Source organism: Sipha flava, unplaced genomic scaffold, assembly GCF_003268045.1.
Source record: "Sipha flava isolate LNK unplaced genomic scaffold, YSA_version1 102_pilon_pilon, whole genome shotgun sequence".
In the NCBI taxonomy this organism is placed as follows: Eukaryota; Metazoa; Arthropoda; class Insecta; order Hemiptera; family Aphididae; genus Sipha; species Sipha flava.
Genome location: NW_020271716.1, coordinates 373195 through 428163, shown reverse-complemented (window position 1 = coordinate 428163; position 54969 = coordinate 373195). Strand labels below are relative to the sequence as shown.

General features: G+C 26.1%; 3 protein-coding genes across 7 annotated transcripts; 2 read left to right on the top strand and 1 right to left on the bottom strand.

The window, feature by feature from the left end:
* Positions 1-720: 720 nt before the first annotated feature.
* LOC112681320 (phosphofurin acidic cluster sorting protein 1) lies at positions 721-32270 on the top strand. Of its 2 annotated transcripts, XM_025551588.1 has the most exons (20): positions 721-1330; positions 19634-19724; positions 19828-19917; positions 19992-20117; positions 20181-20319; positions 20475-20596; positions 20712-20820; positions 20875-21042; positions 23879-23938; positions 27922-28073; positions 28144-28326; positions 28921-29129; positions 29218-29372; positions 29441-29645; positions 29704-29746; positions 30003-30166; positions 30235-30458; positions 30650-30766; positions 30841-31008; positions 32255-32270. In XM_025551588.1, the coding sequence occupies exons 1-19, from the start codon at positions 1224-1226 to the stop codon at positions 30984-30986; spliced, it is 2610 nt and encodes an 869-aa protein (XP_025407373.1). In that variant the 5' UTR covers positions 721-1223; the 3' UTR covers positions 30987-31008; positions 32255-32270. The 2 variants fall into 2 exon arrangements, with proteins under 2 accessions (XP_025407373.1, XP_025407381.1); XM_025551596.1 differs by lacking the exon at positions 23879-23938 and having other exon boundaries at positions 725-1330.
* Positions 32271-37753: 5483 nt separating this feature from the next.
* On the bottom strand, positions 37754-39249 carry LOC112681477 (28S ribosomal protein S18a, mitochondrial-like). The gene is made up of 4 exons (XM_025551731.1): positions 39032-39249; positions 38830-38963; positions 38638-38761; positions 37754-37939 (listed from the first exon to the last, which is right to left on the bottom strand). The coding sequence occupies exons 1-4, from the start codon at positions 39141-39143 to the stop codon at positions 37767-37769; spliced, it is 543 nt and encodes a 180-aa protein (XP_025407516.1). The 5' UTR covers positions 39144-39249; the 3' UTR covers positions 37754-37766.
* A 517-nt stretch (positions 39250-39766) lies between these two features.
* On the top strand, positions 39767-49899 carry LOC112681455 (zinc finger protein 182-like). 4 transcript variants are annotated; one of them, XM_025551719.1, is made up of 3 exons: positions 39767-40349; positions 45878-46208; positions 48104-49899. In XM_025551719.1, exon 3 carries the CDS (start codon positions 48423-48425, stop codon positions 49836-49838), a length of 1416 nt encoding a protein of 471 aa, XP_025407504.1. In that variant the 5' UTR covers positions 39767-40349; positions 45878-46208; positions 48104-48422; the 3' UTR covers positions 49839-49899. The 4 variants fall into 4 exon arrangements, with proteins under 4 accessions (XP_025407504.1, XP_025407497.1, XP_025407509.1 ...); XM_025551712.1 differs by lacking the exon at positions 39767-40349 and having other exon boundaries at positions 45258-45997; positions 46070-46208; XM_025551724.1 differs by lacking the exon at positions 39767-40349 and having other exon boundaries at positions 45258-46208; positions 48104-49731; positions 49822-49895.
* The last annotated feature ends 5070 nt before the right edge of the window (positions 49900-54969 follow it).

Genomic DNA, 54969 nt, shown 5'->3' with positions numbered 1-54969 from the left:
ATTTTGTAAAATTATAACAATCCCCCCCCTTACTATGGCTCTGGAGCCGCCCCTGCGTCACCGTCTAAAGTTCGAGACCCAACTCAGTCGTCGGGACCGACACCGGCAACGGACAATGACAACGATACGTGCAAATACCACACGAGATGTACCAGATATCGTATACACCATTACTGCGCAGCGGCCGACCGTAGGTTCCTGTAACGGTCTCATCGCTACACAACGCGCGTTCTTTCAAGAACGTCATTACTGTTATTATTATTAATATCGTTATCGTCTCTTGTCTTTGTCCGTTCGGCCGCGTCGTCGTTTCGGATAAAACGCGTACAAACGTTCTCCATCCCGGCCCTCTCCCTCGATAATCCCTCGACTGGCGGAGCGTATAAGACCCCCTGCACGCCGCGCGCGCACGTCGACAAAGCCGTCCCTCACCGCCGCCTACCAATAACGCACGGAGCGCGACAGCAGGGTTCCAATACCGTCCGGGACGCGGGTGGGTAGCGGTGCGTAGGTCGGTTGGTGGCGGCGGCGACAATGACGTGCGTCGGTTTTTCGCTACGACGGAGCGGAGTGGCGGTGTGCACCAGACTAGCAACAGTGGCGGCGGGTGGCGGTGCGCACGGGCATTGCAGCAGCAAATAGCAATACGACCGGGTCGCCTCCGCCGCCGCCGCCCGAGATTAATAAAACGTTCACACTACCGCGAGCTCGTGTGCGTGCGCCTACCACCGTTACCACTACCACCGCCGCGACGCCGCCGCCGCCACCGCCGCCACCGCGCACTGTTGATAACGCGGGAGTTGGCCCGTGCTGTTATGTGTGCGGCGTGATTAGCTGTTGGTCGCCCGTCGTTTCCTGTCGTCGCCGCTACCTCTGCCAGTCTTATTAATTTTATTTTGTTCTTGAATCACGCATCGCACCTATTTTTCCGATTTTCGTTTGTCCGTTCCCCTCGCCCGTCGTATTGTCCGGCTTTTTAACATCTTTCAACAGTTTTTTTCTCTTATTGTCCAGCAATTATTATTTATTACATAATTCTTCGCTCGTCGCCACCGCTCTTTAAACGGATGTGGCGCCGCTACGTCCGTTGTTAGCAGCATCGTCCCATCATCCGCGCATTCGCGCGTTCATGCTACGACGCTGTGTAACCAACAGCGACTGACAACGCTGAAGCTGTTCAGCACTTAACTTCCTCTCTTGCGTCGCCGCCGTCGCAGGGAATTATGGCTGAAAAATGTGTCAAAACGCCAACTACTGGCACTCGACCGGTGCCGATGAAATTGTTCGCTACCTGGGAAGTCGACCGCACTCCATCCAACTGTGTGCCTAGGTAAGTTATTTTGGAAAAATCTTGTTCAAAATTCTATCTCTATAGCTAGAGGTGTACCAAGGTAGTACCATTGCAAATTAGTAGGGTTTACACAATTTATGAGCACGTTTTTATTGTTTGACCAATGGTCCATAGAAACAATCTACTAGATTTGCATTCAATACTAACTGACTTACAATAATGTAATGATTACCTTTTTTGCCAATTCTAAACCATCATTCTATTTAATTTAAAGATTTTCAACTAGGTATACACACTGAACTGGATGCATTATAATTCCAACATTAATAATACTATCAAACATTCTGATACTTTGTTTGATCATCATGAAATTGATATATTACTACACAGTGCTATAATTCAATTCAAAAACTTTGTATACTTGAACTTTAAGTGAAAAATTTTTGTATTCTTTTGTGTTACATATTTATTGAAAATGAACATATTTTAAAATGCAAAACTCACCAATATAAAATAATCATAACTATACTTTTAACTTGTATTGGGTATTAAATAAATTATCAATGAAACTGATTCCTTATGACTCTTTGACTTTTGATTAACAATAATCTAACTAATCACATTCAGCATAGATGTGTCAGGTACTCATAATTTAAATGATAGTTTTGAAGTGTCAAATTCTCTGTAAATGTTAACAGAACTTAAAATAATAGATTAATCATTATTTTATGCAATAATCAAATTATTAAGTGATTTCATCATAATAAGATTAAATTCTAGATTATAAAATTATATTTATTTGTAGCATTAGGTGTTGATAATTTAAATGTTTTGCTTTAATAATTTTAAATTAGCGACTACGATAGTTTTAATATCTGCCTGCATAATTGCTTTAATATAAAATAGTAGCAATTGAATTATTTAAATACTCTATTTTTAACTGATTAATTAGCAGTTATACATATGAGTAATAATTTTTTAAATGGTTCATTTATTTTTAATTTACAAAATAAAATATGATGCACATATATCTTCATACATGGGTGTAGGTAAAGATTATGAAAACCCCCAAATCTCTCCTTACCTACGTCCCTGCATACAAATTTTGATATATATCTACCATTCTGTATATTATATCAAAACTATGCAATTGTATGCTAATACCTTGCTCAACTTTAATATTTTATTGTTTTATTATTTTTATTCAAATAACTATTATTATTCCATATTAAATATATGAAATAATGTTTAATGTTCAGAAAAGTAATTGAAATCAAGTTTGTCTAGTTACTATATTGTAACTACCTATTTTAAAACATATGTATCTATTAGGTATGTTTTTTTAAGTTTATAATTTAGCTATTTATTCAATTTCTGTTACACTGCTCAAATGTTTTCACTATATAAATCTAAAAATTATTAAATCAATTTTACCACTATTAATTTATATTTAAAATAAAGACAAGTAAATGAATGAATATAAAATTTGTTAATTTGTGCATACCATCAATAGAGTTCAAATTATTCTATATTAAAATGTTAAAATTTAAATTAATTGGTTTATCAGATAACTATGACAGTTCTATGTTATAATTATAAGTCATGCTTAACATTATTGTTTTTAAATGTACTTATATAAAATGCACAAATTAAATTGTTTAACTTTTACAACCTCTTAATGTATAATAACAAAATTGTTATTTGTTTAATTTTAAATGTATTTAGTGTTGCTAACTTATAAATCATAAAATTAAAGATTTTATATCCTACAACGTGTTGCTACTCTTTTCCACATCTGTAATGCATTGAATTAGTTTTTTCTTGTAATGAAATAAATGTGTTGTCAATAAAATTAAGGTAATGACATAAAAAATGATAAAATTGATGAAAAATCAAACTGTATGAAATTAAGATATTTTAAAATCAGGACCTAATGAGTAATTTTAAGTGACTATGTGTTAACTTTTATATTATTTTACTTGGAAATTAAATTATTTTAACAAATTAACTAAATAGTATTTATTTTTTATTTTTTTTTTTTACATTGTTTAAACCAACAATAAAAACTTGACAAATTTTTATATGAATCCATTTATAAATTTTATAATAAAATATTTGTTGTTTTTGTCCTATAATATTATAGCTTGCAATTATAATACAATATACAATTAGTTGTTATATCGTGAATTAATTTGGAAGCTGACATTGATAATAAAATTGATGATGAGGGAGATGACACTAGTAGAATAGGAGTTTTAGAGGAAATTGAGGGGAATAGAATAACCTTGCGAAGAGAATTTAGAAAGAAGGGTTATTAATATTATTTTATTTTTATTTTTTTCTAGCTACATCTACTATTTAAATTAATGTATCCTATTATGTATCTATATTTTTACTGTAACACTTACTAGGCTTAAAATTGAATCAAATATTTTGATCCCCAGTTAGATAAGATTTATTTGGCAAAAAGGAGTATTTATTTTAAATTTATCAAACTTTCTGTGTATGACCTGAACTTAATTTATATATTAGTTAATCATCTAGTATTGTTTATTTTAATATGATATAAATGTATTTCAATTATTTATATTATTATAAATTGTGGTATGTAGTTACTAAATATTATGCCTTGAGTCAGTACATGTAGTTTTATATATTAAGAAGTAAGACAAATTAAAAAAAAAAAAAACGTATCATACTTTTTTTATTATTACTTGTGTACCGAAGTCAGTATATAGGATATAAAATAATAAACGTTTTATTGATTATAGTTATTTGAATATGAGTATTATCCTAAATAATTAAATACATACTCAAAAAATATTATATCTAGCACGACCAATAAAAATTTGATTTTTACAATGAGTACCACGCAGTTACATTCATAATTAATTTTTTTGTTGGTCGTATGTATAATATATAAATAATACAATAAATATATGTTATGATAAATATTAATTGTTATTCAATATTTAGTTTGGTACTTATTGTTGTTTTAAATAAGAAATTATCTTAAAAGAATGTGTAATTAATTTATAAGTTATTCATGAAAAATAATTACATTATATAATACAATCGTCTGCAAAAGGTTAGTAGTCCAAATACGGACTGCATAGGACAAACATTTGAATCATTGACAAATCTTATATGTATCTTATACATTTTTAAATGATCATTATGAAAAATTAATATAGTATTTGATTTATCAAACTCAGGTTATAATTAGATAAATCAAATAAATTTTTTTTAAATATTTTACTTATAACTAATAAATAATATAATAAAATACAATTTTTTTCCTTGGACCTTATTTATTTATTATTTTAATCTTCTGGATTCCGATAAAAGTTTCTTGTCGGCCTCTGATATAATAAAATTTATTTATTTAAATATTATGTTATTTAGGCATCTAGTTATACTCAGCGTGGTTAATATTATGAAATGAAAAAAGTACTCAAGTAGGTTCCCATTATATAAAATAAAATATCTTATTAATTTCACAATATTGGGACTTAAACACATTTATCATTGTTAAAAATATGATAAATGATTACCTATAAGTTTTGAATACGTATACAGTATATATATGTGACTTTTACATTGAATACTTTTTAAGAAATTTCTATTGATATAAAATGATGTATGGCATTAAAAATACAAGTCTTGGTTATTATAATATTATAACATATAACTAATTGCCTGGATATCAAAAATAATTTATGGTAATGCTCTACTTTGAGAAATTTAATCAATATGAAATATTTACACAACTACAATCATATCTATTTGATAGTATGTCTGTCAAATTCTCAAATAGTCATTTTACTCTATCAATCGTAATTTATAATTCTATTGAACAAATTAACTTGTATAGATTATATACTGTAATGAGTGACCTTACGATGTGGCCAAAGGCAATTTGTTATCATAGTAATTATATTCTTAAAAATTAAAAAAAAGTATTTAATATGTGTAAAATAATTATTCTTGAAATTAAAACCATTTTTTCATTACATTATTTGCTTTTAAGATAAAATAATATTAATTATTAATTAATTCATCAAAAACTAAAAATTCTTTATTTTATTGAAGAAATTTTTACCTATTTACTGTCCCTTTATAATATCTACTTGAGTATAATAATTATTTATCCTACATTCATAAGATATTTTATGGTAAATTTTTATTTTGAACTATAAAATTACATAATATTATATTTACTAATGATTATTTTTTATCAAAACACCCATACCTTTCACACAAGTTGTATTTATAATGATTTGTTTATTTTTTGTCTATCTCTGAAAAATCTTTCTTTAGTTCTTAAAATGAATGAATCCAGGTATGAATCTATAATTCTAGTTTATACCATATTTGTCTTTGGATAATTTTTGATATAGTGCATTTACCTAAAAGCAAAATAACTATTTACTAATAGTCGAGGTCTTCACAAATTTAAACCTTTATATATATGTTTTTAAGTAAATGATATTTAATAAATAGATTTATAATGACAATAAACAACTTAACTGATTATAAGTTTAATTAAACCTTACTATAAATATTACTTAAATTAAATAACAGCTGACCCTTTGTGTTTATTTGTAGTAAAATATATAAAAATATATTAAATTATGTAATAGTATTACTGCATTTCAGATTTTATGAATACTTTTTATGAATTTTTTAATAATTTAAATGTTTTGTATTATAGATTTATTGGTTTACAGTATTGCGTTTTTCGCTTATATATTTTGTTAAATTTTTATAAATTGGTAATAAAATATAAAAAACATAACATTTTTAATGATTTTCAAAATAATTTTTTGAATATAATAATCATCTCACATTTTAAATAATAATATACCCTATGGTTGAGCATCAAAATGAACAAAGACAACACAAGTGTTATACAAATTTTCAATAATATTTCAAAATAAATAATAACATAAAATATAAATAAATTCCTAAGAAAATTATGTTAAGTGAAATCTGTATAAAAAATAATTATTTCAGGTAAGTATATTGTATTTTTTTACTATATTTTACACTTTTAACTATATGATATGTACCTATATAATTTATTGGTCTTACATTTTTTATGTCATAAAATATTCACTTTGGTTGTATAATTACTGTTAAAAACCACATATACCTATTAAAAAATAGCTAATTGCCAACATAGATATGTTTTTGTTTTTGTAAATTTTCTTTTATTTTGTAATGAGTTGTTTTATTTTTAGTTATCTTTTGGCATTTAAGAATATGATAAATAAAAAGGTAATAAATGACTTGTCAAAATAAACCTATGCACCTCCATCTTACTCATTATTACTTGTTGTAGTATAAATTAAAAGGAGATAACGTAGCCCTTGTTAGTATATCAGATATTACAATAATTTCATTTTTCTATGTTTTGTCAAAAAAATAAAATACTTTACCTAAATTATTGAAAATATGCTTAAAATTTAAAAATCTCAACACAAACATATAGTGGCAGTAACTGATAATAGTTTCATTTTTCTTCCATTGGTTTTATAATATACATTTACGTCAACCTGTTGTTGATACAATTTTATAGCGTCTAAAAACGCAGCCACAATATTTTACTGTAATCATATGCTTTCAACTTGATAAGATATAAGTTTTTCTACAATAAAAACAGAAGTGAAAGTTTTTTATTGTTGATAACCTGTTTTTATCAAGAATGTATATATTTACAACGACATCTAGTGGCAGCATCTACATAGGTGCTACTTATTTTAACAATAAGATAGTGTAACTGTATATTATTAAATCAATGCTTTAACCCTTGTAAAATCTGTGGAGGTGGTATCCTTATTTTTAAAAATAATTTAAGTACTTAATTAGTTTTATAATCGATGATTACTGAATCCTGGTAACCGAAAATTTGTATAATATTAATCATGACTACTTTGAGTATAATTGATTACAGATATCCAATCCTGTAGCATAACGTAATAGCTTTGTTAATTTTAACAGAAGTGTACACTTTTTCAATAATAGTGTACACTGTAGCGTTTTTTTTAAAAAAAGTGTATCTTTGATGTGTACACTACCCAAACTAACAAATGTGAAGGTATCATATTAGGTTTTTGATGTGAAGTTATTTGTTATCATAACTATATTTTTTTGTCATTAGTCAGTCAAAATATATACAGTACCTAAATATACACAATGTATAATAAATACAGAATAATAATTGCTATCAGCCAAAAATCTCTTATTTTTGGACATTTTTTATGTTATAATAAAAATATATTATATACAATAGATGTACTTCGTGCACATAATGTGTAATATCATGGGGTAGATAATAAATTAAATATTTTATAAGTATTAAAGTATTTAAACATGCTACAAAGTTTAATTTACTTGCATTATAATATACTTATTCAACTGCCCAGATAGTCAGTTATTTTTTTGTTGCTATATTATTGCTATAATACTTATGTTAACAGATAAAAGATAGTTTGATTATTCCATTTGTCATAATCTGCATGTTATAGCAAACAAACATGGGAAACTTTATGTATAATGTATAATAAATACATCATACCCAATATAGACAGTAAAATGATGCATCGTTTCTGAAATTAGTTATAAACTTATTAAGTGCCATCGGTCTCACTAATCGATTCAGTATATTATCAAGGGAGAGGGCCTAACATGGCCTATTTAATATTTGTTTTGATAGTTTTGTAAGCTTCTCGTTTGAGTATCACGTCCTTTTAAATTAAAAACAAAATATGTAATTTTGGCGTATTAGATATTTAAATTAATATTAGTTTAATTGTATAATTTATACTTGGAATTCTTTTGCTAAGCATTTTATATAACTTATTGCATACAATGCTTAAAATTACATGCATTTAAAATTTGTTGTTCATCTTTTTCGCAAAAAAAAAAAAAATAAAAATAAAAATTTAATAGGATCTTATATTGATATTATATTCAAAAAACCATAATTTATAATATTGCATTGAAATCAGCTATTTATTTCACTCGAAAAAGAAAAATAATAAAAATTAAAAAGTCTTAATTATTATTAGTTGGTCTTATAAATTATCATAGTTGTCATGGTCCAGTAATGTAAATGAATGGGAAGAAAAAAATTTTAACTATTAAAATTTGGAGACTGTTAGATTAATTTTTATTTCTTGGTAGATATTTTTCTTAATTTAGAAAAAAAATTATTGAATAACAAATAATATTGTAGAGAGTATTGGGATCAATATGGAAGAAACAAAACAATGTCATTTCACTGTGTTAGTTAAAATATGGTCGTAGAGGATTGTTATTGCTATTAATCTTATGGTTAATCTTCTTTGTAAATATTTATGAACCTTACATCTTGTATGCATAATTTTATATTTATTAAAAATGGTTGTATTTAAATAAATGATTATCGTCAAATAAAAATTTCATAATTTTTCGGAGGTGTTTATAAAAGCTAATATGATATTAAAAATTATAATATGAGAATGAGTAAAAATAACCTTTGTGTCTAAAATAGTTTATTTGAATATTAAGTTGAAATTTAATCTATGATAATCTGAGAATCTGAATATTTCAAAAAACGGATTTTTATATTTTTCGACATTAAATACTCAAGCATAAAATTATATGTTAATAATTTTTACAAAATAAATTATAATAAGAATTAATTTATATAAAATACAATACTTTGCTAACCGTTCTTAAATAAACCTCCCACAAAATAATTGAATTAGGATTACATTATTTGGACACTTGGCCTGACTGTGACATTTTCATAACATTTCCCCCATAGGGAGTAATTAAAACGTTTTTGTTATTTATAGGATACATGTATTAATAGAAACAAATTAAGTTTAAAATTATAACATTTAAATTTAAAATCGTGAGAATGTTATGGAGCCCATAAAATAAAATGTATATGTATCAAAATATTTGAAATAAATTACTTTCCAATGCACAAAATGGTAATAATATTATTTGTCAAAAAGTAATACTTTTATTTTTTATGGTTTAATTTTTATTGTACATAGTATATAAATCCTTTTTAAGTTATCTTCTGGTAATAGTTTTATTTTAATGTATGAACTTTTCTTAAATCCACAAAACGGCATACTTGATCCGTAAATAAAAACATTTAGTTGTACGGATTAAATATTGCTTTAAAATAAAATTATAATTGTAACAATTACTTGTTTTTCATTATAATCAGTACCATTTGATCTTTTTGATTAATCACCTTATATTATTATTGATAACGAAATAAAATCGTAAATCATAATTTTTCAAATGTTTTTTCATTTAATTTAACTACGATCGGTCAACTTCAAATGTTTATGAATTCTTGAATACCTTTTACGGAAAAAATATTTATTTTTTTACAAACTTATTAAATGATACCTACGTTATTTATTTATACTCGAATTTTGCTTTTAAATCTAAATTTGGAACTTTTTATAAATATTACTTATTATACATTTATAACTTTGATTCTTATCTTATTTCTATTTCAAATGTTGGGTTTTATACTTTGAACACGAGAGTAATATAAAATTCTTATATTATAATAAGAATAGCTATCTCCTTGATTTAAAGAAATTTAAATTGTTCGGCAAAAGAATAATAATGTTTGTTTTAATTCTGTTTTATTATGTATTTATCAAATAGTCTTCAATGTTTTTTGGTTATTACTGGAGTGCAGATTTTTATGAAAAAACATATTTTTAATGGATGTATGCACAACAACGGGAGTAAGATATCTCAACGAATTATAGTACATAAAATCTGATCACAGCATTTTATTTTACATATTGATATAAAAGCATATTTTTATAAATTTTACTAATATTTTTCAAGAATATTACAAGCATATATTCAAATTTTTAAGAAAATATAAATTCGCACTCTAGTTATTACTCTTGAGTGTAGATATAAATGAAATTAAAAAAATTTCTTCTAATAGTAAAATTTGAGGTCATACACCCCTGTTCATTGCTCTATTTTTTAGTAAATGAATCTCAGGCGAGTTCGTTTTATATATGTAAATTGAAATTTTTTTTTTATGATTTATTATTGGTCATTGCTTGCCGTAAATATTTTATTGGTTCTACTTTTAAAGCCATATGCCATAGTAAAATTTCTGAAGATACTAGTAATTAACTAAAAATACCGATGATATAATATTAACATTACCTAAATTAAGACATAAATAATTCTGAAAATTACCATCTAAAACTATGGGATATGTATCTTACTACCTAGTGAATATTTTTCCTAACTATAATTCAAAATTTTTCATTAACCTAATTATTTTATTTAAATATTCTGTTAATATTTTTAATTTTTAGAAATTTGAAGTTAATTCTTATTGAGTAAATAGTTCTTTACTCTAAAAATGTTATAAAATTAATATCTTGAGTTTGATGTTACTCGCATTGAATACTTATTTAATTGTTATAAATAGAAATAGGAAGTGGAGATAATAAAAAAAAACTAGTAGATAGTAGGTATGTTAATATTAGTAATATGCTAGTAGGTATGTTATTTTTAATTCTTATTGTGCAATATTTTATTGTTTTAAATATTTCTCTGCTAACTTAAATTTTTCTTTACAAATAATATAATTAACATACAAACATTAAAAGAAACCTTCTTCATTTGTATATTAGTTGTTGTTTTTATTCAGTTATTGAGATGGATGTTTCAACGTAATTGAATCATCTTTTAACACAGGATACATTTTAATTAGTAAATTTTTATGAATCGTGTAACACCCTATTTAACTACACAATATTGTATTATTGCAATGAATAATACATTTTATCATAAATAGTATTCGTTTTTCATTGTACAATATTAAAAAAATATTTTTATATCTATAAATATATAGAAGAAGCCTGTTCTAAATTTCCAAACAAAACAATGTCCTTACTTCGATTTATATATTTTGTACTTCCCAATTAGTTATTTAAAAATAAATATATATGGATATTAAATATGTTTAAAATTAATATGTCCTTTAAATATTATAAGAAATACTTACTATATATTTTATCTTTAATTTTATGATAATTTGTTAATAGATACAAAAATCTTTTTTTTTGGCATTGTAATCTTATTTACAGTTTATGTCAGTTATTTTTGGCATTAGGCCCTAAGTATTGGGTTTTTACCTAACATTAAAAATCAACAAGTATTTGTGTATCTATATTACCAATAAGACGTAAATACATTTTACTTAAATGTTATAATTATTCTGTTTACAAAATTAGATATTATTTTTACTATTTACAATGTTTTTTATATTTTTACTATAATTTTATTTTATTTACTTAAGTTTGAAAAAATAATTTTGACTTCTATAAAAGTACTTAGGAATGCTTTTAGTGATATGAAAATAAAAACATTTGGCTCGCTGTAAATAATTACGAAGTTCAAACTTTATTGTGCATACTAAGTTTCTACTTTATCTTAGAAACATAAATATACATTTCACGATTTCATATGTGACACTTAAATAATGCACCTATAATGTAAATTAATGAAATACGTTGTTGTTAAAAACACCATAATTACAATAAATTAAATTAAATATAATTTATTTTATAAGAAATACGTAATTTTATAATTTTATTGAATTGTTCATTTTATTTGAAGATTCAATTCGTTTCTTTTTACCATTTAATCGCCAGTTTCCAACCACAATCCATCAGTATTAATCAATGTTTTCTGGTGGAAATTCGATAGCGAATGATTTGTCACAGTATTATGATACGGTTTACTTAATTTCCCAATAGAACACTTTCACTATCTGTGTATTCCGTTCCTACCATTTCATAAATAGTATATATATCAGCGACACTGTTGTGTTGTTCCGGATATGGGTTTTCCGACAATTATTATCGAATGAAAGTGTATATATAACTACTATAGTTTTTTCGTCCAGTCATTCAAATGGTTTATATAAATTTAGAGTTTCGAGTGAAATAATATAGTTCATATAATATTCTATAGTTGTCGTGGTACAGTTCATTTTGATCAATTTATGTGTGCGTAGTAATTTTTAATTCGTACGGCATAACAGTTTACAATTTGGTCAACATCCTTAACAAATATTGTAATTTCACTGAAAAAACATTTAGTTATTTGAAAAATATCCAAATAAAAAATAGTTAATCCAGAGTTCGTTTTTATATAATTATATAATTAACTTTTATACTTAAATGTTTTTATTTTATAAATACATTGTATATTTTCTATGACTATAAATTAATCTATATTAAACCTAACCACTAAAAACATTGATTCATCAAAAACAACATTATTTATCTTATAGTTCTTACGTTGACACATATTTATATGGGTTTTAATTATTGATGTTATTGATTTAGAAATGAATGAAATATGTGTTCAAATAGTTTGTTTAATAATAGTTTATGCTATAATAAATAATGACCTATACAAAATGATATGTAGTTTAATTCGATTTCAATTAATAAATGTTATATAAAGTTTTACCAAACATAATTCATTTAAAACTCATTATCATAATGATTATTATATTTTTTTTAAATATTTTGTAAATTTAAAATAAAATGTACTTCTTGAATAGAAAAAATTTTCTCAACATATACTAAATTAGTTGCAATATTATATACTTTTTTTAGCCTTTATGAAAGTCTTAAAAACTTGTAAGATCAATGAAGTTTTTATTGACTCGTATAGCTTTTTGTGACTATGGCAACCTCTACGAAACACAGAAAAATGATTGAAACATAATTTTACGTACAAAATTTTTTATTAATTATTTCTTATTACGCAACCTCGCGTTATGAAAAAATATGCAGCTAACGTTAGCAATCAATACTGATTTTAGGATCAACAGGCTAAGTTCAGATTAAGTACGCACATTTAATGCAATGTGTATTTGGTATGCACGTCACATTAATACTAACTTCTTCTAGTTATTTTGTCCTTTACATAGTTATTGTGCCACACAAAAAGTCCTTGGTTACACCGCGCTCTCTTTTGATTATTTCGCTATCCTTTTTTAACATACCGATTTTAAAACGAAATCCACTAAAAATAATTAATATAAATAAATATATATATATTATACAAATTGTTCGATAAACATTATATGTTTCAAATTTTCAAATATACAGAATATTAATTATATATTAATTAATTATATTAATTATTCTTGCTTATAAGTCAGACTATGCTTTGATCCACTTATTTTATATTTTAACAAAATATATTTGTGTTTAGGCTCTTACAAAGTACATACCTATCGAGATACTTATGCAATTTACGACATTCTTAATACTTCGTTAAATATATGTGTAGTGTAATATACTTAATATTTTTATAGTGAACGTTAAAGCAACTACTGAATGTTAATTGAAGATATTTAAATAATTCATTTTATCGGTTACTACTATCGTTGTTTACGTATTTTATAAAATGCTCTGTACAATGTATGATATTTTAATTGAAAATCTATTATAGAAATTATAGAATTGAAATTGGAACAAATATGAATAACTAAGGTCACTCTTGAACAATTTTTGAACTCATGCCAATAGTTATAATAAAATTAATTATATTAGTAAAACAAAAACTATTCTGAGTTATTGACGTTTTTAAATATCAAAAGCCCTACGACAATTTAATTTAAATATGTTATTTTAAACATTTAAGCTATTCAATCCAATAAATAGTAACTACTTACTAAGATAATACCGAGGATAAGACTAAATGCAAGTATTTTATAAAAATATTATTGCGCAGATAGGTAAATGTTGTTGCTTATCGTATTATTTTCAATATACCAAAAACTTAAATAATAACTTTTTAAAAGTTTTAAGCCATTTTCTAGGATTTATCTTATGATAATTCTCCATTATTTTTATTAATTTAAATTAGACGTATGAATGTCACATAAACATTAAAACCTACGTATTATGTAAAACACAATGTTTAATTTCAATTTTGTGTTATAATAGTAATACAAAAAGCAATGCGAACTGTTTTGAATTTGTAGTTCTTATTATAAACACTTTATTTTTAATGAAATTAATTTATTGTAATTAGTCCTTAACTAGGATTGGTATTTAAATAACCAAAAAAATAACATTCACGTTTTAGAACGATTTGTCTTTTCTCTAACTAAATTTTCAACAATTTTGATTCGCCTAAATTCTATTATATTTAATTTAATTATGAACAAATATGAAAAATTTGATTTATAAACATAAAGATTTTATATTATTAAATATAAGTTTTTGTTTTCAAAAACTAATTTCAATATATTGTTTGAAAATACTTAATTAACTTTTACCCATAAGAAATTATGGCATTTTTATTATTATCTAATAATCATATATACCTATTTATGTTTTATTTATTTTTAAGATAATATTGAAAAAATATATGTTTAAATGTTTAGAAAACCTTATCGATGATTAATAACGCTGTGGAATAATTTTATCGTAAAAACATAAATAGATTATACACTTTTTTTTTAATATTTCATAATCCTACATAATATCCCATGTAATGTATATGTAAACGTAAACAGTTAAATCTGTTATCAAAACCAATCTAGTTGTTAACATTTCTCGAGTGAGATGTCTATAATACTGTAGGTACATAAAGTATATAAATGCAACCGATGCATTGATGTTTTGATTATGATAAAAATGTTAATATCCGATATTACCCATTTTAATACTTGATGGGTTCCGTAAATAACAAAATAACAGATAAAAAACCATTGTGTAGATTAGTAATTCTATCTAGAATAAAGTAAATATAATACAAATTAATACATTTAAATTAACATTTTTTTTTAAATCGATTGATCTTAAATATCGGTGCTTGAGATTGATTTTCGATGTAATCCGTTTAAATTATATATTCCTAGTCTAATAACATTAATTCGAAATTTCTTATTCGTATATTTATTTATTATAATTATTTGATTTATTTTATTTTATTGTAAATTTGATTTGTCTACTCAATTTTATAATTGTATAATTGTTTTTTTTTGTTTACGCGTGTTTACTATATTTATATTGTATGTATGTAAATTATTAAAATACTATTTATAACAGGAGCGTACCCAGACATTGTTTATGGAGGGGAGGGTCCAAAATTTTTATTTTATCTGTTCTCTAATTATAATTATAATTTAACTCAATACCAAAAAATTACTGTTAATATACTATAGTGTGGTTTATACATTATAGGTATATTATATAATCTATTAACTTTGTGTATTGAAGATAATGGGAAATTAAAATATACTATATACTATTATTATACTATTTACTATTAAACCGTTAAGTATGTAGAAATTTCAATGAGGGGTCCGGACCTAACCCCCCCCCTTGAGTACACCCTTGATTGTAAAGTAGTTTTATTATTTTATAATACTTATTATTTGTGAACTCTAATGTTTGTGATTTTAATAATGGTCAAATATTTGAATTATTATTAATTACTCTTATTTTTAGTATTAATTAATTTCGGAACCGTTATATCATGGTTACATAGAATATAGATCTTATGTTGTAAACACTTAAAAAGTATTTAGCGACTGTTTATACTCGTATTATATCATAAATGTTTACTCGTGATATATGATCTAGAATTATCTGTTATTAATTAATAATTGCTTTATTCATGATAAATATTCAATATCCATATAACAATATAACATACCTAAACCTTAAATGTAACTAATACATCAAAATATATTACCTATGTGTTTACATACTTAGTTTCAAGGTGCATACAAATCCGTTTTAAAAACTAACTACGTCGTATTATATTCTTGATAATCAAGTTAAAATACTTTATTCATTTTTTAAATTTTAACAATATTTTACTAATGAATTTAGTTCAACTATTTTGTTTGTATATAACTTAACACGATTTTTCCTTTTAATTTATATCAATTTTATAAATATTTTAAAATACCTATTTATATAAAAAGAAAATCATTTTAACCAACGAAAAATTCAAATTTTTTATTCTAATATTAGTTAAAAAATATAAATTTTAATGTGTAGATACGATTTGAGATTTTTCTTAAATGAATAATTCAAAATGTTGCAGATTAAGAAAAAAATCTTATGTTTTTTTTTTTTTTTGAACCGACTACATTGGGGATTATATGAAAACAACTTCTCAACTAAAAGAAATATGAACTTAACTATATAAACTTAACCTTATATTTAAATGAATTGGTGTTGTTCTGTTAATTATTATTTATTTATATTATTAATTCTTTACTAATTATTATATTATTTAATTGTAATTTTTTTTTTCTTATATTATGCAGGCAATTGATTTATTTCTACATTTTAAAATGTTTTATATTTTATACAATTTTAACTTTGACCGCATGTATCAGTCTCTGTGTCATTATTTATTAACCCCTTTATTTAATGTAAAATCTAAAATAAAAATTAAATTAAATTGATGACAAAATATATAGTTACAATTTTGAAAAAAAAATTTAAAAAGGATAGATGTACTATAAATGTATCACTTTACATTTTTTTAACTCTCTCTCACACACACACACACACACACACACACAAACAAAAATTTAATGATAACGTTCTATTTATATAAAAATATTGTTTGACTCTGAGTCTGATTCCTAACTATCGTAACTTTCATAACAATTAAAAAATCTATAAAAATATTCAAACTATTATGTAGGTATTATATTTAATTTAGGTAACCTAAAAAAATAATACATTTTTAACATGACGTGTCATTTAAATATTATATTGTCGCCCAAAAATTTTTATTTGTTCTATTGTCTGGGTCATTTTTATCGGGTTTATTTTTTAGTTTATTTAATACCTACTTATATTTATCGATTCGGATTAATATTCCGACATGTGCATTATATAAAACCCAATAATCGCATTGAATGTTTTCATTATATATATATATATATATATATAGACAAAAGTCTAAAGTGTATTTAATCATTTTTTTTTTTCATTAGAATCTCAGATTCTTAACCTTTTCGAGTTCTAGGGTCCCAGACCTCTAATATATAAATAGCAACTTATCTGTTATGAAAATAATTTTTATTTTTAATTATTTTAATTCTTTAATTTTAAAATAGATGAATTATTATTAGATTATTAGAAAAATTTAGATATCGATAGTGAATATTGTGTTACTATACTAGTTTTAAATATTTAAAATATATTTCAATGAATTAATAACCTATTAGTTATTACTAATTACTTATTAATAATATCTATAAAATCTATTTAAAATCTTGGAAATGTCGTTTTATTTTATATATCACCAATGCAATTATTAATATTTGGTAAAAGCGTTGTTATTTCTTATAATGTTTTTCTTGTTATGTTTGCGTAATTTAGTAATGTCTTTAAAATTAATCTGAATTACAATCTACTAAATTGTTCCGCTATTATGAAAAAAAAGTATAATTTTCTTTTCAACTTGTTTATTTTGTTAACTTATGTAACTATATATATAATAAACAGTTAATGCCGTAAACAATAGAATTACAAAAAATATTGTGTTGATTGCGATATTCAACTATTATTCTTTTAGTTATAATATTAATTATAAAGCTATTAATATAAAGTCTTATAATATGTAACATGAAGCGGTTAGTTAATCTGTGTCGATTAAGTTCAGTTGTTAAAAACATTCATACTAGTTTCCAATAATTAGAAAAATATACTGGTATACTGTTGTTTCTAGAGTTTTATATTTTATCTATCCAAATGCGGTAAAAGTCAAATAAAATAATATCTGACTCATGAGTCCTGACGTCGCCATTAATTCGTCTAATATTTAGATCGGGACAGTTCAAAATTGTTTTTTAGTATAGTTACAATTATATTGATCATGCTAAGAAAACGTTAATTTTAATTAACATTGATTAAAAATGAATCGTATGAATATAAGAAATAATTATACAAATAATTATGAATTATAACTATTAATAAAAATATATTCTGTTTAATGCATTTATTATTTTTCGAGCAATTTAGTATTCAGAAATTCTAATATAAAATATGTACCAATTATCTAGAAAAACAATTCACTTTTACTATGAAATTCGTCATCGAAAAAAACATTTTGTCGTTTTATATTTTAATTTATTTATTAATAATAAAGAGTAGTATGTATTATATTATATTTAACAGCAAAATCTTATATTATTCAGTGTGTATTACTATTTAATTTATGTAATATTTTATGTATTAAACAATAATTTACATGTACCGCATGTTCATTACATAAGTATAAATATTAATTTTAGAAAATGCTCCATTTTATTGTTAGAATTAATATCGCTTACGTGGACGCAACCACTAATCATCGCTGTAGTCGTTTGCATTTTTAATAAAAACAGATTTCCTAAATAAAATCATATTAGAAATTCTTCAGAAATCTATTTTATTAAACTGAATTTTAACAATGACAGTAACTTCTAGTGGCTGCGTCCACGTAGGCATTATCAGTTGAAAAAATATGATGGCGTATATGTATAATATGTTTTACAATCAATGATTTGAATAATTATTTATTAATATTAATTATATATTATAATATATTTAATATTGTTAAAGCTCCGTATTTGTTATTCTGTATTTATCAAATACGTAATTAAGTCAATAAAGATAATTTACATTATGCAATAGCTGTACACTTATGTCATAACAATTAAGATATAATTCACCTATTGTCAATGGTATTCATTGATGAGCATATTTAATCATGTTTTTTCGTATTTTAACTAAGTTTTATTATTCTTATCTAATTTAAAAAAAAAAACACTTTGATATAGTACGGTATGGTATTTACACCTTTACTTAATTTTTTTTTAATACTTTGAATGAACATCAATGAAACTTATTTTGTAGGTAATTATTTTGGTATTTAAGGTGAAAAATTGAAATTTGGTTGTTGTATTTTCAATTAAGAATAATATTAGAAATATATTATTTTTACTGGTTTAGATATTGATAAGAATATGTAATATAATATTTATTGTTGATTAAGTTTTAATATCTTTATTCTATAATAGAAAATTAATCATTTTACCAAAAGAATTTGTTTCAATATGTATGTCCTCAAAATACATTCGTGAGCAATTATTGTTTATACGTATATCCAAATATAAATTAATCTAATAGAGTATCATTTTATTTCCCCTTAAGAATCAACATACAATACTCTTACATACACGAGCAAAAGAATATGAAATTGATTAGATCATTAGATTAATATAACAATAAACTTGTGTTTCAGAGTATGCTCGATGAATTTAACAAAATTGGTGCTAACCAAACCACTGGGATCAGACATGTCATCTTCGTTAACCATAGCTGTGAAAATGCAAGTGCGTATTACATGTTTCAAGAGTTAACAACTTCTTTATTCTATATCATTTAACTGTATTAATCAAATACTATTTATATACTACATACAAAATTATAACTTAGGGATCAAAGAGAACTTTACGAACAAATGAACTACCCTTGACTGTAAATGGTTCCTTGGAAATAGAACTGCAGTTGAACTTCTGTCTTCAGGTATTTTATTAGTGACTGTTTAAGTATGAACATATTCTGATAACTATGTTGAACTGTATAATTATTTTATGTAGTATCCACACTTCTTAAAAAGAGATGTCAACAAATTACACGTAATGCTTCAACGTCGAAAGAAATATAAAAATCGTACTATACTTGGTTTCAAAACATTAGCAGAAGGAGTCATTAATATGTCACTTGTAATTTTATATCGACTGATAAAATTTAATTTTGTTCAGTCTTAATGTTTAATTTTGATTTAGGTACTGCAAAGACCTCTCGATCTCGAATTAGAACTACTCAGTGATTCTAAAGATCCCAAATCTCTTCTAGGCCGGGTATACATTGTGTGTTTAAATAGTCAACCTGTCGATCATGAAGATGCTACCAAACCAGTCACAGGTGATACATTAATTACTATACTTATTAATTATTACTACCATATTTATCCTAAATGTTTTTAATAAATTATACAATGTACCCTCTTTGTAGTAAAGACATTCAGCTGAGTTTATTTAAGTACATAATTATAATTAAAATAAATTCAAATTATGTAGGAAGAGGTCAAGAGTTTTCCGACGAAGACGAAGAATTTAGTAGTGGAGAAGAAGCGTCTGATTCTGAACCTACTTTGGAAGACCGACGGCGGAAAAAAAATATTGCAACAGGAAATGCCAGAGTAAAATAAGATTTTTTTTTTTTAATTTATGTGTTATAGAATTATAAAATAAATATGTAAAAATATTTTCTTGTAACATTATATTAAATGTCGTTTGTTATTTGTTATTAAACAGCAAAGAAATCTAAAGCAAAAGTTTATTGCACTTCTAAAACGATTCAGAGTCAATGAAGATTTACATTCATTAGAAAATGACAGGGAAACGATTAGCCAAAAGTTATCAGGTATATTTAATAAAACATTTTTAATTTTAAATGTTTATGAACTTCCGTTTTTAGGGGGTGATATGGATCCAGCTGATATAGAAGATCTTTTTGAAGAACTGGAAGACTTAAGCGATTCAGGGCCAGATCTGGACACATTATCTATTTTATCTACACCAAAACCATCACTTCGTCCATTCTTTTCCAGTTCTCGAACAAACATGATACATGAAGGCCTTTCAGGTTCGTAATAAAATGTATAATCTGGGGTACTCCAAAACATGATGTATCAATTATTTATGATATAAGTATAAATTTTATGGTGCAATATCTTACCTTTTTATTGAAATTTGATTTTTTATTCATTCAATATTTATAGTATCTATTATTATGTTCAATAACAATTATTTATGATCTCAATCAAGTATTTTTATTTTCCAACTCACATAAATGAATTGCATTTAGTTTATCTACTTGGCAATAACCTAAAATAAAAAGTCATAATATTCGTTTTATGAAACCAAATAGGTTTATTTATACATACAGTAGAGTATCGCTGGACCGGACTCTATCCTGATTATACGGAATGATTTTTTTTTAAGTTACATATAAATATTTTTCCCAATATTAAATCGAAACGATAAAATCTTTACACATACATGGTTACTTCCCGAATAATTAAAATTTCATAGAGGTACTTATAATTATGCTATAATTTAGCAAGACTCTATAGTATTTTGTTATTTTATTTCATATACCTCCTTAGTATTTAATAAGCTAAATGTACATGTTGTGAATATAATTAATAAAGTAATGATGTACAGAATTTAACTGTAGGTTTATGAAAATTTAAATGTAAAATGTCAGTGTATTTACAATATACAATGTACATATAACAATACATAAAAAACTGGGTTGACAATGTCTCAATGTTACATAATTAGCTTCGCCACTGACCTTTACCGGATTATAGAAAAAAAATATTAAATCCTAATTTCTGTTATTTATAATATTGAGTATGTTTTAGTAAACTTCGTTTAAATAGTTTACGAATTTGGTTGTTAATTGTCTTACTATATTTTTAATGAAAAATGTTGTTTTATTTGCTTTAAGTATTCGTGAATTATTTGATTCAAAGAACTATAGAACAATTTTTTAGTAGGTAAAAGAAAAAATATTGAATTTATCGTTAATTTTGGTAAAAATCGTCGGTTTAGAGGTACATAATTTGATTTATTATTATTTAGCTAATTCATATTTACCTTTATTAATATTTCAATAAAACCTTATTAGATCAAAAAATGTTTTAAAATACTATTCTAAAATTTTATTGCAGTTTAAATATTGATTTCGTAAAAAACATATTAAATTTTAAGAAAGTCGTGAGGAAAATATTGCGTTATTAATTTCATACGTGTTTAAGTTTTAATTATTATCATAATTAGCATGTGAATGATTCTCCTATTTTTTTCGTAATAAATTCAATGTATATTTGTATTTCATAATAATGTCAGTATGTCAATGAAGACTTAAATACCTATTATTTTCAATTGAATTAACTTTTTTGTTGAGATGACGATGTAATATTTTTATTTCTAATTAATAAAATATTTTTTATTTTGACAAAAAACCATAGGCATATGCTTTGCCAAGGATTTATATGTTTTGCGCTTATTTACCAATAGTGACTTCGAAAACACGTTTTATAATACAAATATTGCCTAACAAGCTTACAGCTCTGTGTGCGTTAAGGTATAATAAAAACACGAATTGTTGTAGCTTAGAAAATATACTATTAAATACACTTAATCTTCACACCTTCGCGTTTAGGGTATACTTTGGTATTAAACTGTATTTATATTTTTAACAAATATTTTATAGATTTTATTATTATTGTTTTAGTATTATTAGTCCTTAAATAGAGTACTAATTTATATAAAATATACCTAAAATATTTATATATTTCTAGATTTTTTTTTCTTTATTGGATTGATATATTTATATATATACTGACTGTTGTTTCATAAATTATAATTAGTAGTAATAGACCTGACATTTTCAATGTCTATATTTTTCTCTAATTTGACAATAACAACTAAAGAATTTAGTAATAATAAATATATCACATTCCATACATTATTATTTGGTATTATATAAATCAATATTAGATTGATACTCATATGCGTACGCACTGGGGTGCCAGATGTATCAGAGCCCCCCCCCAAAAAAAAAAAAAAAAAAAAATTGTAAATTGGTCCAACAATTCAAGTCTAAGAGTGAGGGGCCCGTATTTCAACTAATATTGCTCAAATTATATGTAATTTATTCTAAAATATTTGGTAAAAAATACTTAAATGATTTTTCGTAATAGAATAAAAAACATAATATTCTAAATGTTCGTGCAAAAACTTGTTATTATAATATAACAGCTGCGATTAACTACAAAAGTACAAAACATAAATAATTGAAACTATTAGAGAAAAATATACGAGATTCAAGGAAAACATATTCGCTGGGACTAATATACCACAATATTAAATAAAAAATTCATAAGTTATGTTCATTAAATTATTTATACATTATAATGTATTAAATATACCTGCACGTTTTGTTAAGATAAGGTCCATTATATAGGTACTATATAATCGCATTTATTGTACAATTAATTAATACAAAATATTTATTAATCCATTTTTGCTTCTATTGAAGTTATAAACTAATTATGTCACTCCCTATATAAAATATAACTTCTGTAAAAGGTAAAGTTGTACTAAACTTATAAAAATAAATCGAATGATTTTCTTTTTTGAAATAGTTATTAGAGTGGGTATCTTTCAGTGTGAGATATTAAGGTACTTATATTTTATATTATGCTTGTCGTAATTTGTGCAGTAATATTTAAAAAAAAACCTGTTAATATTGTCTCTTAATACTAGAAAATTCAATAGGTACGTCGAATCCATAGCTAACTTAGCATTACTTCAATAATATATAGTACGAAATTATCCGAATATTGCTGTAAAAATAAACTAGTAACACACACTTAAATTATTTATATATTTTTTCACTCTGTCACTAGGACGTCATTCCCATAAGAAAAGTTACACCACAAGTTTTCCACCCTACAACAGAACCAAAGGTTAGCACTATGAAAATTCCCGATCGAAATGCAGTTATAAGCACAAAGTATCTTCTTTTATTGTATTTTCTTTATACTCAATGCACATTATAATATTTATTACTAACAATTTCTCTATCATTCTCTTAAAACATTATCTTAACAATGAAAATCCCTTTTTAAATGATTATTGATAATTTTATAAATATTTTTCTTTATTATCGCCTTTTACGTCTTTTAATTTATTTATTTTTCATTTGTATATTAATTATTACTATATTGCATGTGCACGTTGTATATAAATAAAAACAAGAACTCACACCATACACTAACTCACTTCTAACAATCTAATCGTCTGTTAGGTTTTCAGTTTTAACTGTTATTATAACTGAGTAGTTATGCAGATTTTGTGGTTTGCATGTTTTGTTTACCTTAAATTAATTTTAACGTTGTTAAGTTATGAAAATCAATATATATATATCTCGCTCAAACCTGATAGCTAAATCATCATATAATTTATTTTTTGAAAATCCTTTAAAAAGAGTTTATCTTTTATCACATTTTTATTATTATTTTATCACATTTATCTGAGCGCTTAAATGTTGACTAAACTGTTTACACTCAGATTTGTTCCGAATGTTAATAATTGTATCACTGATTTTAGTTAAGTTATCAGTATGATTTCATAAATTTGGCATTAATTAATAAATTGATCAAAACTTGTAACTAATAACTTTTCTGAAAATGTTAACTAAGCATTTTGTAACCAATGATTTTTTTTTTTATTTCTTCACTAGTTTCCCATTCGACATTCTGTGCACCACTATTCATCATATCATCTCCTTAAATAATTTTCAGTCGTGTATACCTCTCTCCTTACTTCTTTTGATGTTGAACCTTGTTTATTTCCATTTTTCCTTTATTGATACTATTATAACTCCTTGGTGCATTTACCTTTACTTATTATTATCTTTTCCCCACTTAAACACAATTCACATCCATTATTATATTCGTGACTTCCATTTACTTTTTTCTATTCAAAATATTATTCTAATCAATTTCTCTATTTCTATGCATACCAAGTAATAATTACTATCATTGTATTTCTCAACTCGATTTTCCTCTTTCTCATCTAACTTAATTTATATCACTTGGCAGTTTATCGTGTTGAACTATATTTACTCATAGGCTTTTTATAGATTACGATTAAACATAAGACTATATATAAGACCATTTATCGTTAATAGACCATTACTATGATATAATATTATAAGTTATAATTTTAACATAATTTATAACATTATTAAATTTTTTTAATACCAAAAACACTTAATTGTTAAAATCATCGTTGGATATATGTAATAGAGAACACAATATTTATTTTATTAATATTCTCTGTAGAGGAAAGCGAATGCTCTAATTTTAATTTTATAGTTATTTATATTACGAACAAAAAAGTTAAAAATATTAATTACCATTCGGGTTATTATATTTTTATTAAAACAGTCTGTTGTCATATTAATATTAATAATAATCATAATAATTATATGTACAATGCACGTGAATGATAAATTCTAATAAATAGCCACGTGCATATAATCTGGTATAAACACGTTTAAATTTACATCGATTGAATTTATGCTTAGATGAGCACAAATCTTGTAAGGAAATATATCACGAAAACTAATTTCAATGAAAAATAAATTTTCCAATTAACACAAATGTCAAACGAAAACTCAGTGACTGTACAGGAAATAAACTTTTATGGTTGTATTACTTTATCATTACGTAAATGTGTAATGTACTTGTGTTTATATTATTATATTATGTTTACGTATTGTTGTTGCAGCCTTTCTGTCACTAGCTTGACAGTTTCAATGAACAATGTAGATTTTACATTTGTTTTAATAGCTATACTTATTGTCTGTAATTAAGAAATCCGGATATTTTTAACTAACATAATTTTCAGTTTAGTGTTCAAATAATGTTTTGAATAATAGACACGTCATTTATAACCTCATATGTATACTCATACATTATAAACGTGTGTTATAAATGTGTTTTTCTTTAAAAAAATAAATATATTCACATGTACATGTGTATATATCAAGAGTCGAAATTCAAATAATATTCAATATTCAAAGCAGAATATTTATTTATGAAATTAGTTTATTGTCTCATTATAATATTAAACAACTTTATAATATATGCTTTAGGCCCTCTGCACACGAGGCGATTGTAATGCGACACGATTTATGCGATATATGCGATACGAACGATTTCCTATCAAAGTTAATGGGGATCCACTAACAATGCAATTTAATAACGACGCGAGCGACAGACGTTCGCCCGACCGATAGTGCTTGGCAGTTGCATCGCACGAATCGTGCGCAATTACATTTTTATTTTCGTCATATAATATTTATTTATATATAATTTAAACTATGGAGGTATTCAATATTAAGTTTGTTGGTGAAATTGAAATTTCTTCTTCACTCACGCATTCTTTCATTTTGGTATTCTTCTGATAAATAGCAAGAGACATATGTCTACAATTTATTTGTAGAATTCCTTTGACATTCTGTAAAATGCTACAAATTTAACGTCGGTTTCCTAAAGTTCTTTAGCTGAAACAAAACGTCGACAGTGGTTATTTCTTTGAATATAAGGATAAATTTAAAATTTCCTTCTATGATCTTTTCTTGCTTTTTTCTACCAACCAACTTTTTGTACAAATAGTACGTAAAAATTGCTTCGTCGTTAGATGAATTCGACATTATTAAAAAAGGTAACCAAAGAACCAAGCAAACGTCAGTAAACGACTGATAATAACCGAATAATACATAAAGAACGATAATAATAATCGCACAACAATCGCAACGTGTGCGCCTCCATAACCGCACAGATTGCTTGTATCACATATATCGCATAAATCGCGCAAGGATCTTATAGTTTTTTTTGTATTACCATCATATTTTTATCTGACTTATTTATTGCGGTGAAAATATAAGTTTGTAGTCATGAATATAAGATGATGTTAATATAGTTATTTTTTATTTGTTATTTATCCAATAAGAGTGGCTATTTTCATTAAAATTATCACGCTAATTTATTTACGTAAATATCTAATACTCGTTTCCAATTACAAGTATGCAAACTTATAGTCAGAAAATCTATGCCTATACTTTTATTAATTGATATTAAGTTATGAACTATAGTTAACATAACTTCCTATCCCAAATTTTCTGTTATAAATATTATCATAATTTTCAATTCCTAAATAAAACTATTGTTCTGTCCTAATTAGTGTTATATCACTTTTTTGGTTTTGGAACTAAGATTACATGCGATTTTCTTTAATGCTTTACATAAAAATATTTTTTTAAAGCTACACCAGACATTTATATTGATCAATTTTTTTGTTTGCAAATTTCATTTTTAATCTATTAGTTTAATATTTGTTATTAGTATAGTAGACTATTAGTACAATATTATTTTAAATTTTGAATAAATTAATTTTTTTAATTGTATTTTGATGTTTCGGATCCGTTGTATGTTCCATCTTCCAAAGAATGATCATTGTTTTCTGATTGTTACATATATTAAATCCAAAATATTATAATATAATTGAAAATGTGAATGTACCTGCATTATAATTTAAATACCTACAATTTATATTTTCTGTATATAGTAATTAAGTCAATCAAATTAATTTTGATGTTTTAAACCATAAGTGATTAACTTTTCTGTAATATTTTTAATATTGAATGCAATATTGTTATATACTTATTACTTATATAAATAATGATGTAAGTGTTAACTACTATTATAATTTTCCATAACTGCATGTTTACCTTTCTTACCTTTAGTTTCTCTTTATCTACTACTCAATTTTTTTATAATTTAAAACGTTTTAAAAAATGTATTGGATGGGGAAATATTATGCTTAAAGACCCATGATTCTATAAAAAAATATCTGAAAATAGTTGAAATTATATGTATAGGTGTACCGACTGTAGAACGTAATATTGAGAGGTTTAGCGATGAGAGCTCTAAAAAGGCCGATTCAGATTCTTATTTGGATACATGGACTGATAGTGATCCTACTCCTATGAATTCTTCTCCTCCAAAAATAAGCAATAATGATGATAAAAAGGTATACTATATATCTTATATATTATATTATTATTCAATAAATATTAATGCAAATATTGAACATATTATAGGAAATTCCTAGCATGGTGGAAAAAGAAAAAGAAAAAAAATCTAGAATTTTTACTAGGGACCGTACTTCGTCATCAAACAAGTACAAAAAATCTCAAATGCCAAAACCAGTGAATGATAATGAACGTACAAATACAGGTTCAGGTAGTGGAAATTTGGGAGAAAATGTTGGCTCCATGGCTGAGGTATGTCAGAGCACATAATATTTTCCATTAAATTTATTTTAATTTATAACAAATAACGACAGTGTTACATTTTAGAATTATTAATTAACAGAAATATTTAGAACATACAGTTTATGTTTACATTTAAATATATACTTTTTTAAATTTCTATGAAATTTTAGTATATATAAACATTGGAAATTAATATGTCTGTTTGACTTTATTTAATATTTTTTGCAAAATCAATACTTATTATAAAATTACTAAATAACAACATGATATTTAAATGAATACAGACAGAATAAAAAATGTGTATAGAATAAACTGAATTACTTAGTTATTTTATTAATTAAAATAAAAAGGTTAAAATTAAATCAATACATTTTTTATGATTTTTATTTATAGACCAAAAGTTAATTAAAAGTGTTTTGATAAATATAACAACAATTTTATATTCTTTCTACTGATCAATAATATATAGACTGAATCGCTAAAAATAATAAACTTCCATTTAATTAAATAAATAAAAATTTGTTCTTATTTAATGTTATTATAAATAGTACAGTTATTATATAACACTAGTCAGACTAATTTTTTTTTATGTTTTGCTTTTAGCCTAGAAAAGTATTGATGGAGCAACTATCTAAAGTTTTGCCACCAGAAGATAAAATGCCTGAAGTATTATGTTTAATACATTATGCAGATCCATTGGGTGTTCAGCTTGGATCCAAATTGCAGAACTATAATTTCAAAGTCATCACACCAGCTAGTCTTGCTGATGTACGTGCTACATTTGTGTGCATTGTTAACAAGATACAAAAATAGTAAGTTAACCTGATAATAATAAAATGAGTATTTATTACTATATGAAACTTAATATTGTGATTTTTTTTTTTTTTTTTTTTTTTGTAGCTGTAATTCTAACCCTAAACCTCCAAGTCAAATTAAAATATTGCTTGCTGGTTCTGATAGCTTTGTGAATTATGTACTACGACAATATGTTGAACAGTTATCCTTCAAGCCACCTGACTGGATGAACTATATAAAATTTTATATCATACCATTGGGTAATAGACTTCAATAATATTCAACATTTCTCAACTGTTTTACTAGTATAAATATGATTTATGTACAGGAATAAACACACTCTCAAGATATTTAGGTACTGTCGACAGTTATTATGGAACTACTTTTCTTTTTAAAGAAGATTATTGGAAGGAACAACTAGAATGTGGTGATGGAACTGATATAATAGGCAAAATTCAAAACTATTTAATGGAGGCCTCTAATACAATTCAATTGCAAATAGCTGAAGCAATGCTCTCTTATAAAGAAAAAAGGTACATAAATTAAAATTAAAATTAAATCCAATCTATGACTAAAGAATAAATTTTACAGTTCGGACGATGAAGCTTTACAAACATTCATACCATTTGTCAATGTAAGTATATTTAAATTTTTTATAATTAGTATCAATTTAAAATATTACAGAAAAAATTCAATAATTTTCATTGAGTTTTATTATTAAAGTACATTCTAAAAAAAATATTAATAACTGATTATAATTTTTTTTTTTTTTTGTTTCTGATGAATATATTTTATTTGAATTTGTGTGGTTAATTTTAAATAATTCAAGTTATTCTTGGTGTATGATTTTTTATAAAATGTTAATTTAATATAAGTATTCTATTGTATAGGATGTAAGAATTTGTTCTGGTGAAACAGCATCAGGTTCAAATGACACTGATGATCAGTCTTCCATCATTATTGATCGCAAATCCATCATGGATAAAACAACACCACCCAATTCACCTAATATTGGTATGCAGTATTTACCATTACCCACCAAACAAGCTAATTGGTAAATAATAATATAATTATATAACCTCATACTAAATATTATGGTTTTAAAAACAATTTTTTTAATAGGGAGTTATGTGAGCCATTAGAATTACAACTTGATTATTGGTTGGTGCCTAACGCTAACAAAGAATTAACTACGAGAGGAAATGAACCTAGCAATAAGCGTATGGATACCAAGTTCACATTAAAGACTGGTTTTAAAAGTTTACACATCTCAAGACTGTTTTTGACTAATGAAGAGCCACTAACATTTTTTACTGTTAGCTACATTAAAGAAAAAAAACAAAAAAATTAGTTTTTTATTTCGTCTAGTTAAGTTTTCAATTACTATTGATATTATTTTCCTTTTTATATTTATTATAGTTGTTAAAAAAAAACATCAAAAATATTTATGTTTAAGAATTATCTTTAATCTCGCCTTTTTAGCACATACATTTAATTACCTACACATTTCTCCTAATTATTATTTATTCTATTATAGTTATGCGACTAGGAAAAAAGAAAGAAAAAGAAAAGGACTTGGATCCCAAAAACCAAGTTATTGATAGTGTATTAAGATTAATCTGTTCTCCAAAAACTCAACATTATCCACTCACTAGTAATATATCACTTTTAATACAATTTTTATTTTGAATCTATATTTATATTTTAAATTTTCCGTTTATTATTCAGTTACTATTGATGGGTATGAATGGAGTGGTGTCAAATTTTTTCAACTGTCGTCCCAGTGGCAAACTCACATCAAACATTTTCCAGTAGCTGTGTACTCACTAGATTATCAACCAACAAGTCTACCGCATTTAAATCATGGACTTTAAATATATTTAACTTGAAATACTGGTAATTATATTGCTAGTAGTATATATTGATAAGCATTATATATTTATTTACCAGACAAATCTTGGTGTTTTAAATACTTGAGTTAGATTTTCTATCAAGTTTATTATTTATGCATTTTATAAATGTTATAGTCACTATTACTTATATTGTAATGATAGAATATGAGCAAAACAAAAATGTGTATAATTAAATGTATTCCAATTTATTAATTGTTCGTAATATTTTCATAATTTTATATAATTTACAGTACCTATTATAAAATAAATTAAGTTTAATTTTATAAGGTAAAGAATAATGTATAAAACTTTATTTTTGCATGTAATTAACTCTTAACTTAGAAATTCAATCATAAAAAAAACTCAAAAACTTGACTAAATACTCAATAGTCATAATGTCATAATATTATGGTATCATCTAATCTACTTGCTAGTCATATATAGTCACATATCCTGTAACATATATTTAGTTATAAATTGAAGTATATATGATGAAACATCTATAACTTGAAAACTCTATAACCACTATACTTCAACAATTCTGAATTTCCATAATTCTAGATCCTTATGTACTAAGCTTTATTGATGGTAATTAAGTAGTTATTTAGTTTCATAAATTGATAAAACGCTTATCATTAATGGTAGTAAGTAGAACCTAAAATCCTAAGGTATTCTTTAAAAAAATTCTGTTAAATAACTATGCCATATGAATATTAAAATTAAAAATTATAATTTTGTTTAAACATATGCAACTGGCTGAGATTAACAACCAAATAATTACTGCAACTTAAATGTTTACATATTAATACAATTACTAAAAATATATAAACAATATATTACGTACTTCAGGCTATAACTATAATGGATTTCTATGATTTATTATTATGTCAAAATATATTATTTATAATATATAAATAACATCCAGGCGTGTATACAAAAAATATTTTGGGAGAGTTTAGGTTGTACATTTTCATACTTAAATAATTTATATAACATTTTAATCATTTTCCTGAATTTCGGGGAGAGGGATTTAACCCTTAAAAACCCCTTTGTATACGCGCCTGATAACAACATTTTTTTGTATGTTAATGTTATACTTGTTTTCTATGAAATGTATTTCAAGTTAACTTTTTATCCGATATTTAAAAAAAAAATTCTAAATTTATTTAAATTTAGAATTTAATTGTTTTATATCTTTATTATTTTACATTATAATTAATTTTAATGAACATTTTAATTATTTGTTTCAGTTATCTAATATGCGTTAAAAAAAAAAAACCCAATATTATTATTTTAAGTCCTGCCGTCAAATATATTTTTGTTAAGAACAGTTAACTCCCCTGTTTTTATAAATTACTTTATATGTTGTGAATATATAAAGTAACTATCAACCCTGATAATTATTGTGAACCTTATATCTATTATGTTTATTATCGTAACCAAAGACTACACATTTTATTATTATTGTACCTAATTATTATTACTACATGTGTGAAATTTTATTTATTTGTGATTTTATAATTTTAACTATAAAGACTTTTTTTTATGAAAACGATTTTTATAACATAATATTACTATTAAAATCATTTGTAACATTTGTAATAACACACAATTCAATTCAATATTATGATTGAAATAACAATATCAATAGACTTAAGGAACATTACTATAGTTATTATTCTTATTATATCGCTGTAGCTATTATCATTATTATCATATTATTATTATATTTATTAGTGTCTAATTATAAATGATTAGAGACGTCAATACATCACAATAATCAATCCCAGTTCGACCAATGGTTGCTCATCACTTTCAAACTTTCAAATACTATGCATCAACATCATTGCTCATCGGAGTATTATAGATTAAATGGATTGTATTGTAATGAGTAGTATTCGAATCTCATGTGAACAAAACTGCCCCATTTTATTAGCGAGGCTTTATTTACTTTCTTTATCTTCTTAACTCGTAAACAAAATATAGTACCATTAAAGGATTAAAATCAAACTACTAATTATATGTTAACAATTTATATGTATAAGAAAAAATAAAAATTTGTGTGATACCATTTAATGAAATTCTACTATAATTACTAATGTACCGTGTTTATTATTCTGTGTATACCTAAATTAATAATTAAGAGTTCAATTTTACGGTACGTTACCTTTGTAGTGGTTTTACTCAATTTTTTGAGATCTCAAGACTAAAATGTTTTATGAGGGCACAGCGCTTGGAGTAGAATTTCCTACACACAAAGAAATTTTATTCTCACTTCAGTGTTAGCATCAACATCTGTTATTTGATGTTTAATGTTAATCTAATAAAACCTATGTACAATTATCTGTAAATCAGCAATTTATTTGGTGATGTTATATATTATAATAATTGGTGTGTGTTGAGTTTTTTCATTTTATAAATGGAAAATTACTAAATAAAAATTAATTTATTATTAAAACCGATTTTTAAAAGATATAATTCAATAAAGTAATTAACTAGCTCAAATAATTTTGATTATGATTTACAAAGATACGAATATAATTGTTATTTGTAATGTTTTGATACCTTTACATTAAATAATATGATAATTGTTTTTTTGTATCCATTTAACTTTGATGTGTTATAAGACATTAAGTCGATGTTATAAAAAACAAATTTAACTTCTCCTAAAACTTTAAAAACAATACTTATTCAAGCTTTTATGCCAAATATGAAAACAATATTTGTTTATCAAATAGTATCTTATTATATTAAAAATTTCAACGTAATGGAATGAGATGTCCCGTTCATAAATTTTATCAAATTTATCGTAAAATTAATCTTGACATATTTATCAAATAAATCTAATTTTATTAATAAAGGTAGTCGAATTAAATTAAAGTTTTTAAATGAAAAATATTTTATGAGTTTTCCAGAAACAACAGTGACAGTCAGTTTTTATATGTTTCAATCGCAAACATCAAAAGGTACAGTTGTCAATTATAAATCAAAAAATTTTATTATCATTGGTCAAGCATGAATTATTGCAATCTTATAAAATTATGATTTTTGTTTCAATCAAACTGTCATTAACACATATTTTAACAAAACTAATAAAGGCTATTTATTTGTTTAATCTCTATTCTCTATTACTGCCAGTTGTTTTTATTTTATTTGATAATTAAACAGACTCAGTGATAATTAGAGTCCGGATTTGTATGCATTTCGATGGGAGTAAGAAATGTGGACGATTTGTGTAACAGATAATGCATAAAAAAAAGTTATTTTGTTTTAGTTTAGTTAGTTATATTTTAGTTTATTAAGCCAATTATTTTATTTCGATTTCATCGTAGAAATTATTAGTTCATTACGTATTTTCGGGAAATGTTATTTTCCGTATGTTATATTTTTAGACAGTTTCTGTTAAAATTATATCTCATTTATCGCAACACGGTCATCGACAACAATGCTGACTGGTTTTATTATTAGACTTATATTTTTTAAACACGCCGCATCGTGTTTTCGCGTTGCCGTTGTCGGCGGGCATAATCGCCAGTCAATCATTATGCCCATATAACATTTCGTGACCCGCGTTCCATAAATTTATAAATTAAAGTTTACATTTCATTACAATCTATAAATTTTAAAATGCCGAAAAGTCGAAGCACTATTCTAACTTTAATAAAAAATATTTATTGCTCTTTATAATAAAACAGACCAAACCATTTTTAGTTACCGCGGACGGCTGTGTAGTGTTTTGTATGACAAAAAAATTGTGTGCTCAAAAAAAGTTCAGTTACAACAACACGTTGATACCGCTTTACATAATAGTGCTCAAAAAACAATTATTTGTATTGGATGCAAAACCGAAATCTGGTAACGTTTTTAATGAAGATCTTTGTGTAGCTTTGCTAGTATATAATATACCTTGGAATAAACTTCAAATTCCCGAATTCAAGAATTTTTTAGAGAAGTATACAGGTAAGCATATTCCTGACGATAGTATATTAAGGAAAAATTATCTTGGTCCATGTTATGATAATGTTATTATTGCAATCAGAGAAGTCATTGGCAACTCAGATATTTGGATTGCTGTTGAAACAACTGATACAAACGGCAGCTACATAATAAATTTAAAAGTTGGCGTCTTAAAACATGATACACCCAGTCAACCCTATCTTTTAGCATGTAAATAACTGCCTAAAACCAATCACTCTACAGTATCTCGATTCATGAATGACAACTTGAAAATATTATGGCCTGCAGGTGAAAACGATGAAAACCTACGGTTGTTTTTACCAGATGCAGCACCATATATGGTCAAAACAGGAGACTCATTAAAGGTCTTTTACCTAAATATCGTTCACGTAACATGTGTAGTGCGTATGTTAAACAGAGTGGCAGAAAAAGTTAAAGAATTGTTCCCTAATGTAAACAAATTGATTATCAATGTAAAAAAAATCTTTTTAAAATCACCTTCTCGTATTTAAATTTATAAAGAAACGCTACCCAGTTTGCCATTGCCACCTGAACCAGTTTTTACAAGATGGGGTACATGGATAGAAACAGTTATATTTTTTGAAAATAACTATGATGGTATTAAAACTGTAATAGAAAAACTATACAATGATTTGTCAGCAAGTGTAGAGAGTTGTTAGAAAATGTTCAATTTTCCTATGGTAAAAAATGATTTTAGCATTTATAAAAATTAACTTTTCTGGACTCATTTGGGCAATTACAAATTTAGAAGATCCTAAATTGACTTTAGTGCAATCATTAGAGATAATGAAAAATATCATTTCAAAACTATCATATATACAAGGTGACAAAGGTTCTATTATAAAAACTAAAATATCACAATTGCATCAAAAAAAATAAAGGGTTTCAAGTATTGGAACAAATTGGACTAATTATATCAGGTAACAATGAAATACAACTTCCAGAAAACTTAAACCCTTGCTCTATGGCCAACATGAAATATGCACCATTGACATCAGTCGATGTGGAAATATCATTTAATCTTTATAAACATATACTAAGTGATAGAAGGACAGATATGCAGTGGTGTTATGGAGGATATACGCGGGTATACGACGTATACCCGTGAACCATTATGCTGATTTAGCGTACACTTTATAAAAGTAACACGTATACGCTCGTATACCTACTTCATAAATGGAAAAAAATCCATAGGACATTCGATTATTTTTAGAAAATTTGTTATTGGTAGGTTAATAATAACATTGATAATTGATTAATATTTATAGCTATCGATTATCGTCCAACTATATTCATTAGGTATCAAATTATAATATCTACAAGCAGCTGTTGACGTTTCTACACAAAAGTATACTAAATAATGTGGCCATTGATTAAATAAACATAGACAGCCCAAGCAATAATAAATATTGGAAACGCCTAAAATGTCTCAAATGAAGCCAGAATTGTAGTTGTAATGGATTTCTGATAACAGAATGTACTGGCGTTCCATATAAACATTTGTAATCTCCAATTTATTGTTATCCGTGATCAATGTTGATACATTACTGATAATTTATCAATGATAAACTATAATCAATTTTAACCGTTGTCATTTATTCCTTTTTATTATGTATATGTTCTGTTAAAGTTAATTGTATATATTTTTTATGCTTTGTAGTTACCTATTTGACTATTACATGATTATGCTTTTATTTTACAATTACATTTATATTTTTTGCCTTTAAAATCGGGCGGTTATTGAATTTTCCATAGAAGCTTTAAATACTTAGATAAATCAAGAAATAATATGGGATAAAATGAATACACATTTTTTTTTATATATTGAAGTTTATATTTATGAACATAAGATCCAGAAGACTTGAATACTCGCGAGCGAAGTTAAAACGTCTTTTTGAGTGATAAAATCTGATAAGTTTTGATCCTAATGAATACACAATAGTCAATGTCATAAATCCTTAAATACGCGTATACCCTCTAGTTTTTTTTGCCAAAACACCACTGCAAATATGATACCTGAGCACGTGGAAAAATATATCATTGTCAACTATTTTTATAAAAATTAAAAATCATACACTGTATCATCAAAATATTTTTTATTAATAACAAAATTATGTTTTTAATGATTTAAATTGTTTTTTTTTATAAAATGTCTTTATTTTGTATTTTTTTTTTTTTTTTTCATAAATATGTACCAAAGAAATGGTATAAGAGGACTTAATACATTTTTATTTTTGTTATTCTTAATTAAAGTATTTGTTTTATTTGTTGAATAAATTTTTAAATATTTACTGTTCTTTAATAAATATTTAAACATGATGTCTATAATTAAAAAGTTAAGTTTTTCTAATTTTGTTGAATTATTATTAGTGGAAGAAATTTAAAAAAATATATTAAAATGCATATATTTTGGGTAAGAGCATGTTTTTGCATATTATTAAAAAAATAAGAGCATATCAAGTGCATATTTTGAATATTTTTGATGCATAAATGCATAATATTTTGGGCTTTTTGAGTGCATACAAATTCGGACTCTAGTGATAATATTTACAAATATATACATAAAACAATGATGATGAAGAAAAAAAACATACTGTTTTATATTATTTATTACGGTTTACTATTTTCTATGACAATGTTATAAAAAAATGCATATCAACTTTAACTGTACAATTAATGATTATACAATATTGTTGAGCATTTTAGTAGTATAATAGATAATTAACAACAAATTCAGACATACAAATACATTAAATTATATACAAGTATGTTAAATTTTTCTATTTATAAATTTTTATTTTGCATATACTTTAATATAATGTCTCTTTTCATTTGTGTGAAATGGTTATCATAAACTTTAATAGTGGATTCATCGAAATATGTATTAAACTTTTTCCAATTCTTTCTTCTAGTAGGATCTTTCTTACAATTTTCTGGAGTCATTTTGATCATTAAACCTATAAAAACAATAAAATATTACAATTTAAACATTATAATAATTATTGTTAAATAAAAAAACATTTACTACTATGCTATGTTAACTACTTGAATATCAATTAAAACAAATACAAGAAAGTTCCTACAAATTATTTTATAAAAATATTTCAAAAATATGATGTAACCTGTATATATTAATTAAATTTATTCATACACTAATCATTGGACTGACTGCAATTAATTTAGCTTAAAATTATAAATTTTACATGGTTGACAATAACAAATTGAGTATTTACTAAAATAAATAATATTTATTTTATTTTAATATTTTTAAATCATATTATGATTTAAAAATATTAAAATAATTTAGTGAATAGCATGTGGTAGACATTTATCAAATAAAAACTTAAATAATTGTATTAAACTTGACTCGATTAATTGAATAAAATATATATTTATATGCACAATTGAAAGCATGACATAAATGCAGCTTATAATGAACTTATAGACTTATAACTAGATTATTAATTATGACACTCCATGTGTTAGAATATGATTTTTTTATTTTGTTACTGATATTGTACAATTGAATAATTAGAGATATAATATAGTGTTTTATCCCTGAATAATCAACTATTACAATTTATTGAAACATACTGACATGTAAGTATTAATTGAAATCTTATGTTTTATTCGGTTAGTGTAAGTTAGACCTTACCTGCTTTATGGGCCATTGACACTAATTTGGATACTATTTTCTGCTGTGTCGGACAAAGACCGGTGACTCGTCGAGGCATCATACACCCATCAGGTCGAACAAATTGACTCAGAATCAATACGTCCTATAACAGAAATGTTCAAGAATAAATACAAACAAACAATGATTCAATGCAATCGCGCGTTATGTTACCGTATGTTTTATGTTCAAATCGAGACTGCACAACGGGCAGCATTTACTCTTGTTCTCGATGAGGTAATCTTTTCTAGGCGATGGTACATAGGATCCTTGGATGATCAACTTATTTCCGAGTTTGTTGGCTTGGACTGAAAGGCAAAGAAAACAGGTAAACACCTAGAGCACATCAAAGCTAACAAAACACCACGGCACTCACTCTCCTTCAGAAGCGTTGCCGCAGTAGTGTGCAGACCGCTGTTGGGCGTCAACAGTTTGGCGGACAATCTGCTCGCGGCTAACATGGTGCCCGTCAACGGTATTTTAAACATTTTCAATTTGTTTGTTAAATCCGTTGTCTCGCGTGCACAACGGGCCGACCGGCTAAACAGTAGGGTAACGCCGTGCAATTTTCCGCAGAAATTTTAATTTTTTTTCGTCGAACGATAACAACTCGATGGTGATACGGTAAATGCGTTCGTTCAAAACCGATACTACGTTCCAACCGCGTTGCGTTATCAGTGGAGGCGTTTTCGTGTTTAATCGAGTGGTTGATAACACGTATTCTCGGCGCAGATTCCCATCCGCGCTCGTACGTCGTGGGGAATTAGAATCCAACGATCAGAAATGCCGAATGACGAGTAACCGCTGAATGACTAGTGAAACGACACAAACGTTTCTTCGAACGTTCGTTCGCTCACGCGCGCACTCGACACCGGACAGTGGTAACTTTATCGAACGACTCGACGTTTGATAATGGAGTACCGTACGCCAAAAGTTATTCGGATCGCCGATACGGTTTTGATCTCCGTGCCATAGGCACAATAGGGTTTTTAGCACACCCGGTTTTTTTTCAGATCTATATATAATCTATAATAATTACAGTAAAATAACATGTAATTTTATTTTCAGCAATTTCAGCACTCCCAATATTTGGGCGCTAGTTGCGCCCGTGCTCGGTGCACTTCTAAACGAACGCGTACAACGGACAGTGTCCGTTGCATTTTATCAACATCGCTTTACCCCGCCGTTACAAACGATGATTGTTTCGGTGTTCCGCAGTGGCGGGTTTAACGGGGAAGAAATGGACATTTGTCGCCTGATAATATTCTTACCCGAAAAATGTCCCCCGGACCCAGTCCTCATTTATTTCAATTTCAAATATAATTGGTCATTACTGTTTCCGAAGTTTTAGATTGTAATACGTCAAATAATATACCACGATAAGTAATTACAATACCGTATAATGATACGAAATGCTCACACGACTTACATTGCCCATTTACTCCGTACTGCGAAAATATACACACCGGCATCATCATTAACAATTTTTATTTATATTGTTTCGTGGGTATTTAACACGCGTTATCGCCGTGCCGTACCGCTGCGTTGACTAGCGTAATGACACGTCTATTTTTATTCCAGCAAAAATTCTTAGTATTTAATTTTGTTTAATCGTAAAGTTTACGACGTTAACATTCTGGTATTCAATTAAGAACATCCGTCGGACACAGGAGTAGATTGATTAAAATCATAAGGTAAGAATATAATATTTAATATTATTGACTGTACAAACGTTTATCGAATTTTGACTTTCAATATTTAAGTTACTATACCCTACAATAATAAAATCAACCGGTTATATGTTTGAAACTTAACCGCGTGTTTCGAACGCTGCGATTAATCGCAATAATTAAAACGCATAATTAAAACGTATTGTAATAGTTGTATGGGTTTATTCACGCACTCGCTCATGAGACGCGTTTGTTCAATTTTTAACGTTCTTAAACTACAAAACAAATATTTTTCCAATGCATTTCTTTTTTTTATAACTCGCGGCCGATTCGAATACCGCGCGATCGCAACGCGATTTATTTACCTCCATTCATAATTCGTGCCTTCAACTTTGTATGAATTACAAATTGTATTAATTTATATTCAAAAAACATAATTTCGTATAATCGTTTGTAATTGTACGTTCATGTTCCTCATGCAGAAATTATGTCCAGATTATATGAATAAAATTATTTTACGCGGAAGCAATTGTACTGCGTATTATTAATAATTATTAGTATCGCAATATAGTCCCCCGATGCGAAATGGTCGAAAAATGTGTTGGTCGTACACTGTTGTTTCGTAGTGGATTTTTCGCCCATACGTAACTCGTTTCTCACGACTTGAATCCCTTTACACGCCTGCCCGTTTGGACCGCTGAAAAAACCCGTCTAGACCCGGCATCGGCCGAATACGGACGAAAAAAAAAACAAAATATTTTGTTTTTATCCGACATCGACCGTGAAAGACCGAATTTCTCGGATGTAATGTGACCGGGTACAATTGAATTTTATACTTTAATTTGTTTCGTGCGTATTCGGCCTTGTTCGGCTGAACGTTATTTCGGCCGATGCCGGGTCTAGTCTGACCGTATACGTATAACGTATAACGTTATGTCCTAATTCCGTGCATTGCGAGCATTGCGTGCACGCAGTTAAAACAAACTGCTGCAAAGTACGGACATGTCCTTATTGATCGTATGACGCGTGCGGTACGTTTCATCGCACCGCACAAAATAGAACCTGCTCTATTTTTCAACGCAACGTTCTGCGGGCAAGACTTAATATTGTTATGTAAATTGAAATAAATATTCTCGTATTTACATAAAATTTGTATTTTTTGCGTTTAAAAAATGGATCTTATTTCTGAAGTACAAAGAAGAGCGGTGCTTTGGAATAAATGGGATCCAAAATTTAAAGATCGCGTAGTGATAACATTCATGTCCAATTGCCCCTCTTTTATGTAATCAAATGTACTTGTTACCATTCGCATGTAAAAATGAAATAAATTATCATCAGCGCGTAATTGTGCATACAAATGATGAAATTCGCCAAATTAAAACCTATCTTTATAAATTTGGTGTACCGCATTTTGTTTGAGCTTTTTTTTTTTTTAAATAATCAACTAAAACACTAAACTTTCGGATAATAACATTTTACGTTGTACAATGGTTAACGGCATGTTGACGACTGACATTTCACGACCTATCGCACGTATAAAACGGACGTAAATTTTGCCATCGATACGTTGTATATCATTATACATGTATACCAAACAACATAATAATGATTTGTAATTATAACTAATTTACCCTGCCACATTATAAGCTCATATATTATATATTTATATTCTTCTTTGGGTGCTTTTCGATTCTGAATGTTGGCAACCATTTTAGCAATTCTCTCTCTTTGGTTTATCGTTGCTTACAGATATAAATTAAATAACATTATATACAAGGCCGTCTTAGGGTATGCAGGGGCTCATGAAGCTTAGCTGACCTTCTAGTAGACAAAAAAAAAAAAAATGAAATAATGGGATAAGAAATAAGATACTTAATGTCATTTCACACATTAAGCATTAATAAGCATTTAACTCTTATTCACCTAAGTTTTTTTATAAGTTGTCGTATTAATACGTTACAGCATAAATTTAAAGTTATAATTTCTATTATTCAGGGCCCTCAGCAAGATGGGGGCCTTGGGCACTTACTCACTTGCCTATATAGTAAACGGAACTGATCAAATGTATCCTACCTTCACAATTTCCCCCCTACAAAAGTGGCTGAACCCATCAACAGCGTTTATATGTGAATTTATATTTAAAATTTTAATACTTAAATAACAATCTTTTCCATTAATTAGTAAATATTAAATATTAATCTTGAAAACTTAATTTAGGTATGATTACTGATAAAGTGATAACTGTGATAATTAATGAATGATTACAAATAAGCTAAAAATATGTTATTTTCAAATTTAATAAATTTTGTTACACTAATGACTAGAGCCCGAATTTATATGCATTTATAAAGTATCAAATATGATGAAAATATGCAAAGAAAAAGTGGCTAAATATAAAATTATATGCATTATGTTACACTTTATAAAATATGAATTTTAATTTTTAAAACCACACTTTTATACCAAATAAAATTCTAATTATTTTATCAAAAACAAAAGAAATTATAATATCCACTGATTTATGTTTCAAATAATTTAAATCAATCTAAAACTTTTTGGAAACCATAAAACGAAAATAGAAATAAAAAAAATACAAATCTTTTAAAATAATATTTTGAAACTTAATACCTATCATCTTAATTTGTGAATTCTCTATTCGAGGAGATTACAAAATTTACTGTAAATTAAATAGATAATTTATTAAAAACCCATTAAATATGCATATTATATGCATTTATGAACAAATATGCAAAATATGCAGTATAAAATTTGATGTTTAAATTCGGTGTGATATGAATCGTGGACATTTCAAACCTCCATAGACGTGCATACACTTAATAAAAACATGCAAATGCATATAAATCCGAGCTCTACTAATGACAATACCACGTATCTAAATTTCACCAATTGTATAGGAGAATGAAAAACTGAATAAATATTAACAAATATTATACCGCTCATATTTTTATCAAGTTTAAATTTAAGTTATGATTAATCAACATTATTTTTAATAAAATTCTTTAAATTTGGTTGCTGTTAAAATGTAGTATGGTTACTTGGTATTTATTAAAGTTGTTATGAGATACGTGTTTTTGAGCAGTGTTTTAACATTGTTGCAATTTATAAAAATACTAAATAATATATCTAATTTGGAAGGGAAGTAATTTATTTTAGGTTATTGTACAGAAAGTAAATTTTTTGCGTAAGGAAATAACAAATATTTTGATACCAAAAACTCATTTTATGTAAAATGATACGTGGTATTGTCATTAGTGTAACGATTTGATTTGATTCATTAAGATTTAGGATCACACCGTGACTTGGTTAAGATATGATTTGACTTATCAATTGTGAGTTGATGAATTGACTTAATGAATTGATTCATTTAATGAAATGATTTACTAAAGTGAGTCATAATTCCCATCTCTAATTTATATTATGAATTATGATAACATTATAGTGATTGATGGCGATCAAACGCATTAATCAACTTGTTAAAATGCAATGCCCAAAAGAGGTGTTCCTAAATTCCAATCAATTAGTTAGATTAGGTGATGAACTTAAGAATACATGGATTTACTACACGTACGGCTTCAAATGTAATAGGAACAGGGATGGAAACGATATATCGATACGACCTTATTGATATAATAGAGTCTTTCGATATTTTAATAAAATAAATCGTCGGGAAACAAAGAGATGTTATAGATTAATAGTAATAGTTATGTTTAGTGTTAACATTTTGCATATTTGCACCACACAATCCACGTTCCTCATTGATTACATCGAAAGTGGATAGAAGTATATAGTCAGGGTTCGAATTGGCAAAATTAAAAAAGGGGGACTGTGTTTACTTAAAAAAAAAATAGCGTCCCCAAAACTTGTTAAGTGTTATAATTATAACGTAATAATAGTAGATGGACGCTTAAATTTCTGAAATTTGGGATACTCTGTGTCTCTGTGTCTCCCCTCAAGTGTAGATTTATATATAGTATATTGTATACGACTGTAGCGGTTACGGGTATCTATAGAATATATATATCTACTATAAAACTATTATTAGAATGCCGATTGGATGATAAAGTGATAAAAGAATTTTGATTATTATCATTATCCATTTTTTTTTTTTTTTTTTTTGTAGATCCTTGTACCCTGTACCCTTTGTATGATAATTCCGATATAAATCGATGTAAAGATATAAAATAGCGGTAGATATATCGTGGTATCGATATTAGTTATGCGCAGTGATGGAACTAGGAATTTTTACGCCCGGGGAAAATTACGCCCAATCATAGACCAATAATCAAATACTCTTCTCGAGAATTGTTTTCTAATAATTAATATACAATCATACTTGTTTTAACATAAGAACAGTATCTAACAAAGTTAAAAATATCAAATTAGTTGTTAATAATTACAAAAATTATACCCCATACGGCCCTTTACGCCCGGGGATAAATCCTTATCTTCCACCCCCTAGTTCCAACCCTGGTTATGCGATGTATCGATGGTTAACGATTTTTTGCCATCCCTAAATAGGAATGGTAGAAACGGTAGTTTTCGACGAGCGTCTTATTGCAGCTTGCCAAATTGGCTGCTGCGCGCTTAGCTCCTATTATCATACCATTATCACTGCGCGAACTATTGTTGTGACAACAGGTTTGTTATAACCATTGGTTGTGATTTTTGATATTTAAACAATTGGCTCCTTTACCTATTTTTTTAACTTGTGTTTTAGTACGTTTGACCTTCTTCGTTCATAATTGATATAATTTCTGTTAAATTTTTTTTTTTTTTTTTTTGCAAAATTTCATTCTTATATTTCTTATATTAATTTTAAAAATTAATTTCTGTTTAGTTTATAATTGTTTGATTTTTGTGAACTTTATGGTGATTATAAATTGTAAACGGTATCCATTAAAATTTTTTGTTCTGTTATATTTGTATCGTAAAATCATTTTTTTTTTTTTTGAATTGTCTTCTAATCTTATAAACTCACATGTACAAGCATGTATGGATGTAAATTCTACATTTTTTGCATTTCAAACATGCCGAATGTGTACATGTTTCATCAGTTTTTATAATATGGTGCTTTTGTAAAAGATTAGATAATAATTTTTTAATTATAGGTATAATTCAAATTCACGCGCGCATAATCAGATTATATTAGAAAATAACATTTGATAATGGTGTGATGAGAGGGTCTGCGCGCGCAGTGTGCCAAGCTGCAACGAGACGCTCGTGATGTTTGGTCTTCATCAATTTTGGGAGATGTGCATCATCCCCATATTATACTCTCCCCCTCCATCAAAACAACCGAGTAGGTATTGACGCCATACTTGAGCGTCTCCATATTTGCCCACTCATCGTCGTTGCCGTTGTTTTTTCCGTCTACCCATCGACCGTCTATTGAACATTTCTTCTAGTACTTCACTATAACTTCACTTAAATTACTTCAAAACTTAATGTTCGAACTAAATGTAATGTTATTTTTACATTGGCTAATAACCTTTTAGCTTTTATCACCGTTTGAATTACACATTTTCTTTCAGCTGGATAAATAACAAATATATTGCGGATCGAAAGAAAACAATAACAATTTACAAGAATATCTTATAGTGAAAAAGTGGCTGTAAACTAGATAATAAGCAATCATATTCTACATTTACCAGGTAAAATATTATCATTTAATTAACTTACATTATTTAATAACTTAAATATTAACTAAGTACACCCTGAATCAGGTTCGTGTGCAAGAGGGGCCTATTTGCCCACTCGTTAGCGACGTCGTTGCCGTTGTTTTTTCGTCTATCCATTGACGTTTAATTAAAAATTTCTTCAAGTACTTCAGTATTTAACACTTTAATTACTTCAAATATTAAGGTTAGAATTTACTATTAAGTTATTTGTACATCGGCTAATAATTTTTTAGCTATTATCACCGTTTGAATTACACATTGTTTTTTAGCTGTATTATCAACGATTACGAACGGACAAGCTTTTATGACAAAATTCAAGTATAATTCGAATCGATTAAAGAAAAAAATAATAATTTACAAGAATATCTTGTAGTAAAAAAGTGGCTGCAAACTAGATAATAAGCAATTATATTCTACATTTATCAGTAAAATATTGTATAAAATATAAAACATTGTTTATTAACTATACAGTAGACCTTGAATCAGGTCCGTGCGCAAAGGGGGGGGAGGTTTGGGAATTTTAACCCCCACGTTGAGGATCTTTTTATACACGTTTTTTCTAAGAATACACCGAGTCCTCGTTCTATGAAAATTAAACTGACTTGAAAATTCATACAAAGTTGTCTATTTTTGTTTTAACTGTGCCAATATTCCTATTTAACACCTTTTTCTATCTAATTTGCGAGCACATTCAACCTATTATTGATTGTAGTAACCGAGGTCACTACGACATAGCTAAAACTACTTTGTAGTTTTTTTCTTAACCTATTTTCCTTGGACGTTGTCGAAAACAATTATCTATTACTATTAAATACTTTTATATTTGGAGACGGGTTATTAGCTAATAAGGGAAACGGGTATTTTAGATATTAAGAATATTTATATTATTTTTGTTATTAGCTAATCATTTAAACGGGAATAGTTGTTTTTAGTATAAGTTTTTGAAAGATTAATATTATTTTTTGTTTTTAAAGAACAACAGCCTTGAGTCTTTTCTTTGTTCTAAACTACTTTTACGCATTATGTGTATAAATAGGTACGTGATGCACAATGTAACCAAACTTATGAAGAGACCGATACTGTTAAACTTACAACGTTAACTTATCGGGCTACCATTACGTTGTGTTTCAGTAATATAATAAGATCACATTTATAATTTAAAAAGTGTTTTCTTTATTTTACTTCAAGCTCTTCTATCAACGAACGTGTAATTACTACAACAAAAAGTGATTCGTCGTAAAAACGTTTTGAGTCAGTCTTTAATCAAATCGGCTCACTACACGATTATTGTTGTAAATGCAGCCATCTATAGAACACATTTTCACAGACAAGTCAGCTATTCAAGCTGTTCAAACATTTATTAATTTTCGATCCTTATATTTCTGATCATGGATATCCAAACGAGTGTTTTTTTTATTGACTTTTAACTTAACATATATAATTTTGAACCCTCCCTTAGATGATTCTTGCGCATGGGTCTGCCTTAAATACATACAGTTAAAGATAGACATTTTTAATTTTAATTTCATAAGGTAAAAAGTTAAAAAAAAGTATTTAGTAAAAGTAACAATTATGGTCGGTTTCTTCTCAAACCTCGTCCCCTTATATTATTTTCATTTGTTTTAAATTCTGAGTGAAACTGAGAATATAATGGTTTTAGCATAGTGTATGTTATAGATCTGAGTAAACCGATGAGTATATTGGTATTATCTTGTATTTTTTCTGGTTTTGTGTGTATGATTTTGAATAGAAATTATTATTCCGATCATTACGAAAAAAAGAGTAAAAGATAAGAAATATTGTCTAGTTGGTACTTTAAGGGTTATTTTACTATTAACTTAACAGTATTTTATTTCAATTACTTAGTGTACAAATCATTGAGATTTTAATTATTTTATTCTGAAAGTATAGAATTGTTTAATTGTTTGATATTTACTGAACTACTTATTATACAAACAATTACTCTATTTGGAATTAACTAAACGTGAAATTTGATTAAAAAAAAAAATACCACAGAAATTAAATAAAACAATTGATTATAAATAATAATAAAGAAATTTACTAATAATATTTTTTCAGGTCCAAGAGTTTGATGGTGATGAACATGTCAAATTGAAAACGATTTATTTCACATCAACAGTTAAATTGATATGAATAGACACATGAATCTAACATCAAACATTCATTATTAACGTCACAAATGCAATAAGAAGTTGACAATAGACATATTTATATTTAAACTTTGAGAGTTACATGTAATTTTTATTATTAATCATTTTAAGGTAATATCTAAAAAAAAAAAATCTCAAAATCAGATTGATTTTTGGAATTATAATCGTTTTGTGCTAAATATACCCAAACATTACAACACAATAACAATAATAATTAATTTTCTGCAATGGAATCCATTTATGTAAATATGGATTTACCAATTTTAACACCTACTGATATTGAAGACAAATCAATTTCTGATGCATATTATCAACTATGCCAACGTAACATCACTACAGATAATGAGTTAAATCACCATAGTAAGCCTGACGAATCAGGACTTTTACGGTATGGTTGTCAATACTGTACAGAAGAAAGATTTAGTTCTCAACAACAATTGGATTTACATGAGCGCACACATGAACCATATATTCGTTATGAATGTCCTAAATGCAAAAAGCTGTTCAAAAAAGAAATAAAATTATTTAAACATTGGGAATCACACACCGATAGACGAAGATTCAGGTGCAATATATGTGAAAAAAATTGTTTATTATTTAGCACTTTAAGAAAACATCTGATAAAACGTCATGATCAGACTGATTTTTCAAATCGTATTCGTTATGAGCTAAGTCTACCACAGCATTACAAAAAAGTATTAGTGACTGATGATGCTGATAATTCGTCTGATTCATCTGATAAAAAGTGTAATTTTTTAAAAAAGTATGAAGAATTTATAGCCGCTACGCAGTATAGTTGTCAATACTGTACAGACCGCTTTACTCATCAAGATCAATTAGATATACATGAGCGCGGACATCAACGTTCAACCGCTATAGGTAATGAATTGGATCATTGTAGTAAGCCTGAAGAATCAAGAGCTTTACAGTACTGTTGTCCATTCTGTACAAAACGATTTAGTTCTCAAAAGCGATTTGATCTACATGAACGTACATATGAAAAATACATTCGTTATCAGTGTCCCAAATGCAATGATCTGTTCAACGAAGAATTAATCTTAATTAAACATCATGAATTACACGACATTAAAGAAGAATATATATGCGAAGTATGTGATGAAAGACTTCAATCAGTTAACATTTTAAACCATCATCTGCAAATGCGTCATAATCGAATTGATTTTATGAATTGTAGTCATCATGAACGAAATATAACATCTAGTTACAAAATAGTACTAGTCCCTAGTGATTCATCTGATTCAATAGAACCCATTATAAAGGACATGAGTTCACCCATTTCAAACCCCATTTCTGAGGATCCAAACAAACAAACTTCTGACGATTCACATAGTAAGCCTGGTGAATCAAAAACCCTACATTATTGTTGTCCATTATGTATAGAACAATTTAGTTCTCAAGAGCAATTTGATCTACATGAGCGCACACATGAACCATACATTCGTTATCAATGTTCCAAATGCAATAAGCTGTTCAAAAAAGAATCAAACTTCTCAAAACATTATACATCGCATATCGGTAAACTAAATTATGTGTGTATAATATGTAAAAAAAAATTCTTATATCTAAACAATTTAAAGTCCCATTTACATAAACATCATGTTTTAGTTAAACATTCGAAGTGAAGTCGATATACTCGTTTATCAAGTCAATTAAAATACTACAATAAAGTACTACCTACTAATGATTTATTTAAACATATGACTTATTCAATAAACTAATGTATTGTTATATTGTAACGCTCATCTAAAAAATATATAAGTTAATTGAAGAAAATAATTTTAAATGCATTGTACAAACTTAATGCTACTGTAAAATGTTTAAATAAGTATTTTAATGTACTTAATTATTGAATATTTTTAGCTTGAAGGAAAAATGTAAATTGTGCCATTGATTTTAAATATATGTATTAATTATCATTAATTAGGTTTATAAATATGTGTTTGATATTATATTATATAATCTTACATGTATGAATATATTATTTTTATTTTATGATTTTTTGAACCAAAAAAAAAATATATATTTATGTATATATTAATATCATACAAAACTATAGTTTATTTAAATTGAATATTGTTTTACTTGATTTATACTTGTGTATGGTAATTTGTATTTATATGTTAGCATTGTCAGGTTAATTGCTTTAAAAATTAGTAAGTAACTTTACTAGTTACTCATTATTTAAATGTAATGAGTTTACATTTTACGTTGCTTAAATAAGATAGTAAGAAAATTACTTTAATTTTTAATATAAAAGTAACTATGTTATTTTCAAGTTACAATTAAAAAAAAATTGTATAAATACATTTATCAGTATAATCTTTTATCTATATATTTATAAATATAATATTGTATTTAGTATATTATTGTATCAATAAATTTTTGTTGAAAAATATTTTAGATTGTAGATACATATTTGTAACACGTTATATCAAAGAAACGACTTATCTAAAATAATTTACATTACATTTTCAATACACAGTAAAAATTGTAATAAAATTATGTAACGCATTACTATAAAAATAATGACTATTTTTTTTTATGTTACTTCCCTATACTGATTGTTCATTATATTTATTATTCAAAAACTACAAATATTTGTTCTTATATAATTAAATTTGTAAATATATATATAGTTTTATTAAATAGACCATTTTTGATAGTAATATAAAACATTTATTGGTAAATGTGCATACATACAGATAAAAATGTATAATAGATATTATGCATTACTTTTTATTTGTTTATGTACACAGAAAAAATATCTAATGAATTTAAATTTAATTCTTTAATATTATGTATTTTAATCATTTCAATACAAAAATGTCTATTAGACCTATTATTATATTGTATGTATTTCATAATAATAAATGTTGTTTAGATTTTAAAACTATGCCACTTATTTTATTAATCAAACTTTCATAAAACAAATCAATATAAAAAAAAAACGTAACATTTTTTAATGAGAGAATTTTTTTGTATTTTCAACTATCTGAAAATAAATTAAAATAAAATAATCTCGTAATTTTATTTATAGATAGTTGTTAATATAATTTTAAAATAGATAATTGTTATTATGTAGTAAATTGTTTGTTGTATGTTACATGTGTTTTATTTTGAATTAATATTTATGTGTCAAAATAATGTAAACTTCATATGTCCATATTGATTTGTTTCATTGGTAATATTTATTGTTTTAACTAATAATAATTTATGTGAAAATTGAAAATATTTTTACACATATACTTATGGCTTTAGATTGATTGAGATACAATTTAATAAATATGTGTGTTCATTTATGTATTTTGTTTGACTTGATAGATTAATTTAAATTTAAGACATACTTGTAATATTTAAATAAACGGACATACAATTGTAAATTATATTAAATGTTTAAATGTTTTTTAAATTATTACTATGATATATATGTTTTATTTACTTTCTTATATTATAATTTTATTTAATTATATAATTACGACTTATTACTAATAAAAAGTATTTATTATAGATGGTTAGCTATAATCATATAACTATCATAGAACTAGTATAACTGAATAATTTATTATTTGATCTACATAATATTTTATTGTAGATTTTATAATTTTTAATGCAATATATATATATATATATATATACATATATTATATGGTTAAAATATATAGGTAGGTATTTAATAATAATTGTAAAATGAACATATTGATATTTTAATAAATTTCTTGTTTTAAAATGTTAATATTTAAAAAGTATTCTTTAATTTAGAAATGGATGTATCATATTATATTACACTATGACATGTATCTTATCACTACGTGTTAGTAGATTTTTTACAAGGATTTTTGTATTAAAAAATTAAAAATTATTATTATTTTTTTAAATTCAAAAACAGTTGGAAGTAAATTCATTTTAAAAGCAGTAGATCTAGTATAATTTATGTTTAAGTGTAACAAGTTATAATGATTATTAATGATTTTGAATAGAAAAAAAAATTCAATTTTTAACTAAAAATTTTATAATAAATTATTTCATGTACTTGTATAGATATTTCATAATTATAAAATATAACTAATTCTCAACTAAAATTTGTTTTCTAAAATTGTTTTTAATGTGACGTATGTATTCAATAGGTATACTCAACAATATTGCTGATATTCAAACTGCTTTTTAAGAAGTACCTTTATGTTAAGTACAAACTCCCACCAGCTTAATAACAGATATATAATATTTTGTATCTATAGTAAGTAATTGCGGCCTATACGTTTTATAAACAGTCAATCAATAATTTTTTTCCTATAAAATAGATCATAAAAAACCATGCACATAATTCATTATAATAAAATAATTACCTAAAATGAATTAATGTACAATATTTTAAAATAATTATCTAATATATAATATAGTTTATTCACTTACCTCAACATATGATGTTACGAATTTGTAAATTTTATTCGCGATTGTGCAATGGTACACGACAAAATAAAATTCATTTGTCACTCTCCGTGAGTATATATACAAAAAGTGAACAAGAAAATATATAATGGTGACCACGATAATATATACTAGTTGTGAACTACAGACAAATTTGAGATAATTAGGTGGATACGTTATTAACTTTATCATTTAAAATATTGTGTTCTCACTAATCCCAAAAATCTATACGTTTTATCCAAAAATAGATATTTATCTACAATCTGCTATAATATGATATTAAACCATTAAACGGTAAATGATAAAAGTTTAGAGATTCGTTAAATTGTTTTAAAGAACACATTTTCTACCATGTTATTTGAATATTATTTGGGTAGATTTTTAGATTTACGCGAGTTTTTGGGGTCTCTATTTTTTTTATATGATAAGCGCACTTTCTAAAATTCAGTAAGTGTGCTATTCGGCGCATACCCTCTTTTATATCCATTAAACATTATAAATAATAAATACTTTAAATAAGTATAGATGTAAAGACTTAAAATGGGTCAAATAGAATTATAGAAATTTATTAATTCCACAGACGATTGGCATTGAATATTATTAAGTTATTAAGCTTGACACAATTTTTCTCATCATCACTACATGTAATTTTCTGGACATGATTGCCCCACACATACAGGGGTGGATTCAAGGCACTATGCGAACGCATAGGGCGACAACATTTTATTGAATATTGGTTTTGTTTTTGTGTAATAATATTACATTACATTATAATATAATAATATTACATTACATAATGTTACAAATTTTTTAAAATTTATTTTATCGTTACAAATTTTGAACGGCGTATGAGGAGGATTTTGTATTCGTTTATTTTTAGCAACGTAATATTAATTTTTCCCAGGAACTCGTTGATAATGAGGACGACGACGACGACGACGATTGTACTTGATTATAGCTTATCTCAAGACGGGTTCCCGCGGCACGTGGCACGCCGAGTCACGAGTCAATCACGCTGGCAAGTGCCGTGGGAACGCTCTAGGATATCCGAAAATTGTCGGCCCGTCGTGTAGCTCGTTGCTCGTCCAAGTCGCGCACCGTGGGAACCCGTATGCAGTTATGGCGTTATCGGTACAAGTTCATCACGGATAGGTTTCACCTTCAATTTAATCACTCATTAGTTGGACAAAGAGTGACACGTTAGTGCGTTACCGTATTATTATTGTTAATAATATCACGATTATTTGACAAGTAAATTCCACAATTTATCCGATAATAATTTTATTGAATTAGTCGATAGTTATCCGTTAAGTATAGGTACGTAAGCTTAAGTCATTTAAAGTGACGACAGTTTTGTTTAAACGTAAATTTATTTAACGATGTTTAATCATGTAGAAGTTATTTTTTTCTGGATAGGAGCAGTTTTATTTTATTTTCTATTTTCTGTATTTCATCTTAAATCAAATCAATTGTTTCATTTTAAATTGAATAGGCCGACAATAACGCGTTGATGATCATTTGCTATTTTTCCAAGACTGCATTTTCGTTTGTATCCACGAGTTTTAATGGTACTAAGGAAATTAAAAATAAACTCCCGTCACTTTTACATTTTTGTTAACTATTATTTAAACCACTTCTTCACTTAACACATATTCAATATCACCCTCATTTCCTTCTACTTCATTTTTTACTTATTATTTGACTTGCATTTTGGTGATATTCAGAGTGACCGACACTTTCATCACAACGTAGAGTTGCCATACATTTATAAGGCAACATCGGGACAAAACAAACACATTATTGAGTAGGAACATAATTTTTATATAACTTTTAATATATTGAGAGGACCAGTGGCGTATACAATGTCAGATCCCCCTAAAGCTGCGGCCACACTTAACAAACGTTTGGGGAAACATTGTTTGTCAAACATTTGTCGAACATCCGTCAAACATTTGTCGAACATTTTATTAATGACAACAAACGTTTGTTAATAATTTGTTATTCGCTGTATGTTTGCCAACAGTCGTGACTATGTCAGATATAGAACAAGTCGCATGCTGCATTGGCGCTGATGCGTTTGTTATAATGCGTAATAAAACATAAAAAAAAAAATAATAAAAAAAGAAGGTGGTGGGAAAAACCATTTTTTCACTTATAGTGGTAAGAATTTAATTTTAGATTTACATGACAGTGATTTATTTAGTAATTTTACCAGAATCTCAAGTATTGATTTTGAATTTTTAATTAATTTAATTGGCCCAAAAGTCACAAAAGAAAACACTAATTTTTGTGAAAGTATTTCTGTGGTAGTGCGTTTAGCAATAACTT

What these genes read in the sequence shown, in the direction of transcription:
- LOC112681320 (XM_025551588.1), top strand. Translation starts at nt 1,224, where the DNA reads ATGGCTGAAAAATGTGTCAAAACGCCAACTACTGGCACTCGACCGGTG. An exon ending in GTTAACAAGATACAAAAATA is followed by an intron (nt 29,130 to 29,217) that starts GTAAGTTAACCT and finishes TTTTTTTTGTAG; the next exon opens with CTGTAATTCTAACCCTAAAC. An exon ending in CCCACCAAACAAGCTAATTG is followed by an intron (nt 30,167 to 30,234) that starts GTAAATAATAAT and finishes TTTTTTTAATAG; the next exon opens with GGAGTTATGTGAGCCATTAG.
- LOC112681477 (XM_025551731.1), bottom strand. Translation starts at nt 39,143, where the DNA reads ATGTTTAAAATACCGTTGACGGGCACCATGTTAGCCGCGAGCAGATTG. An exon ending in ATTTGAACATAAAACATACG is followed by an intron (nt 38,762 to 38,829) that starts GTAACATAACGC and finishes TTTCTGTTATAG; the next exon opens with GACGTATTGATTCTGAGTCA. An exon ending in GTCAATGGCCCATAAAGCAG is followed by an intron (nt 37,940 to 38,637) that starts GTAAGGTCTAAC and finishes TTGTTTTTATAG; the next exon opens with GTTTAATGATCAAAATGACT.
- LOC112681455 (XM_025551719.1), top strand. Translation starts at nt 48,423, where the DNA reads ATGGAATCCATTTATGTAAATATGGATTTACCAATTTTAACACCTACT.